This window comes from Dryas octopetala, chromosome 9, assembly GCF_963921425.1.
Source record: "Dryas octopetala chromosome 9, drDryOcto1.1, whole genome shotgun sequence".
In the NCBI taxonomy this organism is placed as follows: domain Eukaryota; kingdom Viridiplantae; phylum Streptophyta; class Magnoliopsida; order Rosales; family Rosaceae; genus Dryas; species Dryas octopetala.
The window spans coordinates 4,949,278-5,019,343 of NC_141374.1; the positions used below are offsets into that span (position 1 = coordinate 4,949,278).

General features: G+C 39.3%; 8 protein-coding genes and 1 long non-coding RNA gene across 15 annotated transcripts; 5 read left to right on the forward strand and 4 right to left on the reverse strand.

Moving 5' to 3' along the window:
* Positions 1 to 6,516: 6,516 nt before the first annotated feature.
* Positions 6,517 to 9,232, forward strand: LOC147273341 (uncharacterized). Its single transcript, XR_015119663.1, has 5 exons — positions 6,517 to 6,633; positions 6,710 to 6,787; positions 6,869 to 6,964; positions 7,388 to 7,458; positions 8,986 to 9,232. It is a non-coding gene; the product is annotated as an uncharacterized LOC147273341 (long non-coding RNA).
* A 13,569-nt stretch (positions 9,233 to 22,801) lies between these two features.
* On the forward strand, positions 22,802 to 25,499 carry LOC147273342 (UPF0047 protein C4A8.02c-like; the record flags this gene model as incomplete). The annotated part of the gene is made up of 6 exons (XM_086228204.1): positions 22,802 to 22,883; positions 23,009 to 23,103; positions 23,199 to 23,232; positions 23,930 to 23,984; positions 24,071 to 24,113; positions 25,194 to 25,499. Coding segments are annotated over 6 exons (381 nt in total), but the record flags the coding sequence as incomplete, so codon positions are not given.
* Positions 25,500 to 25,634: 135 nt separating this feature from the next.
* Positions 25,635 to 26,611, reverse strand: LOC147273343 (putative calcium-binding protein CML19). Its single transcript, XM_086257435.1, has one exon. The coding sequence runs from the start codon at positions 26,429 to 26,431 to the stop codon at positions 25,811 to 25,813; it is 621 nt and encodes a 206-aa protein (XP_086113561.1). The 5' UTR covers positions 26,432 to 26,611; the 3' UTR covers positions 25,635 to 25,810.
* A 6,442-nt stretch (positions 26,612 to 33,053) lies between these two features.
* LOC147273344 (uncharacterized) lies at positions 33,054 to 36,127 on the forward strand. Its single transcript, XM_086228627.1, has 7 exons — positions 33,054 to 33,302; positions 33,489 to 33,549; positions 33,675 to 33,769; positions 33,865 to 33,898; positions 34,541 to 34,595; positions 34,682 to 34,724; positions 35,822 to 36,127. The coding sequence occupies exons 1-7, from the start codon at positions 33,105 to 33,107 to the stop codon at positions 35,891 to 35,893; spliced, it is 558 nt and encodes a 185-aa protein (XP_086084753.1). The 5' UTR covers positions 33,054 to 33,104; the 3' UTR covers positions 35,894 to 36,127.
* Positions 36,128 to 36,261: 134 nt separating this feature from the next.
* Positions 36,262 to 37,213, reverse strand: LOC147273345 (putative calcium-binding protein CML19). Its single transcript, XM_086228626.1, has one exon. It carries the CDS (start codon positions 37,056 to 37,058, stop codon positions 36,438 to 36,440), a length of 621 nt encoding a protein of 206 aa, XP_086084752.1. The 5' UTR covers positions 37,059 to 37,213; the 3' UTR covers positions 36,262 to 36,437.
* A 2,622-nt stretch (positions 37,214 to 39,835) lies between these two features.
* On the forward strand, positions 39,836 to 52,711 carry SDG25 (SET domain protein 25). 7 transcript variants are annotated; one of them, XM_086228619.1, is made up of 18 exons: positions 39,836 to 40,110; positions 40,310 to 40,887; positions 41,053 to 41,169; positions 41,850 to 42,155; positions 42,887 to 43,237; positions 43,313 to 43,612; positions 43,716 to 44,207; positions 44,303 to 44,714; positions 44,882 to 45,031; positions 45,134 to 45,555; positions 45,637 to 45,759; positions 45,890 to 45,970; positions 46,720 to 46,773; positions 46,872 to 47,023; positions 47,248 to 47,290; positions 47,367 to 47,433; positions 48,466 to 48,610; positions 49,244 to 52,711. In XM_086228619.1, exons 1-15 carry the CDS (start codon positions 40,098 to 40,100, stop codon positions 47,267 to 47,269), a joined length of 3,573 nt encoding a protein of 1,190 aa, XP_086084745.1. In that variant the 5' UTR covers positions 39,836 to 40,097; the 3' UTR covers positions 47,270 to 47,290; positions 47,367 to 47,433; positions 48,466 to 48,610; positions 49,244 to 52,711. The 7 variants fall into 7 exon arrangements, with proteins under 7 accessions (XP_086084745.1, XP_086084744.1, XP_086084747.1 ...); XM_086228618.1 differs by having other exon boundaries at positions 47,377 to 47,433; XM_086228621.1 differs by having other exon boundaries at positions 44,882 to 45,001; positions 47,377 to 47,433.
* Positions 52,712 to 54,515: 1,804 nt separating this feature from the next.
* On the reverse strand, positions 54,516 to 54,857 carry LOC147273347 (uncharacterized). The gene has a single exon (XM_086228205.1). The coding sequence runs from the start codon at positions 54,855 to 54,857 to the stop codon at positions 54,516 to 54,518; it is 342 nt and encodes a 113-aa protein (XP_086084331.1).
* Positions 54,858 to 60,992: 6,135 nt separating this feature from the next.
* Positions 60,993 to 61,700, reverse strand: LOC147273348 (uncharacterized). The gene has a single exon (XM_086228206.1). The coding sequence runs from the start codon at positions 61,698 to 61,700 to the stop codon at positions 60,993 to 60,995; it is 708 nt and encodes a 235-aa protein (XP_086084332.1).
* Positions 61,701 to 63,727: 2,027 nt separating this feature from the next.
* Positions 63,728 to 67,276, forward strand: LOC147273349 (hydroxyproline-rich glycoprotein family protein). The gene is made up of 3 exons (XM_086257247.1): positions 63,728 to 64,137; positions 65,121 to 66,297; positions 66,804 to 67,276. Exons 1-3 carry the CDS (start codon positions 64,099 to 64,101, stop codon positions 67,016 to 67,018), a joined length of 1,431 nt encoding a protein of 476 aa, XP_086113373.1. The 5' UTR covers positions 63,728 to 64,098; the 3' UTR covers positions 67,019 to 67,276.
* Positions 67,277 to 70,066: the final 2,790 nt, after the last annotated feature.

Below are 70,066 nucleotides of genomic sequence, written 5' to 3' on the forward strand. Positions count from 1 at the left end.
GACAATCAAGAAGTATATATCAGACTTATCAGTAAATAAATAAGATGAAAGATTCTGGCCTGTGAATTCAAGAGAGGCACCGCAGTCGCTGTCCTAAAGCCATAGACGCCTTCCTACGTGCAGGTTATGGCGGTCGCCTACAACTCCAAGATACAACCCAATGAACTCACAGATGTCTGATCCGCTATGCACGTCAAACGGCAGACCGGTTGTCAAGTCAATATCGATTGCCCAAAAATAGAGTATGAAAGTTGAGAGAGTAGGATATGGAAGAGGATGATGAAAGTCAGAATAAAAGACAAGTGTAGAACGTTATTGCTTCAGTCTGATAAGATTTCTATTAATAGAAATCTACATGCCTCTTTTAAAGAGTCATGACTGTTGTATTAGGCCCATAAGAAGTTACCCTTAGTGAAAAGTTGTAACTGTTCAATTAAACTGACAGAATATTTAAAATCAAATAAATTAGTTTTGAATCTTAAATATAAATAAATAATATTATATTATATTATACCAACAAATGTAACCTACAGGCTTTACTATCAAGATTTGAAGCTTTACGATTATAAGTTTGTTTTTGAAATTTCAATGGTTGACTATCATCGGGTAATGCAAATTTCTACCAGATGGAGCCTAAGCTGTGACAGCAGACAGTAAAATAGCAACACAAAGAATTCTAAATGTAACCATGCATACAAATATATCTAATTGAAATAGGCCCTATATTATTTTATTCCTATTTAATATATTTTTTCTGTACTAATATTCTTAATAAATTAATGGTTCTTGTATTTTATAAAATTTTTAACTTTGATGTTATTTTTATAATTTTCGCAATTTCAGTGGTGTACATCCGATACGATAGCAATTAAGCCTAAAAGGTTAACTTCGTTTAATTTCATGATGGAAAATTTGACGTTTTTTGCAAGTGAGTGACATTTCGAACATCTTACTTTACCTAAATGTTTATGCAAGTCCATATGCACTATTGAACGTAATCAGTTTAGAAAAATAAGAAGTTTTAACGTGAAACTAAATATATTCAATGCCGGATAAGGGTATAATAAATATCTAGCCATTAGGTGAACTAAAATATTTAAAATACTAGTCATTTGCAAAGCACGTGCCATCAAATTTTCCCTCAAAAAATTCAAAAAGATTATTTAAGCTTAATTATTATCGTGTACAAAATACATGACCAAAATTTCAAAAAATAAAAGTACAAGATCAAAATAGAAATTTTATGAAAATAATCTTTTTTTTTTTTTTTTTGGTCGAAAGAAGATTCATAAGCCACAAAGGCAGAAAAAGGGGAACACAACAGGAGAGACAAGAGGGGGATGGAACCCAGCCCTCAGGCCACGCAAAAGAAAAAGAAAACAGACAAGAGCTCCAGTTAAAAGAAGCAGCGAAAGAAAGAAAAAAAAAACAAAGGCCAAAGAACAAACAGGCCAAGAAAACACCAAAAGAGGAACCATCAAACAGAGCTTCCAATTTGGGGGGCAAGGGAGTCCATCACGATCAAGAATAGACACTAGGGAGGTTGGGGGTCGATTGACCCAAATTTCCATGCACAACCTCCGCTTGGCTAGCCGGGCAGCGTGATCTGCAGCATTGTTGGCTTCTCTTTTAATCCAATCCCATCTGACAATGAGAAAAGAATCACACAGAGGAAAGAAGTTGGTTAGAAAAGGAGAAATCCTCCAATTGCAATTCTCCAAACCACCATTAAGGTTATCAATCAACTCTTTGGAGTCAGTCTCCAAGTGGACATGCTGAAAGTGGAGAGAATGAGCTAGTTTTAGACCCTCAAGAGCAGCACAAGCTTCAGCCTCAATAGGAGAATTTAGGAGTCTATGGTGGGCCAATCCCTCAATGAAGGAACCGGTGTGATCTCTGATTATCACTCCCAGGCCAGCCATGCAAGATGCACAGTCCCAAGCACCATCAACGTTGATTTTAACAAAAGGAAGAGATGGTGGTGACCATAATCTTGGAAGAGGGGGAGAGGGATTACTGGCGCTAGAAACAATATCACATCTAGAGGCCCGAGCCACTTGGTATTCAGCTACTGCCCAGTTTGTTTTCAAAATAACCTGAGAAGGGCATGGAGAAAGACCCTTGTAGATGGCATTACAACGTTCCTTCCAAATGTTCCAGCATAAGAAACTAGTATAAGTCATGAAATTGTTGAATAAAGACTGATCCGTTCCAATAACAGCAGGGATGCTATTTATCCATTTATCCATAGAAGTAATAAGCTCTCTTTGGGGTCTATAGCCCAGACAACTCCCATGCCAGACTCTTTCAGTCCAATTGCACAAAAGAAGAGAGTGCTCAATTGATTCCTCATGTTCGCCACATAGGACACAAACCGGGGAAGTGACAACCTTTCTTTTGAATAAATTTAAGAGAGTGGGAATAGAAGAGGTGACAATTCTCCAGATAAAATTGATGACCTTTGGGGGGGCCTCTATCTTCCAAATTAACTTCCATACATCTGGGTCAATTGAGTGAGATGAGGTAGGTCTAGAGAGGACTTTTTGGCAAGCTGCTTGGTCGATGAGCCAAAAGTAACCAGAGCGAACAGTGAACTTCCCAGACTTAGTAGCTGGCCAAACCAACCTATCCTCACAGCTCGGGTTCCCAATAGGCAACAAGAGAATGCTCTTTGCATCATGCTCAGAAATGAAGGCAGAATGGGAGCTAAATTCGAAGTACGCGAGTGTTGATCAATCAGAAGATTCACACCAAATCTCGTGAAATTGCTTGTTGTGTCCGTTGCCTTAAGGATGCCATCTGGAGTGTGGATGAGCCATCTGTCCTTCCAAACCTGAATCTTACCCCCATTCCTAACTTTCCAGCGAGCCTCGTTCTCAATTAAATCTCTCCCGGCTAGAATACTACTCCAAGCCCACGAAGCACGAGCCCCTTTCTTTGCACTTAAAAAGTCACAGTAATGGAAGTATCGGGCTTTTAGAATCCGAACCCACAAAGCATCTGGATTTTTGATAATCCGCCAGCAATGTTTTGCCAAAAGGGCCTTGTTAAAGCTTACCAAATCCCGAAACCCCATGCCTCCATTTCTCTTAGCCCTACAAAGCATACTCCATGCTTGCCAATGAATTTTGCCCCCTTCATCACTGTTACCCCACCAGAAATTAGCAAGCAGGGAGTTAATTTCCTTGCACAAAGTGACTGGAAGAAGGAAACAAGACATGGGATAAGTAGGGATAGCCAGCGCCACAGCCTTTATGAGAGTTTCTCTACCAGCCTGTGAAAGACAATTTTGCTTCCAACTGCTAATTTTTTTGAGAATTCGGTCCTTAATTTTAATCAAAAGTGAAAATAATCAAAAGTGTCGTTTTGCCTTCCTCATCTTCCCATCCCACTAGTATTAATTTTAAATTTTTGTTAAATTAATTTACCCATCTCTGGTCTTAGTGGTCAGCATCTTTGACATTTTACTACAAAATGGTTGACCGTCAGCTCTGCAAATGAATGAGCAATAGAGAAAGAGAGAACAGAGTTTGGCAGCGAACTCACAGAAAACAAGGATGGTGCGCCCGAAGTGCTAGTAGTCTAGCACTAGCTTGCTTCTTGCTTCTAGCTGCAATCTGTTGCCACGGTGTCGTTTCAGATGTTTCCCACCCTCCTCCTCCTCCTGAAATTGTGGTAACTTTTTCCCTTTTCCTCTATATCCATACTCATGTAAATTTGGGTTTGTATTAAATTTTCTCAAGGATATATATATGTGTGTGTGTATATGTATGTATGATTTTTTTTTTTTTTTTGTAATTTGATTAGGAGAGTGACAACCATGGTGTATGTTGGGCAAGAGTTGGTCAACTTTCCCCTCTTAAATGTGCATTTGAGCTGTTTGAATGCTCCAACTTCTTCAATAATACAAAGGTAATTCGTTATTCGCTTATGTATACAATTATACATCTCTAACTAACTTACGAGCCCGAATTCTCTCTTGATCTTTTTTGTGTTGATATTATTGGTGCGTATATTTTAGATTGACCATGTTATAAGTTTCAATTTTTCTATATACTCTATAGATGCTGGATATTGTGAAGGGTGTAAAGGATTTCAACATCCCTATAATCAAAGCTAACAGAAAATTGGTTGCTTCAGTGAATGGAGGGTTGCGTGACCCTTCTTATTTGGTATTCAATCCAAAGAGGGGCAGTGAACATGCTCAACAAGTAACTAAGAAATTCAATTTTCCTTCTCTCTCCGGCATACAAAGACCGAAAAGTGAACAAGATATTGCCTTCATAAGTGTAAGTCTCGTTGTTGCTGCAATGCCATGTATGTATATGTGATTATGTGTTGGATTAGTCAAAGGCTATGCTATGCATATAATTTGTTGGGTGTTCATGAATCAGATTCTTGAATTGGGAGAGCTCATTAGAACAAAGCAAATTACATCTAAGGAGTTTACTAGAATTTTTCTGCCATCAATATCTAATTATAAACTAAGGTATGTATCAGCACTTGCATTACGTAGTACTGCAATGCTAAAGTGTTGGCTTTTACACATTGACTTTCTGTATAGGTCCTCTACATGGGATTCCATATGGTTTGAAGGATATAATTTCAGTACCCCATTACAGAACAACTTGGGGTTCCAAGAGTTTCAAAAATCAAGTTCTTCACATTGAAGCTTGGGTTTACAAGAGGTTGTAAAGAAGTTTGATCAGTATTGTCGATTGCAGTAATAACACATATGGCTTAAAGGGAAATTCCAAACCTACGAAGGGTTTTAGAAAATTTGCTTTGACAAACTGATGTGGCTGTTGTTGATTTTACCTCAAGTGCAAGGTTGTCAAGTTTTAGTATAGAAATTGAAGTAGGGGGTCGTCGTACCCAAGAGATTGGATTGAGATTTCAAACACAAGCTAGATTGATTTTAGAGTTATAAAACTAATAACCAACCTACTATGTACTATGCAAAGCCAAGATTAAATATAATGATATGTGCAAATGTGTAGTGTTGAATTGTTGTTTGGTTGATTGATGATAAGTAACACTAGAATTTGAAACTAACAAATGGAAATGCAAGCAAATTCAAGTATAAATTAAATTCAATAATGATGGAGAATTTGGGGTTATTAGGGGTTCACACTAACCCTCCCATGTAACAAACAATGCAATTAATGATTATGCTAAATTGGATATAATAGAATCTCTCCTAATCCCTAGCCAAGGTGAATTAGGGCACATCCTCTTTTATGTTATCAACTACCTCACCCAAGGTGATAGCTAACTACCCAAAATTAATGTCATAGCAAACCCTAGATGCATAAAGCTCTAAGATGAGAAATCCAACACTACAACAAAATTGTTAATAGATATCACCAATTTTATATCAGATTTGAAGTTGACTGATATTGTAAAAATTATAATATCAGATAATTTTTTAGCTGATTTCTAAACTCTATTAGAAATCACATGGTTTTTATCAACTGATATATAATATTTTTTTTCTAAGAATTTATAAAGACGTCAGTTTAAACTGTTAACTGATATGTTAAGTTTACATTTTTTAATTTTTTTTCCCATCCACCCAAACACCTGATATAAATTTTTTTTACTTTTTCTTATATATTTTTATCATATCACTGTAACATGTCAACTGATATCTTAAGATCAATTGACCTAATTTTTGTATTTCCGCATCTAGGGTTAATTTAAACAACCCAAATCTTTTTTTATATTCTCTCTCCTCTCACCCGCATATCTCTCTTTCTCTCTATTCTCTCGCCTCTCTCTCTCTCTCTCTTGCGCCGATCGTCTTCCTCAGAAAATTCGTCGTCGTCGTCGTCCGAAGGCCAACGACGACGGGAGTACCACCAAAAGGCTCGATCGTCTTCTTCTACTCTCCCTCCTCGTGTCTCTCTTCGTCCCAAACAACCGCTGATCATGGCGAATCGAAGCCACAGGGCCGATGGCCACTCCTGCGGCAATCCATCGATCCCGGCGAAGTTGAGATGCCAGGCCTTGTGGGTTTTGAAGCTGTCGTCGTTCTGAACATGTTGGTGGCCTCCGATTGTTCATCGGACCACTGTACAAGGCGAATCGACGCCAAGAAGCCAGCGGCGGCTTCGACGAGATTTCAACGGTTCCGGCGACCAATTCCATTGAGTTAGGTATCGATTTCAATCTTCTCTTCATCCTCTAGAGGGTGTGGGAAAAAATAATGCCAAACACTAGAGCAAGTGGGAAATATAATATCTCACTCAACTAAAAGTTGGTATGAACTCATCAAATATAATTAATGTCTTACAAAGCACTCGACTACATTTACAAGAAGACAGAACCCCTAGCAGGCTTTTATTAACTCACTTGTAACCCTCACATCTTACAGACTAACCAATTTATGGGAATTGGCCTTCTCTTGCAGAGTATCAAGCAGGCTGTCAAAACTCTTCTTGAAAGAGTCCACTCCTTTGAGAGAGAGAGATATATATATATATATATTTGCTTATTTATTTATATATGAGAGTTGTTTGTTTCTTGCCTATGTATCTTGATTTATAAATTAACTTTTCGTAGGCCATACTGATTAAAGATGCTATGGTTTTGTCAAAGATACATCAGACGTATAAAGTTGGCTATTTAAAGGTTTGGTTGCTTTTATATTTAAATTTTTTGTTTATCCCATTTATTTGGTGGTAATTCTCACTCTGCATTATTTTAGAATGTTGTTTTGGCTAGAGTATTGGACAAGGCCACAGTTGCAAATCTCAATTCCATTATTCATGTAAACAATGCTATCGTAAGAAGTTACAGCTCAATCTTTAGACATATTGCGCTCTATGTTATGTTAATTATGCCTAATTTTCCTATTATGTTGTAGGTTGTTTCTTTGCTAAAGGACGACGGTACCTTTATTCAGGAATTGTTTGGTAGGTTAAGGTCACCATCCACCTCTGCATAATCTAAAAAGAATTTGGTAATTGTTGATTTCCATAACTGCTCTTTAATTGTCTTTCTGAGCCATGGTATTGGTGCAATGGAGAGTACATGAATATGTAATTGATCTTTTAGATTGTGTAACCCCTCTTCTGTTTCTCTTGCTTTTCTTTTTCTTCCCACAAATTAATCAGAAATGAAATAAAAGGATTAATATATGTTAATAACAATTGGTAAAAGAACTGTCTTGTTCAATTGTTTACATTGTTACTTTTTTAATTCCATTTCCTGTACTTTTTTCCGAATAAAAGTAGTAATAAGGATTTTGATATTTGATAAGCAATATGATAGTTATCTTGGTAGTGTTAGTAGCATTACAATTTTTGGTTGCAGTTCTTTGATTAATTTCCTTGATCTACCTTAACATTGGTCATGCTTATCCTTATTTCCCTCTACAATGTAGGTGTATTTCTTGCATGAGTTTTGTAGTTTAAGCAAGAAAATGCAGATGGCTCAGCAGCTCCGGCTATTTAGGTATGCAATTCTTGAAGTTATATTTCTTATGTACCACTATGTTTTGTAGCTCTCTGTTTTTTTTTTTTAAGAACTTTTGGGCTGGCTGCTTATTTTTCTGATGGGTACTTCTAGTTTTTTGTCTTATATAATGTCTTTGTTTCTAAGAGGGATCACACTAAATTTCTGTAGGGATCTCATGAATGAAGGAGTCTTTGACATTGTAACTGATACTTTGCAGAGTCAAGACAAAAAACTTGTATTAACTAGGTAATCAACACCTTTAAGTATCTGTCTTCTGTACTGAGTCTATTTGTACAATCAGCAATGGTGATGGGTAATCAAGACCTTTTAGCATCTAGTTAGATATTATGCTTTAGGAAAAAGTCCAAGTATTTTGAGGTTTAGCCATTTATCTGGTCTCAAATTGTTGTCACCCCCAATCACTTTTTTTTTTTTAATGGGTATGGCCATTTATATTTATATGTGCTTCTTTCTTCTTTTTATAGTTAGTTTTTGTATTTCCTTCTCCCCTAGTTTCTTTTATGATTGAAATCCCTTCAACTGCATATTATGTTCTCTCATGTTCTCTCAATTTGTACTGCTTTTTGTCACATGGACTAAAAACCAGTCATGATGTGGTGTTGGTGTTGCCCAATTAACTAATCGATTAATTACTATAAGTATATTCGTTATCTCTAGTTGCTTGTGTCTTTTCATGTGATTAATGAAAATTAAAGGCATGTTGCAAAGCCTACGGGTTTGAAAAAGTGTAAGTGGCATAGGCATGTTGTTATTGTTATTTGTGGGATATGAGTGACTGGTTTTTCCAAGTTGCTTTTGGAATTTGTTTCGATCATCATCTTGAAGTTTTCAAATACATGTACATACAATTGTGTAAATGATTTTAGGACTACATGTTAGATTATACATAGCCCCTGCAGGGTCAGATAAGAGAATTGAATGCTCATATTGCAACACCTTTTCATATCAATATATAATGCATGATGTTATAACCAATTGAAACCTGACAGCAACTTAATTCTCTTTTTGCATGTCTATGTTTTTAACCTATCCTTGTGTTTCTTGTGATATTGTCATCAACTGAAATTGTGGGAATAATATTAGACTACTAAAGATAAGTTTTATCATTTAAAATCATGTGGTTTGAGGCTGTAGAATCCTTCACTCAAACTTTAGATTTGGAGGATGAGCAATGCTCCCAAATCTTAAGCTTGAGTGAATGATGAAACTGTATCAAACTACAACTCTAAAACACTTGATATTTTTTTTGCTTGAACCTCTGTATGTCTAGTATTGTTCCATCAATTTTCAGAGCAATTGGAGTTGTAGTTATGTTTCTAAAAATTTGAGAGTGTGCGCTGCTCCAGTAAACCTATTTCTTGGCAGTCAACAATGTAACAGTCTTCTCCTTTTTCAACAATATACCTTCCAGTATACTTTAACCTATCAGTATATTTTTCAAGTTTTATCAATGATTTTGTGATTAAATTTAAGAATTAATATATGTTCCTTTGATGTTTTCAGTGGTCCAATATGAAGACCAAGCGAAGCTAATACAACACAACTTTAAGATGTGAATGATTCTACTCCACTAGCTAGATGAAGTTGTCAACTTTTGTATCTTCAAATTAGTACCATCAGTAATACCTTAGTAATTCTTTATGTATTTCCTTAACTATAGAACTACTTGTTGGATATTATATTGTAATCCCTTTTTGGGTACTTTGAATGTTATTGGTGCTTAAAATATGAAATATATGGGAATGAAAGATTTTATACTTGCACAAATTTCAGGCCATTTCAAAATACAGGCACAATTGTATTTAATTCATTGATATCATTTTTAGGTGAAAAAAAAACTAATATATATCATACATTCCAAATCATTTTTAGTCTAAAAACTGAAATGTTATGTCATTTTGATATCAGATTCTCTCTCAGACTTGATATATAAACAATATTTAGATATCAGAGTATGTTTCATACCTGATATTGATATCGAGATTACATATCAGATTTTATCATATACCTGATATTGATACCAAGATTTTAAATCATATTCTACCTCAAACCTGATATTGATATCATGGTTTTATATCATATTCTACCTCAAATACGATATGTATTGATTAGAACTATTGATATTCGGATTTTATAGATATCAGTAATAATATCAAAAATGATATATAAACAATGTTTACATATCAGTTTAAAACTGATATCTAAAATGTGATCATTAGATATCACGACGCGCTATATCAGGCGGCTACCCAAATAAATATCAGTCCACGACTGATATCTATCGACATTTTTGTTGTAGTGCAAGCAATTAAAATAATCCAACTAAGGTGCTTTTAAATTACCACACTCTTATGCAACATGCTTTAGAAACTAAAGTTCATCAATCTCCAATTTTTACATGACAATATTTCTCATATGCACAAGTGATGAGTTCATACATACAAGCCATGATCATTAAACTAGCATTATAGCATATATACCCAAATAAGCATTATTTTACAAATCACAAAGTCATTACATAGTTGGGTTAGAGATTACATATATATATCCAAATAGGCATTATTTCACATTTCACAAATCACAAAGTCATAACATAGTTGGCCCTAGCCCCAAATCAAGAAATTACTCAATAGCCATAAAAGTTACAAACAACATTACAAATTGAAACATAAATGGAAAGAAAAGAGAAAACTCTAAATGTTTAAGCCAAGCTCCCAAAGAGTGTCACTCCTCCAAGGATGCCTAAAATAGTTTATTGTCCGAAGTGCCTATTGTGAATAATGTGATTTTCCTTATGATTTACCTTCAACATGATAATTAAGATCTGACCAAACAAATTAAATTGCCAAATCCTAAATTTAATTGATTGGAAGGACATTGATGCAGATCAAATGGAAATGAAACATGAAATCAGAGCAGCTCTGATGTCCCTATTTTAATAACATGTGTCCTGCATTTAATGTTTTATTATTCCAATTATTTGACGGCGCCCATCATGAATCAAATTTAGAAGATGAAGACATTCAAAAGAATCTTTTTTCCTAATAGCTTATACCATATATGAGGCTAAATTGGAAAATGTCATTTTATTCAATAGGTAGGGGACAGAAATGAAACAGATAAAATGGGAACAGCAAAGCTACACTGAGTGAGGAATGACTGATTGTTGATGCAAATTCTCGTAAGGTAGATGCAACAACTTAGATAAGCTGATCTGGCTGATCAGGTGCTTTGCTGGATGATGAAGTGGATGCTGGTTGAGATCTTCCTGCAAGAGAAACAAGGTCAAGGGAGATGGACCGGTGTGGTACCAGCCAAACACGCTCCGATGATGAAGTCAGTGATGGTATTTGATGGTGGATGAGGAAGAACAAAGGAAGAACTTGGGAGAAAGGGAAGAACAAGGCAAATGTTCTGGGTTATTCTCAGCAAGTTGGGTATATTCTTGGGAGAGTGGAAATTTTGTGTAAGTGTTTTGTGTGTAGATGCGTAGTCTTAGTTTTTGCACATATGACTTGATATATATAAGTAAAGGAAACCTTAATGAGTAAGATACCTGCATGTGAATGAATGGTTGCCAGAGACCCACGTACCTGGTCAGACCTAGTTGCATGCTCAGCTGCCTGCTTCTTCAGCATTCAATGCTGCATTGAATGCTCCATTAAATGCAAGGCTGGAAGGTTCAGGCAGACTGCTCCAGTAGTCATGAATGCAAGCCTGATATCCCCTCTGTCAGAAGATTTGTGTCAGGTGCATTTAAGTGTGGCGGTTCGTCCCAGCGTGATCTTCCCGGGAATGGCGGCGGAGAGCCGAGCCGAGCCGATACAAGCACATGTTCTTATGCGTAGACATAAAGTCCATGTGTGATCGGATCGGGCATGGGATTCAAGACCGAGCCGATCCAGTAGACTGGGGTCCTTCCGAGTCCTAACTGGTCGACGCCAGAACTCGAAAAGAGACCGTGCCCTGTGCCGAGCCGAGCCGAACCGGAATGACCGTGGTGAGATGGACACTCGATCCATTGAAAGATCATCGGTTCGGCTCGGACCGAACATGGTGGGCCCGGCGTGGAAATTCGGTCCGAGCTGGCAGAGGAAATGCTGACCAGTGATGATGTGGAGGTCAAAGTTTGACTATAGAAAGTCAACTCCGAGATGGGTGTTGACCAGCCACGTGTCGAGCCGTGATTGGCTATTCGGATCGATGTGGATTTTCCCACAAACAGGAGTCCCCCAACTTCCGATCCGAGCAGACAGTGATGGATTGGAAGTTGAGATGTAAGGATTTTCCCAAAGATAACACTTTGTTCGATCCGAGCCGAACCCTACAAATCTATGTTCTCGAAGATCCGAACACATGACGACTTGTGATTGTCCAAAATATCTCAGGGGCAGGTGAAGGGACGTTTGATTTCTGCATGGGGGAACGTAAGGGTCACCTCATTATGGGTATTTTTGAATGCTTGACAGGTGTCAAGATCTGGCATGTGAAGCGCCAGAAATGAAGGGTTGAGATCGGTTTGTATGGGGGTATAAAAGTGGTGGTTCCTCTCTCTTCCCTCACTTTCACCTTCAGACCTTCTCTCTCTTCTGCGAAAACTCTCTCTCTCTCACCGCAAATTTCTTTCTCTCACCATCGTCTTCGAAGTTGTCCGATCTCGAATCCGACCACGTACGGCGGTAGGCGAGGTGGTTCCGAGGGTGTTTGGGGCGGAAACTTTGGGCGGAGGAAAACCAGTAAGTGATTCTCCTCCTTTCTGAGTTTTTTGCATTTCGGGTTTTCTGGGTGTGTGTTCTTGGTGTTCTTGAAAAAGGACATCTTTTGATCCAAAAAGCAAGAGAGAGAAAAAGAGAAACTGTTAGTGATGTCTGGATCCGACTCGAGTGATCGGCTCGGCTCTGGGGAGGCGTTTGAAGGAGACAGCGAGGCCGAGATGAGCCGAAGCCCACCTGCGGAAGAGGCCGAGCCGAGCCGAAGCCCACCTGCGGGTGAGGCGAGTTGGGATGGCTTGTCCGAAGAATTGGACGAGGCCGGCTCGGCACTGAATCGCAATCCAGGTGGAGAGCGCCGAGCCCGAGGGGATCAAGAAAACCTCGAGATACTGAGTTCCGATTGGGAACAAGGGACGGCCGAAGGAGGCGACGAAGAGCCTCTCGACGTCGAGCCGATCGCCATTATCCCGAGCAGACTCACTTCAGGCTCGGATGAAAGGGATAGGGGTCACGAGGCTTCGACCTCGGCTCAGGGAGTGACGGGGAGTCCGGTCGACCCGGACTTCTATGAGGAACTGGCGTGGAAGGCCGACCAGATCCCCAACGAGATGACCGAATACCATCTCAGGGACTTGAGGAATAGGTACTCAGTCCCCGACTCCGTGCTGATGAGGTTGCCGACCGAGGGGGAGAAGCCGAGCCGACCCCCGATAGGATGGGTGACCATGTACCCGGAGATGTTTGAGAATGGGGTTCGGCTTCCCCTGCATACCTTCCTGCAGGACTGGCTCGCGACGATCGGCGCGGCGCCACACCAGCTGAACCCGAATGTATACAGGATCATCCTGTCCATGCATATCTTGTGGCACAAAGTGCACAAGTGTGTGCCACACAAGGATATCCTGTTTTGCAATTACGCGCTGAGGTCGAAGCAGAGCGAGCTCGGATTCTACAACCTCCAGGCGTACTCGGGGCCACTCTTCGGTGGGAATCCCTCTTCCCAGAAGACATGGAAGAAAAGATACTTCTTTGTCTCTGGGGATTGGGAATTCGTCGATCCGAACAGAATGACTTCGGCTCGGGTTCCCAGAGCCTTTAGGATCCCAGGTGGGCATTGGGAGTTTGGGGCCGATCCGAGGACAATTTGCTTATGTCTTGTAACAATTGCATTTTTCCTCTGTCTAACCCTTTTTGGTTTCGCCTTTGCAGTCAGCTGGGGCAAGTACAAGCTCCGAGGCGAACTCAAGGACCAGATCGCCGCGATTAGGGACTCACCGGCAGAGTACTTGTCAACCAAGTTCCTGCTCGGGGAGACTCAGATCCGATCGAGCGGGATCTCCTGGTTTGTGCCCAGGTGGAATCCTAGGGCCGAAAGGGGAATGGCGCCCACCGAACTGGAGACTCGCCTTAGGAGGAGGGCGGCTCGGAGTGTCCAGAAGAAAGCAGCGGGGCGGCCCCCTGCCGAGCCGGTCCAGGCTCCTGCCCCAGCGGCAGCCCAGCCTAGATCTCCTGCGCCGAGACCGGTTCGGCAAGCAGAGAAGAGGAAAGCTCCCCAGACCGAGGCCCCGGTGGAGAAGAGGGCTCGGGCCGAACCCGGCGGTTCTGGTGCCGGAGCATCTGGTTCGGCGCCCCTGAAGGCGGTGGAGGTAGACCCCGGCCTCGAGCCGTTCGTCACGGGCCTTAAGCGCGTGATGACCGCGAGGGTGCAGGAGGGGCTGTGGGCCGATCATGGCGAGCCGGGCTTCGGCCACCAGGCTCTGATCGCATCCCGCCAGGCCATGTTGGTAAGTCTCTTTTACTTCGGATTTCGTCTATTCGCTCGGTTCGGATTAGTAACAGATATGTTTCTCTTGCAGCTCGCCATGAGGCAGTTCGAAGCTGCTAAGGCCGCCGTCGATGCCGAGGCGAAACTGGAGAGGTTTCGGGCACGAATCCTGGAGCTAAAAGAGAAGCTGGCCGAGGCCGAGCGGACGGTCAATGCCGAGCGCGAACGGTCAGAAGGTCTGCAGTCCAGGCTGGCCAGGAAGGAGGAGGAGGTCGCTCGGCTCGGCAAAGAGCTTGCATCCTCGGAGCAAAATGTGGCTGACTTGAGGCACTATGTCGGCGATCTCCAGCGAGACGTCGAAGCTGCCGAACGGAGGGTCGAAAATGCCGAACTCCGACGTCGAGCTGAAGTGCCGAGCGCCCAGGCACTGGCTGATGCCCATTTTGATGGGTATCAGGAGCTCTTGGAGGCGATCAAATCGAAGAGGCCGGACTGGGATGTCTCATTCCTTGGCGAGTCCGATGACGATGAAGACACCCAGGGAAGTCAACAGGATGAGCTTCCTCCCTCCGATCGCCAAGTCCGCGCCGAAGTCGAGCCGACTCCGGAAGATCCTCCACCGCCTGCACACGAGCCGAACCCGATTCCCGCAGTCCCCGACTCCGATCCTAATGATGAGATGCAGATCGGCGGGGTTGAGGTGGTGCAGCTTGGCGAGGAGACGCCTGAGGAGTCTACCGAGCCGATCCAAGAGGGCCCTGCCGAGCGATCTGCATGATAGCTGATTTTGTTTAACTCTTATGTTGTCTTGTTTTTGTTTTTTGTTCCCGAGCCGAAGTGTGGCTCGGGTTTAATTGTTTTTGGAACAATTTGTATTTGGTTTTATGTTATTTATTTATCAGTATTTTCTTTATATGATACAAGTTGCTGTCAGTTCGGCTCGGAAATTAAGCTAAAAGACAAAACTAATAACACATGGACAAGAAAATGATAAAAGTGAAAGACATAATAAAAACCAAGGCATTTTGAGATCGGCTCGGCATGCCGATCGTAATGAAAATGAATGGTAATGGTAAATTAAAACTTGTCTTCGGATCAGCTTGATAAGCATAACCAAGATAAGTAAAAATTTAACAACCCTAGTGATTCCGAATGGGCTCGGCATACCCATTGAGGTATTTAGGAATGCGGTTTTTTTTGAGAAAAATATTCAAACCTACTTTCAGATCGGCTCGGCATGCACGATGAAAGTTTTGGTTGGAGTGTATATTTTTCTTTTAAAAATATCCTGTTGAACGTTAGGACTGTAGGAAGTCACTTCGGCTCGGACAGGGATTTTTATAGACCTGATAAGTCTGTAATATGTCGAGCATCGGGCCGGAAATGGCGCGCCAGCTCGACACATGAGTTTATAGACCTGATGAGTCTGTAATATGCCGAGCATCGGGCCGGAAATGGCGCGCCAGTTCGACACATGAGTTTATAGACCTGATGAGTCTGTAATATGCCGAGCATCGGGCCGGAAATGGCGCGCCAGCTCGACACATGAGTTTATAGACCTGATGAGTCTGTAATGCACCGAGCGTCGGGCCGAGAATGGCACTTCGGCTCGGCACATGTGTTTACTATTTTTTCGAAGGAAACACTTAGATCTTTCCTCTTTGTTGGAAGTGTATAGGAGTAGAGTCCCCAGTGTTTGCTTCGAAAAATAAGAAGAAAAATGAGTAGAAATGTGTTCATCTTTTCATTGATTGGAATGGGTGTTAGGTCGGACAGTCCCCGATCCTAACTACATTTTTACTGGTAATAAGTCTTCAAGTGTTCAGCGTTCCAGCTATGCTTGAGAGGCTTACCAGCTAGAGTGGCCAAGTTGTAAGTGCCAGGCTTGACTATGCCTGTGATTTTGTATGGTCCGGTCCAGTTCGGATCGAATGAGCTCTCCTTGACAGCGAGGGGATTCTTTTTCATGACGAGGCTGCCCAATCCGAAGCTCCTGGGTCTGACCCTCTGGTTGTAGTATTTGGCTACCCTCTTTTGGTAAGCGGCTCGGCAGAGATTGGCGTTGGTTCGCCTCTCCTCGACTATGTCCAGGCCGAGCCGAAGACCGGTGTCATTGGTCTCGGGTTTGTACGTGCCGGTCCGGAATGAAGGAGTCCCCATTTCGACCGGGACGACGGCGTCAGTTCCGAATGCCAATGCATAGGGTGTTTCCTTCGTCGAGTTGCGATAGGAAGTTCGGTAAGACCAAAGCACCTCTGGCAAGAGTTCAGGCCAATTCCCCTTAGCATTATCCAGTTTAGTCTTGAGGGTCTTCTTGATGATCTTGTTGATGGCCTCGACCTGTCCGTTCGACTGCGGATGGTAAGGCGCGGTGAAGCGCAAGTTGATGTTCAGACGTGAACAAAAGCTCCTGAACTTCTTGCAGTCGAACTGTTTGCCATTGTCCGCAATGATGGTGTGCGGCATGCCGAACCGGCAAATGATGTTCTTCCAGACGAAGGTTTCCATCCGTTCGGCTGTGGTTGTGGCCAGGGGTTCGGCCTCGGCCCACTTGGTGAAGTAGTCGACTGCTACCACAGCCATGGTGACTTGCCCTTTCGCCTTCGGCATTGGGCCGATCAGATCGAGTCCCCACTGCGCGAACGGCCAGGGACTGGATATGGAGGTCAGCAACTGGGGAGGTTGATGGGGGACTGCGGCAAATTGCTGGCATTTGATACAAGCGCGAGAGAGATGATCCGCGTCTTTGTTCAGCGTCGGCCAGAAGTAGCCCTGCCGGATCGTCTTGTAGGCGAGGGCTCTTCCTCCAGAGTGGTTTCCGCATATCCCCTCGTGGATTTCTTTCAGTACATCCTGACCTTCCTGGGGAGTGACACACCGCAAGTAAGGCAGGGAGAAACTCCTCTTGTAGAGCTGACCACCGATCATGCTGAACCGAGCCGACCTTGTTTTGATGAGGCGTGCCTTGTCCCTCTCTGGGGGGAGGATTCCGGAGACCAAGTAGGTGATGATCGGCGTCATCCAGTTCGGCTCGGCCTCGGTCTGTATGATAGTGACCTCGTTTTCGGCGGTGCTAGGTCTGTCCAGGATTTCAACTGGAACGTGTCTAGCGGATCCGGTGTCTGTGGCCGAAGCCAAACGTGCCAAGGCGTCGGCTCTGCAGTTCTCTGCCCTCGGGATTTGGGATATTTTGTACTCATGGAAGTTCCCAAGCAGCAGACGAGTCTTCTCGAGATAGGCAGTCATGCTAGGTTCTCGAGTCTCATACTCTCCCAATATCTGATTGACGATGAGTTGGGAGTCGCTGAAGATGTTCAGTTTGGTTGCGCCGAGCTCCTTTGCCAGTCTGAGTCCGGCGATGAGAGCCTCATACTCTGCTTCATTGTTGGACGCTTGAAATCTGAAGCGAAGGGCATACTCCATCACAACTTGTTCTGGGGAGATCAGAACAAGCCCGGCTCCACTTCCCATGGTGTTGGAAGATCCGTCCACATAGAGGGTCCAGGTGAGGAGGTCAACCTGGCCGTGATCGCCGTTTGAGTTCGGATCAGACGCCGCTGGCATAGCGTCGGTGCGCGGCGGATCCTCCATCGAGGTGGTCGACTCACAGATGAAGTCCGACATGGCTTGACCTTTGATGGCCGTCCTGGGACGGTAGATGATGTCAAACTCGCCGAGCTCAACTGACCACCTGATGAGCCGACCCGAAGTCTCGGGTTTTGCCAGGATTTGTCTGAGCGGCTGATCCGTCAAGACAACGATTGAATGAGCCTGGAAGTAGGGTCTCAGTTTCCGAGCCGAGCTGACCAGGGCGAGAGCCATCTTCTCGAACTTTGGATATCTGGTCTCGGCATCGGCGAGGGCTCGGCTCGTATAGAAGACGGGGTGTTGTACACCGCCGACCTCTCTCACTAGAACTGAGCTGAGAGCCGAGTCAGAGACAGAGAGGTAGAGAAAAAGTTCTTCACCTTCTTCTGGTTTGGATAAGATGGGAGGTTCCCCCATGTGTCTTTTCAGATCTTGAAAAGCCCGCTCGCATTGGGGGGTCCATTCTATGCTCTTCCCTGCTCCCCTTAAGGCTTTGAAGAAAGGGAGGCACCGGTCAGTGGACTTCGAGATGAACCGGTTCAGGGCGGCGACTCTTCCAGTCAGACTCTGGATTTCCTTGCGTGTCCTTGGAGACTTCATGTTGATCAAGGCCTGGATCTTCTCCGGGTTGGCCTCAATCCCCCGTTGGCTGACCAGGTAGCCAAGGAACTTTCCTGACCAAACCCCAAAGACACATTTTGCTGGGTTCAGCCGCATCTGATACTCCTTCAGGACTCCGAACATGTCTGAGAGGTCCCTGACGTGATCGTCCGCCTTGATGCTTTTGACCAGCATGTCATCTACGTAAACCTCTACGGATTTGCCGATGGAGGATCTGAACATGTGGTTGACCAGCCTTTGGTAGGTGGCTCCGGCGTTTTTGAGGCCGAAGGGCATGACCTTGTAACAGTACATGCCGCGATCCGTTATGAAAGATGTGCCTTCCTGGTCGGACTTGTGCATCAGGATCTGGTTGTATCAAGAGTAGGCGTCCATGAAGCTGAGGAGCTGATGTCCTGCTGTTGCATCGACGAGCTGATCTATTCTGGGCAAGGGAAAGCTATCCTTGGGACAAGCCCTGTTCAGATCGGTGAAGTCCACACACATCCTCCACTTCCCATTGTTCTTCTTTACCATGACCACGTTGGCAAGCCAGTCGGGGTAGTTGACCTCCCGGATGAACCCATTGTTTTGCAACTTGGTTACCTCTTCAGCCATGGCGGCGTATCGGACCGGATCGTATGACCTCCTCTTCTGACGGACCGGTTTGCATCCTGGGTCAGTGTTCAGCCTGTGGGTGATCACGTCAGACGATATGCCTGGCATGTCATCGTAAGACCAGGCGAACACTTCCGCGTTGGCACGGAGGAAGTCAATTATGGCGGAGCGCTGCTCGAGGCTGATCTGAGTCCCCACTCGGACGAGCCGATCCGGTGTCTCGTCCGAGATTGGCATTTCCTCCCAAGCCTCGGCGGGAAGGGGCCGAGAATCTGAGCTCGGCTCGGAAGTGAAGTCGAATGTCTCCGCCCTCGGCCATCTGCCCGAATCGGCGATGGAGTCAAGTTCCTGCGAGTTCGGCAGCTGACCCTTCTGTTTGATCGAAGCGGCGTAGTATGACCGAGCCGAGCACTGATCTCCTTGAATGACGATGCAGTCGTCGCCCACCGGACATTTGATGAGGAGGTTGGCGTAATGGACGATGCAGTCAAGGTCGACCAGAGCCGGTCTGCCCAGAATGATGTTGTAGGCTGACGGCCGCTTGACGACAATGAAGTACGTCATGCAGGTCTTCTTAATCGGTCCCTTCCCGAGCGAAAGGGGAAGGTAGATGTGTCCGAGGGGCTGAACCACTTCTCCCCCGAACCCGACTAAGGCAGGTGTATCGGTCTCCAACTTATCCTCGCAGATGCCCATCTGCGCGAACGCAGAGTGGTAGAGGATGTTGACTGAGCTCCCTCCATCGACGAAGGAGCGCGCGATGGTTGTCCCGGCCACCTCAGCCACTATGACGACCGGATCATAGTGGGGGAAGATGATCTCGTTTGCCTCGTTCGGCTCAAAGGTGACCGGCGCCCAGTCCTTCCGCTGTCTTTTGGAAGTGCTGGGCTGACCTGCCTGGATCGACAGGGACTCGTGAGCTTGAGCCGCCTGTCTGACATACTCCTTCTGGGATCGGTTCGAGCTCCCTACGAAGGTTGGTCCCCCGCCGATTGATCCGATGGCAGCATCCTGGACCTCGATGGTGTTGGTGGGCTTCTTCGGCGCGGCCTTGGGTACCCTAGGTCCACCGGCCAGGAATTGATTGATCTTACCCGCCCGGGCAAGAGTCTCAATTCCGTCGCGGAGGGCGTAGCAATCACCCGTGACGTGGCCGTGATTGGAGTGGTACTTGCAGAAGACGCCCTCCTTGATTTTGTCTGGGGGTGGTCCCTTGATCTCCCTTGCAACTGGGAGTTGGTCCTTGACATTGGAGTAGATTGTCTCCAGACCGGCATTGAGGGGAGTGTACTCCGTGTACTGGACAAACTTGGGTCCCTTACCCAGAAGTTGGCGTGGCTCCTCGGTCCTGGTCTTCTTGGATTGGACCTGGGGTTTGGGAGTTGCGACCTCTCCCTCCTTCCTCTTGGCCGAGGTCGGCCTGGGGTTCAGGGCCTCCACCTGAGCATCCCACTCCTCAGCCCTCGCCCACTTAGTGGCTTCGGCAGAGAGCTCATCGTAAGTGGAGGGAGGATTCCTCATTAGGTGGGAGCGGAGTCCCCCGGCGTGCAGACCTTGCATGAGGGCGTTCTTAGCTGACCTATCGTCGCAATCGTCACACTTCGTATACTCGATGTTGAAGCGGATCAGATAGGCCTTGAGGCTCTCCCCTTCCTGCTGCTTAATGAGCGACATATCGTTCAAGTTGTAGAGTCGTTCGGATACAACCCGATATCTCGCCAGGAAGGCCCTCCGGAGGTCGGAGAAGGAGTCGATGGAGTTCGGTTGGAGGGTTCGGAACCAACCCCGAGCCGAGCCCTTCAAGGTCGAAGGGAAGATTCTGCACTTCGTGGCTTCAGATGCCTGGCGGGCCTCCATGGCGTATCTGAAGCTGTCAAGATGGTCGTAGGGATCCTTGGTCCCATCGTACTGATCCATCTTGGGGGGTTTGGTGTTGCGGGAGACCTCAGCGTCCAGGATTCTGCTGTGTACGGGAGGGGGAGTTCCTCTCCGTGGTCGGCCCTACCGGTGTACCCCCTGGAGACCTCGACGTGGCCGAGCCGATCGTGGACGCTCCGGATTTGGTCCTGGACCAGAGTCCGGACAAGATTTTCCACGTCGGGCGGGGTCGGCTCGGCCGCATTTTCCCCCGAGCATTCGGCCTGGTTACCGAGTCTCTCACTCACCGGCTGGCGAGTGATCCTCTCGCTCGCCGGTCGTCGATCCGACATGATCATAGTCGATCCCAGTCGGTCGCTCACCGATCGTCTCCCTGAGTGAGCTCCTGATGGGGAAGGATCCTAGCTGATGATGGGGCCGAGCCTATCCCTAATCGGGACCCTGGTTTCATCCGAACCGGCTGGACTGTTGGCCCCCAACCTTGATTGGGCCGGGAGTCGTCGGTTTGTATTCGGGTCGGCACGGTCTCCGCTCGAATTCCTGGGGACACGTTTCCCGAAAGCCGCCAGTTTTCGCTGAAGAAGACGGTGGGCGTTCAGGCACTCGGCCTGTTCGGCCGGGGGCATGTCCTCGAAGCCCGGGAAGACGTGATCCGAGTCCTGCCGATCGGTCTGGTCGTTCGGCTCGGCAGGAGTGCTTTGCCGAGAAGGAGATGGTGAAAGGACCTCCTGCTCGGTTCGGGTTCGGCGCGATTGGAAACCCGAACCCCCACTATTCTCGAGCCGAGCACGATGGCGTGCAAGTTCGCCGGCCAGCTCGGCCTGCTTCGCAAGCAGCTCATTATTCTGCTTGAGAAGTGCATTCTCAGCGGCCAGGTGCCGTTGGCTCTCCTTAAGGAGTTTGTGAGCAGCTCGGATTTTGGAGGGACCTTTGGACTTGGATGTCCTGGGGGGTTGTGCTCCCCTTGTCTTTTCAGGTGTCTCAGGCTGATGTTGTTCATCATTCTGAGATGCTCCTGAGGAAGAGCTGGTGTCCCGAAAGATGGTAGCCATGATGACTTATGTGAAGGAGGGGCTTAGCACTTGCAGTGATGAACACAACGGCTGAAGTCGGCTTCCCACAGACGGCGCCAATCTGTTGATGCAAATTCTCGTAAGGTAGATGCAACAACTTAGATAAGCTGATCTGGCTGATCAGGTGCTTTGCTGGATGATGAAGTGGATGCTGGTTGAGATCTTCCTGCAAGAGAAACAAGGTCAAGGGAGATGGACCGGTGTGGTACCAGCCAAACACGCTCCGATGATGAAGTCAGTGATGGTATTTGATGGTGGATGAGGAAGAACAAAGGAAGAACTTGGGAGAAAGGGAAGAACAAGGCAAATGTTCTGGGTTATTCTCAGCAAGTTGGGTATATTCTTGGGAGAGTGGAAATTTTGTGTAAGTGTTTTGTGTGTAGATGCGTAGTCTTAGTTTTTGCACATATGACTTGATATATATAAGTAAAGGAAACCTTAATGAGTAAGATACCTGCATGTGAATGAATGGTTGCCAGAGACCCACGTACCTGGTCAGACCTAGTTGCATGCTCAGCTGCCTGCTTCTTCAGCATTCAATGCTGCATTGAATGCTCCATTAAATGCAAGGCTGGAAGGTTCAGGCAGACTGCTCCAGTAGTCATGAATGCAAGCCTGATATCCCCTCTGTCAGAAGATTTGTGTCAGGTGCATTTAAGTGTGGCGGTTCGTCCCAGCGTGATCTTCCCGGGAATGGCGGCGGAGAGCCGAGCCGAGCCGATACAAGCACATGTTCTTATGCGTAGACATAAAGTCCATGTGTGATCGGATCGGGCATGGGATTCAAGACCGAGCCGATCCAGTAGACTGGGGTCCTTCCGAGTCCTAACTGGTCGACGCCAGAACTCGAAAAGAGACCGTGCCCTGTGCCGAGCCGAGCCGAACCGGAATGACCGTGGTGAGATGGACACTCGATCCATTGAAAGATCATCGGTTCGGCTCGGACCGAACATGGTGGGCCCGGCGTGGAAATTCGGTCCGAGCTGGTAGAGGAAATGCTGACCAGTGATGATGTGGAGGTCAAAGTTTGACTATAGAAAGTCAACTCCGAGATGGGTGTTGACCAGCCACGTGTCGAGCCGTGATTGGCTATTCGGATCGATGTGGATTTTCCCACAAACACTGATAATTTGTCAGAATTCAACTGTGGCCTTGCTCATCTCTTCTGTAAGTTAGCCAAGGCCCCAAGCCTAAACTAATATCTGCCCCATTTTCATGTTCAAACTGCCTTATAGACTTATAGTATTAACTTTTTTGTTTTTGGATAAATAAATAAAAAAATGATATTCCAGTGCACCACACAAGTGCTTCTCTTACTATCAATGAGAATTATGACTCTGATGTTCGTGATGATACAGAGACATTCCTCAATAGAATAGTTCCTGAGGTTAGTTTGTTTCCTGTTATATACTTACATCTCATGTAGCAGCATATGTTATTCTAAGGAGATGGGGTATGTGATGGTTTGGTGTTTATTTTCAGGGATCATCTGCACCATGGAAGCATACCCTTGAAGGTTAGTATTGGATTCATTTGATCAAATAGAGACCACGGATTTGACCTCTTGTTCTGTGGAATACTTTGGTTTCCTCTGTTTAACCCAAATTGCTAATTATCAAAGAATTTAACTTGGTGTGTGTCTGTGTATATATATATACACACAAAAATATTCTCTCTGCAGGATGTCTGAGTTAAAGAACCGGACATGGGTCTTTGTTGATTTTTATCATTTTTAGGCTATGTTAATTTTTTGTCATTTTTAGGCTATTTATGAGAGGGTTCAACATTTTAGGGTATAGGGTTCTATATTTTAGGTTATAGAATCATTGTTCAAGGTTAGATTTTAGGTTTACACTCCCAAGTTCAAAACCAGAAATCTAACCGAGGAACGGAAGCTCAAAATCATGAGAGTTAAAACCGAGGAAGGAGTCTCAATTGACGATTTATACCCTAACCCTGCCAAGAACAAGATCAAAAGGTGAAGAAAAAGCCATAAAATATATGTGTCCGTAGTAAAGAACAGACATCTTGCAGAGAGAAAGACTATATATATATATATATATATATATAGATATGAAAACAAACAAAAAAAGAAATCTGTTTGATCAAATAACCCTTTTGTGCCTTGGTGACATTAGTAATTCTGCTTTTATTTTTATGGTGGCTTGTAAATTTTTTCCAACTGTTGATACTGAATTATGTAAGCTTTGCAGGCTCAGATGACATGCCGGCACACATTAAATCATCAATGTTTGGCTGCGCGCTGACGTAAGGATATCTTAATAGCTTGGTTGAAACTGCTTATTTGCTTTAAAAATGGATTGTGCATTTAAAGGTTCCTTGTTCTTATGCAGGATTCCAATTACAAATGGAAAGCTTAACATGGGAACCTGGCAGGTACGTAAAACCAATTATTTAAATTTCAGAAGTTTTCTATTTGTTAAGAGCTTGCATTACCCAACCTTGTTATCATGATTTGAGCTTGGCAAGATTTTCCATGAATGCCCTGCTTTTTAATTCCTTGGACAATGACTAATTATTAGCTATGGGAAAATGGAACAACAAATTTAAGTCCTGGACATAAAATTGCATCATGATTAGGGGAGGTGAACCACAAAACAGTGCTGAAGAAATTTCTAACCGCAAAAGAAGTTGTTTTGAGAAAATACCCTTCACATTTCTCCCCTATTAGAATTGAATTGTCCATAAATTTTGTCTTGAATCTTAAGCCTTGAACATTTTTATGTAGACAGAATATGTAAATTAAAAGACTAGAAGTGTCTTCAGTAAAATGTTTTGAAGATAGGTAGTCAATGGTGTTGGTGCGTGGTGAAACATATCTCCAGACCTAGTTGTGAGCAGCTCGACTTTGAAGATACCAGGCTGCAATTTCTTGTTGTTGAGTATGAATTGATGAAAGTATTAGATTAAAACAGGCCTTGTTCTTACAATTTCACTAAGCTTCTGACCTCTGAAGGATAGGTGAGGCACTAACGAGTTAATTACTATGGCACAATGGAATATTGGAATTTGCATATCTATCTTGGCTAACAAGATGATGTTCAATTATTGGTTAAGGTTTTCATTTTCTTAAAAGTTCAAATATATAGAACTGTATGTTCTTGATTAATTATAAGACCATAAAACATCACTTTATATAGAGGTAGGAGAAGCAACAAAATGAGAGCTTCAATTTAACTCAGACTCTCGTATAAACTAAACCATATTATCTCAAATTTAAATTAAAACAACTAGCATTATCTTATCTCTTCCACAAACTCAACTAAACGCCAAAAGCTTCAATATTCAAAAGCCGTATTATCCAATGAAATACACAGTACACTTGCATATTCTTGTGTGTTGTATCATGGACAACCAGTTCCCATTGCATAATTGTTCGACTCTAGTAAAACAAATGTTTGAATTTTGGGTGCTTTAGATAGTATATAATTTTTTTCACTCATTGATATGCTTCAGGGAATATGGTTATGTGAACATCGTGACTGTCCTACTGCCCGGAAAGTTGTGGTTACCCTGAATGGAATATGAAGATGTGGAAATTTCCTGATTTCCTATATCCAAAGTGTGCAAATGAAGTTGTACTTGAGCATCTGCTTTGTAAGTGGGTTGCTAATGTTATAGTTTGCAACTTTCCTTGCTGAACTTCTCTGGTAGTACCTTGTTACTTGTAAAGGATTTTCGTTTTGTGATGCAGATTAGTAGAAGATGTAAGACCTATTACATGGAATTCATGTTTATTAGCTTAAACAATTATTGTCAAGATGTTGCAGCTGCTTACCATTCTAGATAAGTATACATAAAAAAAAAAAAAAAAACAAACAAACAAACAAAAAAACTAGTAACCAGAGAAAGTGGCGTTATTAGAAGAGTTCTTATTCTTTCATGGCCAAAAAAAAAAGAAGAATTCTTATTCTTCATTTATTTGTAAGAGAATCATAGTTGAGATGATCGAAAACAAATGAAAAAATCTCAGTTACAAGTTATTATTATATATACACACACACTGGCAAAGGAATGAATTTAATCAATTGAGGAAAAGGAAAGGAAGAAATGGATGGAGGATGTGAGTGAAATTAGCGCATCATCATGGTTCTGAACTCGTCGAAGCTGAGAACCCCATCTCCGTTGAGGTCGAAGCTGCGAATCATGGACTTGCAATCCTCTATGGAGGGAGACTCGCCGAGTAGCCTAGCCAGCATCCTCTTCAAGCTTGTGGGGGTTATGCAGCCTCCTGACCCCTCCATTTCATACATCCCAAAGGTGTCTCTGAGTTCCTTGTTCTTATCCTCCTCATTTCCATTTGTGGCCTCCATCAACTTTTGGAATTCTTCAATGTCCAGCAGTCCATCTCCGTCCAAATCCGAAGCCTCCACGGCTGCTTGTGCTTCGTCCGCGGACAGCTCTCCTCCAACAGCCCTCACACAAGTCTGCAATTCCGCCGGGGATATCTTACCATCTCCGTTCTCATCAAAGTAAACGAACACCCTCTGGAGTTCGCTGCTGCTGCTGCTGCTGCTGCTGCTGATGCTGCTGATGCTGCGTGTGGTTGGGGGAGGGGGAGGGTCAGTCGAATTCGAAAGAGAAGGCCTCTCTGCCTTTGTTGGAGACAGTAGTTTGCGGCACAATCTTGCCAAGCCTGACTTGGGACTGGACTTTTCATGGGAAGTAGCTGAAGTCGACACCTTCAATGTCATGATGAATGTAAACAAAACCCAGAAGCAAAGATTGATAGATAGGAAAGGTAGACACAACCCAGATAGCTTCTTTCTTTCTGTGGTCTCTTGCTGGTTGCTGCTATATATAGAGAGGGTTTGGATATTGAGAAATGATGTTTGTAACTTGTAAGAGTGTTGGAGACAAACGTGGAGGAAGCACTTGTTTATATAAGTTATGGGATGCCGGATATGATAATGACATGATTGGGTTGGGAATGACAGAGAGACACAGACAATTAGAGAACACGGTTTTGAGCAAAGCAGCTGCCAAAGAATACAATTTTCAATTTTAAATTGAAAATAGATGAAGATGAGGATGAGTATTAGGATGACATCAATTGTACGTGTTGGGTTTTGGTTTTGGTTGAGTTAAGTAATTGAGTGTCAGGTTTCAGCGCGTGAGGGAAGCTTCCTTTCTTGGGATACTGTGTATACTTTCCGCTTCCAGGGATTTCGTATTTTCTTTTCTGCGTGTTTTTTATTAGTTAGTTTGTTTTTTTGGCCATATTCAACTTGCAGACGTGGGAACACTGTCATAGACTCATAAGCCTTGTATTAAACTGACAAAATATAGAGCTTGTCGGTCAACTGAAAAAGAATTTCTATATGCATATCTCTTTAAGTCTTAAATCTTAATACGCACTCTAAATGATTACTTTTTGTCAAATCATCAATTTGGTCTTTATGTTTCAATTTTATTTTGTAAGATTTTATGTGGGTTTCGCATAGAAAGGCAATTTAGTCATTTGATGGAATTTGATTCAATTTCAGTGATCAATTTAGTTTCAGTGATCGATTTAATTTCAGTGGTTAATTTTTTAGTTTCAATGATCGTTTCAGTTTCAATAATCAATTTAGTTTTAGTGATTGTTTTTAGTTTCAGTGATCGATTTCACTTTTAGTAATATCGATTTTCAGTTTCAGTAATATCGATTTTCTCTCTCTCTCTGATCAAACCCTCATCGTCTGGCGAGTAAAGCCAACGAGACCACAATCATCTCTCTTAGATCTCTGCCTATGTTCTCTCTCTCTCTCTCTCTCTCTCTCTTCTCTCTATCTATTTCTATCTCTCTTCTCTTTACTATAACCCATCACCAGAGTCTTGAAGAAGGTCGGCGACCTCTTGATCGAAGTTTGTCTAAGGCATGATCTGGAAGTATAGAGGCCGTAGTTTGTCAAAGGCGCGATCTGGAAGTACTGGACGATTGAAAAGTAACTATCTGGGACGATAATTACTGTCGGACAATGGCAATTATTTGTTACTATCAAAATTAAGATTTTTTATTCCAAAAGTTTGAATTTTTGTGTTTTGTGTTGGTTTTATTCTTTTTGACATGTTTATAAAATAAAATATAGAAGATTTATATAAGTTGTTTTATTTTGGGTATTGTTGCACAGTGAGAATTGCCATTGTCCAATAGTGACTATAATTTCCACTGTTGGACAATGGCAATTCTTTTGACGTGAAAAAAAAAAAAGTTGGGTGCACTGGCTCTGTGCCCAGCGCATTTTTCTACGTGATTTCATTAAAGTAGACTGTATTCAAGGAATTAAACATTGAAATTTTCGGCGAAAATTTCATTTTTTTAGGGTGTCGAAATCGAAATACATGTTTAATAATTTTTCGGGAAGATTTCGGCGAAATTTATCGAAATTTTCATATTTTCTATTTTCTCCAACTTCATAAATTCACCAAAAATAGCTCGAGACTCCAAATAATTCACCGAAAAATTCTACGGACTCGTATTGATGAGTACTAATTTCCTATAACCTAAAAAATAGTCAAATTGCTTTCAAAAAAATTATGAAAAATCCTACTCTTATAATTTAATTCTGAAAAAAATAATAATCGCCAAATTCTTGAATTTTCATTTTCTAAAATTCATTTTCACACAACTAAGCTCTAGAACTACAACCAAATGTCTAAGTTAGTTAAAATAAATTTAAAGAAATTTCTAATTCCTTTAAACAAACCTTAAAACAAATTTGAAAAATTTAAGTAACAAAATTACCATAAGCCAAAATTTGGGTTGTTACATTTAGTGAAGACAAAACTTGGCTAGGTAAGAGACACGAGAAAAAAGGAAGGAAAAATAAAATAAAAAATAAAAAATAACTGAAGAGAGAGGCATGGGGAAAAAAAGTAAGGAAAAAAAAAAGAAAAAAAATGAGGGGGGGTTTGGGGCCTTTGGGTAATTGGAAAGAAAAAAAAAAGGTTTGAGATTTCTTTTAGTTATTTTAAACATTAAACTTTAATACATTTCTATATAAAAAAATAATTAAAAGTATCCTAAGGGGCTTAAAACCTAATATCCTAAAGAATATAGAGTATATAGGGTTTAATGTATAGATTATAGAATATAAACAGTATTAGGGTATATAGAATATATAGAGTATTAGGGTTTAGATTTTAGTGTATAATTAAATTATACAGTATATATAAAGAATATACTAATTTTGTTTATTCATTATACTAATTTTTATTAACAGTATTTGCTCTAGCGCGCATTATATTTACCTTATATTACATAAAACCTACTATATAATTTGATTTCTTCAATGTTTTTTATCAATTTAGTAGATAATATGTTAAATAAACATATGGTAAAGTTTCATTCAAAATTTCCGTATTTTGATAGCAATTTTCGTCATTTCCATCTAATTTCTTTCGAAATTTAAAAATCATCGAAATTTCCGTCGAAATTTCAATCGAAATTTCCTCGAAACCCGAAATTTTATTCCTTGACTGCATTGAGATCTGATTTTTTATAATGGGCTTTAAAAAAAGCCTATTTTCTATAATGGACTTTTAAAAAAACCCAATTTTTTATGTAGTTAGGGAGATTAAAATTAAGCACTATTTTCTCACCCTAAAAAATAAAAAGAAAAGAAAAACCCATGGACCAGCCCGTTTAAGGCTATATGGGCCAATGCTCAACCAACACAAGTACAACACGATGGATCCAACTTAAACTGCCTAAGCTGAATCGTCCTCCTTGACACCACTAGTTTTGGCTTTCACTTAAACCATTAAACTGGATGGTATAAATGAAAAAAGCCTTCTTTAAAGGGATTTGCTCTCTCTATTTATAACTCATTTCTTTTAGTTATGATGATTAAGCTATGTCTTTGCTTTAGATTTGGTTGGTCTTTTTAATTACGAATTAACACAGTTTTTTTTAATTACAAAAGTACTTAAAGAGAAGATCCCTTTAAGCTCTCATTAGCTTACCATGCCACAATATGGTACAGAAACTACAGCCAGAACAATGGCTAAACTGACGTTTTGCAATACACGTTCCACTATTACAATATATCTAACTGCAATTCACCAAATACATATAATTTGATGCATTCATTACATTCATCAATCAGAGAGATCAGGTCACACACTAGAGAGAGAACAGGTTAAATCTTTCCACCATAATCCCAAATTGAAGCGCAAGACAACAGACAACAACAAATTAATACACATGTGAAACACTAACAATGCACTTTGTTGCTTATTCTTAGTCATGCCATGCAAAATCTCCTTTGCCTTCTCGTAAGCTTCTTCCTCTTCTATAATCAATTTTAGCATCTGAGCTAGATAGACCCATCTGATACTTTCTGCTTGATTTAGACGAACCCATCTTTGAAAATATGTCCTCTTAATTGGTCAGAATACGAATACCAGGCATGCTCGATCGAGACACATCACCAGGCCGCTTCCATGTTTTGTGTTCTGAATCATACAAGAGAGGAACATTACTATCTGCCAAACAATATGAAATGGGGGAAGAGAGAGAGAGAGAGAGAGATGAATACTCCCCCATCCCACATAACTCAGACAACCAATGAGCATATATCAAAAAAGGGTAATGAGCCAGTTGCAGCAGCAAAGATCATAAGAGATGACTTCACATCACTTGGAGCAAGAATTCAGCAACTTCCTTCCCACATTCAGCAGAAGATATTTGAAGGATATTTTGAAGCAGCAACAACATTACAGCTAGAGTTACAGATAGCACTGTACCAGAGCATCACATATCCGAAACCAGGAATGGAAATTACCACTCAAGTGTTTCCACCCTGTTTTGGTGTAAAACATGAATCTTATGACTGTAGTCATCCTTACATCAACATAGCATTGGCTCGCATTAATTTACAAGACTTTGAGCCATGACATTTTAATTACAAGCACAAAGGTAAGAAGGAAATAGTCCGAGTAACCCCAAAATTATTATTTGCTTTTGGTTATCTTAGTGACTTATTTATTTCAAGACAGGACAATCTTCAACAGTTTTCTCCTAAGTTCCAGTATTTTGCAGACATATATCTAGATAAGTGGCCTAATGTCAGCATCTCATTCCTAAGCATACCTCCAGAGTGGTTTCCAGACCACATCCACAACGAAGAATATCATATAGCATATTTTGATGAAGGCCGATATTTTGTCTCACCTATTCCAGGTTATAGATGGACTCCTACAATCGAGCATATAAGAAGATTCAGAGGAGCACAAATTTGTGATTTTGATAGATTTGATGCTACTCGTCCTCACTTAACACTGATAAGAGAAGATAATAATATTAGTTTTTATAGCAGGAAGGAGCAAATTCTTACCAGTCCCTTTGGACCCATACTCCATATGAGCATAGAAGCTAAATAAACTTTTGAGTCATTAAAGGAAAGATTAGAAGACAAAGAGCAGGCAGAAGCGAGCGATGCTCAATTCTAGAATAATCTTACAGATGAAGAACTCCACAACATTGAAAACATGATGGATGCATAGTCACTTCAAACAAGAATATCGTGTCTCTTCACCTTTACAGTAGTGGAGCATATTTTCATCTACAAACTTAAGCAATAATAGAGCATCCATCAGCAGGAATCTTATCAGCACAATTGGATTCTTTAGCAAAAGATGGACCACCATGCACGTGCATCCAATTTTGGAAAAGCAAAATCATCACGTGACTTCACAAACAAAGTTTCTCCACAATTCAGAAAAGTATGAACCACTCCATAAAACAGTAAGGACACCAAGGTAATAAAAGGAAAAGCTTTGTCCTCAAAAGGATGTTTGGTAGTAGATCCTAAAAGTCATAATTCTTTGGTAATCAAGGAGTTAAATTTCATTTTTTGAGGGTATGGAAATTTTAACACTAGTTCATGAATTTTTCGCCAATATTTCGCCGAAATTTTCAAAATTTTCGAAATTTCGCCGAAATTTCGTTCCGAGCAACAAACCCACCATTTTTATGTCTGTCTTCTCCTTGCCAGTTACAAACTCAGCCACTGCGTGATTGGGGAGGAAGGAGAAAGAAGAGAGAAGAGAGTGGGGAGGAAGAAAATCAGATCGATCAGGGGAGGGAGAGAGGGAGATCGGGGAGGGACTTGGGAGAGAGAGAGTGGCGCTGGAGAGGGAGGACAGGAGGAGAGAGAAGAGAAGGAGGTTTGATATTATACCATATGCTGACTTGCTGAGTGAGTCGCGGCGGCTGGGAGAGAAGAAATGAAGGGAAGAAGATGGAAGCCAGGAGGGAAAGAAAATGAAAGAAAAAGAAAAAAAAAAAAAAAAGGAAGAAAAAGTCAAAAAGGAAGAAGAAAGGTTCTGCACAACTTATGCTCAATGCTCACGCCATCCATCACGTGGAGAAGTGGAAGTAGGATTAGGAAGGAAAGAAGAAAAAAAGAAAAGGAAAGAAAAAGAAAAAAAAAGAAAAGAAAAAAAAAAGAAAAGAAAAAAAGAGAAAAAAAAAAGTTTAGGATCAATTAGGATTTGAGATCTTTGGGCAATTGGAAAAAAAAAAAACTTGGAGTTTCGTTTGATTGTTTTGGGTTTTCGTTTAGTTATCTTTAAACCCTAAATCATAATACATTTCTATATAAAAAATAATTAAAAACTCTAAAGGGCATAAATCTTAATATTTTATATCATATCTTAAAAAATATAGAGTGTATGGGGTTTAATGTAATATTATGACATATAAAGTATTGGGTTTAGTGTATAGATTATAGAGTATAAAAAATATAATAATTTTATTTATTCATTATATTAATTTTATTTAACAGTATTTACCTCCAGCGCGCATTATATTCATCACATATCACATGAAACTACCATATAATTTGGTTTCTTCAATGTTTTTTATCAATATAGTAGATAATATGTTAAATAAATATATGGTAAAATTTCATTCAAAATTTCCGTATTTTGATAGCAATTTCCATCGTTTCCGTCTAATTTTTGTCGAAATTTAAAAATCTTCGAAATTTCCGTCGAAATTTCCATCGAAATTTCCATCGAAATTTTATTCCTTGTTGGTAATAGATCCGAATCCTCCTAAATAAAAATTACTTAAAATTGAAAGCTACTGAAATCCAAAAGTATCCAAATTTGATTTTCGATTCAGACCAATCGAATGCCACCTTTAGAAAAACGAAAAAAGAAATTGATCAAATAGGGCCGAGTTGGGCTTGGCACAACCACACACACCAAACCAAGGCCACAAAGGCTACAAAAGGAGGAGTGGGCCCACAGAGAGAACAATGTGCGGCAGAGATGTGATGGGCGTGTAAAAGCCTGCTTTGCCATATAAAGATTGTTGTAGATTTGGGCTTTTGCTCAAAACAAATAGAAAGAGCAGTAGTTGTTGTTGGGTCAGTCATGCAAATGCAAAGCTCGGTGTCAGCACTGTCAGTGGCGAAGTCTGTGTCGGCTCCTCCGGTTCGGTTCAAGTGTTCTTTGGTGAGCGCTCCCAGCACCATCGATCCCAATTCAATGGCGGCGGCTGGTCCGAAGTGGGCCCAGAAGACCATAACTCTACCTCCCCAGAGGAGGGGTTGTCATCTCATCACCCCTAAGGTACTCATCACTCATCATCTCTCCCTCTTTCAAACAAGTGAATAGTGGATGACACCCAGTTATTTCTGAATTTTAACTCATGGAACAACAGTTGATTAATTTTAAAAAAAAGTTACCCGTATTTGTATGTGACCCTTTTAGACCTTAATTTGTAGTTATAATAATATCTACTGGTTTCTATTTCAGATAATGAAGGAAATTGGGCAGGACTTGTCAGAATTCAACTGTGGCCTTGCTCATCTCTTCTGTAAGTTAGCCAAGGCCCCAAGCCTAAACTAATATTTGCCCCCTTTTCATGTTCAAACTGCCTTATAGACTTATAGTATTGACTTTTTCGTTTTTGGATAAATAAATAAAAAAATGATATTCCAGTGCACCACACAAGTGCTTCTCTTACTATCAATGAGAATTATGACTCTGATGTTCGTGATGATACAGAGACATTCCTCAATAGAATAGTTCCTGAGGTTAGTTTTTTTCCTGTTATATACTTACATCTCATGTGGCAGCATATGTTATTCTAAGGAGATGGGGTATGTGATGGTTTGGTGTTTATTTTCAGGGATCATCTGCACCATGGAAGCATACCCTTGAAGGTCAGTATTGGATTCATTTGATCAAATAGAGACCACGGATTTGACCTCTTGTTCTGTGGAATACTTTGGTTTCCTCTGTTTAACCCAAATTACTAATTATCAAAGAATTTAACTTGGTGTGTGTGTGTGTATATATATATATATATATATACACACGGAAATTCTCTCTGCAGGATGTCTGAGTTAAAGAACCGGACATGGGTTTTTGTTGATTTTTTGTCATTTAGGCTATTTATTAGAGGGTTCAACATTTTAGGGTATAGGGTTCTATATTTTAGGGTATAGAATCATCGTTCAAGGTTAGATTTTAGGTTTAAACTGTCAAGTTCAAAACCTAAAATCTAACCGAGGAACGGAAGCTCAAAATCATGAGAGTTAAAACCGAGGAACGAGTCTCAATTGACGATTTATACCCTAACCCTGCCAAGAACAAGATCAAAAGGTGAAGAAAAAGCCATAAAATATATGTGTCCTTAATAAAGAACGGACACATATATGAAAAAAAAAAAAAAAAAGGAAAGGAAATCTGTTTGATCAAATAACCCTTTTGTGCCTTGGTGACATTAGTAATTCTGCTTTTATTTTTATGGTTGCTTGTAAATTTTTTCCAACTGTTGCTACTGAATTATGTAAGCTTTGCAGGCCCAGATGACATGCCGGCACACATCAAATCATCAATGTTTGGCTGCGCGCTGACGTAAGGATATCTTAATAGCTTGGTTCAAACTGCTTATTTGCTTTAAAAATGGATTACGCATTTAAAGGTTCCTTGTTCTTATGCAGGATTCCAATTACAAATGGAAAGCTTAACATGGGAACCTGGCAGGTACGTAAAACCAATTATTTAAATTTGAGAAGTTTTCTATTTGTTAAGAGCTTGCATTACCCAACCTTGTTATCATGATTTGAGCTTGGCAAGATTTTCCATGAATGCCCTGCTTTTTAATTCCTTGGACAATGACTAATTATTAGCTATGGGAAAATGGAACAACAAATTTAAGTCCTGGACATAAAATTGCATCATGATTAGGGGAGGTGAACCACAAAACAGTGCTGAAGAAATTTCTAACCGCAAAAGAAGTTGTTTTGAGAAAATACCCTTCACATTTTCTCCCCTATTAGAACTGAATTGTCCATAAATTTTGTCTTGAATCTTAAGCCTTGAACATTTTTATGTAGACAGAATATGTAAATTAAAAGACTAGAAGTGTCTTCAGTAAACTGTTTTGAAGATAGGTAGTCAATGGTTTTGGTGCGTGGTGAAACATATCTCCAGACCTAGTTGTGAGCAGCTCGACTTTGAAGATACCAGGCTGCAATTTCTTGTTGTTGAGTATGAATTGATGAAAGTATTGAGTGAGTGAGAGATAAGATTAAAACAGGCCTTGTTCTTACAATTTCACTAAGCTTCTGACCTCTGAAGGATAGGTGAGGCAATAACGAGTTAATTACTATGGCGCAAAGGAATATTGGAATTTGCACATCTATCTTGGCTAACAAGATGATGTTCAATTATTGGTTAAGGTTTTCATTTTCTTAAAAGTTCAAATATATAGAACTGTATGTTCTTGATTAATTATAAGACCATAAAACATCACTTTATATAGAGGTAGGAGAAGCAACAAAATGAGAGCTTCAATTTAACTCAGACTCTCGTATAAACTAAACCATATTATCTCAAATTTAAATTAAAACAACTAGCATTATCTTATCTCTTCCACAAACTCAACTAAACGCCAAAAGCTTCAATATTCAAAAGCCGTATTATCCAATGAAATACACAGTACACTTGCATATTCTTGTGTGTTGTATCATGGACAACCAGTTCCCATTGCATAATTGTTCGACTCTAGTAAAACAAATGTTTGAATTTTGGGTGCTTTAGATAGTATATAATTTTTTTCACTCATTGATATGCTTCAGGGAATATGGTTATGTGAACATCGTGACTGTCCTACTGCCCGGAAAGTTGTGGTTACCCTGAATGGAATATGAAGATGTGGAAATTTCCTGATTTCCTATATCCAAAGTGTGCAAATGAAGTTGTACTTGAGCATCTGCTTTGTAAGTGGGTTGCTAATGTTATAGTTTGCAACTTTCCTTGCTGAACTTCTCTGGTAGTACCTTGTTACTTGTAAAGGATTTTCGTTTTGTGATGCAGATTAGTAGAAGATGTAAGACCTATTACATGGAATTCATGTTTATTAGCTTAAACAATTATTGTCAAGATGTTGCAGCTGCTTACCATTCTAGATAAGTATACATAAAAAAAAAAAAAAAACAAACAAACAAACAAAAAAACTAGTAACCAGAGAAAGTGGCGTTATTAGAAGAGTTCTTATTCTTTCATGGCCAAAAAAAAAAGAAGAATTCTTATTCTTCATTTATTTGTAAGAGAATCATAGTTGAGATGATCGAAAACAAATGAAAAAATCTCAGTTACAAGTTATTATTATATATACACACACACTGGCAAAGGAATGAATTTAATCAATTGAGGAAAAGGAAAGGAAGAAATGGATGGAGGATGTGAGTGAAATTAGCGCATCATCATGGTTCTGAACTCGTCGAAGCTGAGAACCCCATCTCCGTTGAGGTCGAAGCTGCGAATCATGGACTTGCAATCCTCTATGGAGGGAGACTCGCCGAGTAGCCTAGCCAGCATCCTCTTCAAGCTTGTGGGGGTTATGCAGCCTCCTGACCCCTCCATTTCATACATCCCAAAGGTGTCTCTGAGTTCCTTGTTCTTATCCTCCTCATTTCCATTTGTGGCCTCCATCAACTTTTGGAATTCTTCAATGTCCAGCAGTCCATCTCCGTCCAAATCCGAAGCCTCCACGGCTGCTTGTGCTTCGTCCGCGGACAGCTCTCCTCCAACAGCCCTCACACAAGTCTGCAATTCCGCCGGGGATATCTTACCATCTCCGTTCTCATCAAAGTAAACGAACACCCTCTGGAGTTCGCTGCTGCTGCTGCTGCTGCTGCTGCTGATGCTGCTGATGCTGCGTGTGGTTGGGGGAGGGGGAGGGTCAGTCGAATTCGAAAGAGAAGGCCTCTCTGCCTTTGTTGGAGACAGTAGTTTGCGGCACAATCTTGCCAAGCCTGACTTGGGACTGGACTTTTCATGGGAAGTAGCTGAAGTCGACACCTTCAATGTCATGATGAATGTAAACAAAACCCAGAAGCAAAGATTGATAGATAGGAAAGGTAGACACAACCCAGATAGCTTCTTTCTTTCTGTGGTCTCTTGCTGGTTGCTGCTATATATAGAGAGGGTTTGGATATTGAGAAATGATGTTTGTAACTTGTAAGAGTGTTGGAGACAAACGTGGAGGAAGCACTTGTTTATATAAGTTATGGGATGCCGGATATGATAATGACATGATTGGGTTGGGAATGACAGAGAGACACAGACAGTCAATTAGAGAACACGGTTTTGAGCAAAGCAGCTGCCAAAGAATACAATTTTCAATTTTAAATTGAAAATAGATGAAGATGAGGATGAGTATTAGGATGACATCAATTGTACGTGTTGGGTTTTGGTTTTGGTTGAGTTAAGTAATTGAGTTTCAGGTTTCAGCGCGTGAGGGAAGCTTCCTTTCTAGTTCCTACTTCCACAGCCGCAGCTGGAATACTGTGTATGCTTTCCGCTTCCAGGGTTTTCGCGTATTTTCTTTTCTGCCTTTTTGTATTATTTAGTTGTATTTTTTGGCCATATTCAACTTGCAGACGTGGGGACACTGTCATACACAGTGATACACCTCGTATTAAACTGATAAAATATAGAGCTTGTCGGTCAACTGAAAAAGAATTTCTATATGCATATCTCTTTAAGTCTTACGCTCTTACTACGCACTCTAAATTATTACTTTTTGTCAAATCATCAATTTGGTCTTTATGTTTCAATTTTATTTTGTAAGTGGTGAGGTTTATTTTAATTTTATTGTAATAAATTAAACTTAAGGTAAAAGAATAACTTATAGTGATAGAGTTCATTTTTAATTTGAGGATCAATAATTTATTTTAGTGATTATAAAATTAAACTCTAAAGTGAAATATATTTCAATAAATTAGTCCATCATGTGAAAAAATATATATTTATAATCTATTTCTTGTCGACACATGAACTGCATTATATCTCCTTATTTTTCATCTTAAATTTTTTAATTGAACTATTGAATAACCATTGCAAGTTCAATTGCAGTCCAGTTCAATAGATACCAAAACTGTTCACAAAATTGAACTATTAAAATGAACTATTGAACAATTACTGCAGATGCTCTAATTTCAATTTCATCCATCATAGTCCTGTAGTTTGTGTAGTTTATACTTGGACAAAATCAATTTTTTCGTTCAATTAGTAAATGGAAAAGTCATATGGGTTGCACATAGAAGGGCAATCTAGTCATTTGATGGAATTTGATTCAGTTTCAGTAATCAATTTATTTTCAATAATCGATTTAGTTTCAGTGTTCAATTTTTCAGTTTCAATAATCAATTTAGTTTTAGTGATCGTTTTTAGTTTTAGTGATCGATTTCAATTTTAGTGAAATCGATTGCAATTTCAGTGAAAATTTCAGTTTTAGTGATGATTTTAGTTTCAATGATCAACTCAATTTCATTGATCGATATTCAGTTTTAGTGAATGATTCAGTTTCAATGATCCAACACACGTTAGTGCGTCAGCTTGTGTCAGAAGGGTAAAAAAATAATCATAAGTTTTAGGGAGTTTTGGGAGAGTTTCTAAATGGTTGGGGGGAGGGGCAAATTTTTCACAAATAAATATTATAAAGTCCACTTTTGGACTCTTATTGATAATTAAACCCACATACTTTATCCATGTCCTAAAAAAGCCCACTTAATTAGTTTTAAACATATCTTTTAAAAAAACTGGTGGTTCTCTCTCTCTTTCTCTTCCCATCTCTTTCTCCTTCTATGATGGCCTCTCTCTCTCTCTCTCTCTCCATTTTCTTCTTCGATCAAACCCTCGTCGTCTGGTGAGTAAAGTCAACGAGACCACAACCATTTCTCTTAAATCTCTTCTTTGATCTCTACCTCTATTCTTTCTCTTTGCTCTCTTTCTCTCTCCCTCTCTCTATTTCTATCTCTCTTCTCTTTACTAAAATCCATCGCCAGAGTCTTGAAGAAGGTCGTCGACCTCTTGATTGGAGTTTGTCGAAGGCATGATCTGGAAGTATAAAGGCTGTAGTTTGTCAAAGGCACGATCTGGAAGTACTGAGTGATCGAAAAGTAACTATCTGGGACGATAATTACTGTCAGACAATGGCAATTATTTGTTACTATCAAAATTAAGATTTTTTTTTCCAAAAGCTTGAATTTTTGTGTTGGTTTTATGCTTTTTGATATGTTTATAGAATAAAAGATAGAAGATTTTAGGCCTTCTATAATGGTGATCTTTAAATACCTAATACCCAAATTAATTTTGGGTATCAAAAAGTGTAAAAATATAGATTTTGGGGATCACCAATACAATGGTGTTGAGGCCCAAATATGAGGATATTAATATGTAACTCATTTCTTTGTTGGTGGGACAACCATTAAATTGGTGATGGATAAGCCATTTAATAGCTTTTATTTGTTGGTGGGCCAACCATTTAATTTAGTTTTGGGTATAGTTTATACCCAAAATTGGAGATAGTTTTTGAGTCTCAAAAAATTATGGGGATCACATTCCGACCCATTGTGGCTGAATTATATCTATTTTATACCCAAAAAATAAGTTTGGGTATCAGATTCAGTCTCACTATGGAAGGCCTAAGCCCAACACTCATTAATCATTTATCCATAAAATTAAGCCCAAACCTAATACCCGTGTACTTGTGTAACTTGTTTAGTTGTTTTGCCCATTCAAACAAACAGAGAACAAAATCAGTCATTCTGTGCTTTTTTTTTTGCCCGCTTGAGCGCAGAGCCGCAGACACCAGACGCGCGATAGAGAGAGAGAGAGAGAGAGAGAGAGAGAGAGAGAGAGAGAGACTCACCTTCACAGAGCTCACAGTTGCTGATTGAAGGTTCCTGCTCAAAGTTTGGGTGCCGAAACTCTCATAAATTGGTGCAATTTATTGAGAGTTTTAGTTTGGGGTTGAATGGGAGATGGGGTTCCTTTTGGGTTGTTGGTAGGCTGTGTATTCACAGACTCCACAATAAGGGCTCATTCACATACTCAACAGTATGTAGGATGGGATGTAAAGGTATGTCAGATTCTTCTTTTTCAATTATTGGGTTTTGATATTCTAATGTTAATTCATTGATTGGGTTTCTTAATTACTAGTTGGGTATGGACAATTAGGGTTAATTTGGCTTAATTTCTCTTTCTTCCCTTTTTTTTCTTTCAAATTTTTGAACTTTATAAATTATTGTGTGTTTATTTATTATTACCATTACCATTAGGTGTGAGAATAGTAGTTTTCCTTCTTCGTCTTGCTCTGATTTTGATGACAAAAGTTGGTTCAGATTCTGCAATGGAGATGAGCTGCCGGTCAAATGGCAAATCCAGTGCTATTCAACAGCCCTGTAACTCTGGGGGCACCTCATATCATATGCCTCCCCTTTTGGTGAGTGGATGGATGTATGTTAACGAGCAAGGACAGATGTGTGGCCCTTATATTCAGGAGCAGTTATTTGAGGGTTTATCCACTGGTTTCTTGCCAGATGAGCTTCCTGTCTATCCTTTGGTGAGTGGGACGTTAATCAATCCTGTACCACTGAAGTACTTCAAGCAGTTCCCTGATCATGTTGCCTCTGGGTTTGCATATCTGAGTCTGGGCATCTCAAGCACAAGCACACCTACAAATTCTTTTACATCTAGCCATGGGAATTTGGCTACATGTAGCAGACCTGCACCTGCCCTTGTTTGTCCTGACTTCCAGTCCGATTCCACTTTACATGTTAACTACAATAGTAATGTTTCCAATCAGCCAATATGGAACTCTGAATTACCTCACCTAGCTAAATCATGTCTGTTACAGGTATTTAGAATTTTCTGGTTGAGCATATCTGCCTTTTCTCATTCCCTTCCGAAAGGAAAAAAAAACATTTTTGTTATGTGTTCATTATATTATGTATCTCTTAATGTCTGTCTTATTATTTTCTTCTCTTTTGTTTCTCTAACCCCCTCCCTATGTATATTCCAGTCAAGTGAAGAGTCTTGTTGGTTGTATGAGGATGATGAAGGGCAGAAACACGGCCCACATTCCCTTTTTGAATTGTATTCTTGGCATCAATATGGATATCTTCGGGATTCACTAATGGTAAGATTTGAGATCCTAATATTATGATGGTGTTGGGATATGTTTAGTGCAATTTTATGAAATGAAGCTCTTTAGAAGTTCCAGAGAATATCGAAAATCCAATTTGCAGTTTAGTGGCATGTAATATCACATCTTTCAGGAATTGAGCCTTTTCTGAACTTGTTGAAGTGAGGTTAAATATAGATGGGCTACCATTTCTAGAACATTACATGATTGGAGTGATTCCCATCCATTAATCAGAAGTTTAGTTATAACAAGTCAACTCAATTCAGGAACTCACAAAAGCCTTATCTAACCGAAAAAGTGTCATTTTGAGAAATGTTTTAGCTGCATATCCATTTATTACAATAAGATAGAAGTTCTAGGGTGAAAAGTGAACACTGTCATTGTTGGAGGTGGATGCTCCTGAACTGTTGCATCTTCTGTGAAACTCACTTTAAAGCATGGGCTTACTGTGTTTGTACTGCTTTTTATTGTCGTTTTAAGGATAGATTTAAGTCCCTCTGAACTGCAATGCTTTTGAAAATTTCTTAATGAAGTGCTGGAAGTTGTGTCTTGAAGCATGGAGGATCCTTTTGAACTTGCTAGATCTTCTATATGTAGTGTGTTGCATAGATCTGCTACCTGTTTGCATTTGCAAATTTTTTGATACTTGGGCTCTTTATGGATTTGTTTTGCAGATATTTCATGTTGAAAATAAGTGTACACCCTTCACACTGTTATCTGTTGCAAATGCATCGAAAAATGATGGCTCTGAAACCGTTACCAAATCTGATTCCAAAAGCAACGGGACTGCCTTTTTGGTAGGCTTTATATCAGAAATTTCAGAGGGAGTATCTTCCCAACTGCACCATGGAATTCTGAAAACAGCTCGTAGAGTTGTATTAGATGAGATTATCAGCAATGTCATTGCTGAATTTGTTACCACAAAAAAAACTCAGAGACTTGAGCAGGCTGTGAAGACTAGCTCCCTGGGTGGCAGAACGGTAATGTATACTAATGCCAAAGTAGACTATTGATTTTGTTACTTTTAATGCATGCTTAAGAGTGCTTTTGTATTAAGCGGCTTTGTTCGGTAACACTTTCGCCAGTAGCGGTTTTGTTTAGTAGCACATAAACAATTTCATTAAAAACACAAGTCCTTGCAATTTTACCTGGCAATATTTCTTGGAGGAGTACCTATCAGGTGCTTCTCCAAAAACCACTGCCATTTGGCACTGCTTCTTAGGAAGCGCTTTTACTTAGTAGCGCTCTTACTGAAAGCACATATACTTTTTTATAAAAATTCTGTGGTTCATGCAAAAGCACTTGGAGGTGCTTCCTCCTGTCAGGTGCTTCTCAAAAAACCTCTTAAAAGTGCTTTTATAACTCATAAGCACTTTTATTTATTTTTGCCAAACGCTATCAAAAGCGCTTTAACTAATCTGAAAGCGTTTTTGGCAGTTCTAAAAGCAGTGCCAAACGGGCCCTAAAAGTGCTTCTTTGACCCTAAAGCACTTCTTGTTATTTCAACCAAACATTACAAAAAGTGCTTGTTGCTATATGAAAGTGCTTTTGACATGCCAAAAGCACTTCTTTGACCCTAAAAGCGCTTCTTGTTATTTCAACCAAACATTACAAAAAGTGCTTGTTGCTATATGAAAGTGCTTTTGACATGCCAAAAGCACTTTCACACATTTATTTTTCTTTGTAAGTTAACAGTGTTTTGTTTCAACAGTCTGAAATTGCTGGGGATAGGAAGAACTGTGCTGCTCTTTTGTGTGAGGATACAGCTTCTGACTATGTTGCTGATGTGACATGTATTAATCAAGATTCCACAGAGCCTCCACCGAGCACCAAATCTGTTGGAAGCATTGAAAACTTTTGGGCATCGTATGCAGTTGTTTGTAGAATGCTTTTTGATTATTGCACTGAAGTCATGTGGAATGCTGTCTTCTATGATCCAGTGGCAGAGTATACCTCTGCTTGGAGGAGGAGGAAACTTTGGTCTGGTTCTCCTGTGTTGAGGACACTTCCTAGTAAATGTGGTGATTATGTCGAGAAGATTGAAAAATTACCCCATGAAACTGTAAGTCATTAGCCTGCTTTAGTTTATTGTCCTGCTGTTATGTTATATCTTGTAATGTTCCATTTGGTTGTGCAGTTACTACCGTGGCAAAAATCTGATACTTGTGATGATGATCCCCCGCCTGGTTTTGAACTTGTGAGAATGCAATTAGTGGATCATGCCCAGCCATCAATTATCCCTTCATCGGTTCTTATGGAAGGAAAGTCATCTAAACAGATAAGCCCTCGATATGAAGACATGAAATGCATTATAAAATATGTAGAAAATGAGCTCCAGTTGTCTGCAAAGAATGCTTTGACGGAGTACGTTGGATCTTTTCTTGATGATGAAGTGAGGAAATTAGTTAATTCGTCTGGAGATGAAAATTTGATGAAGGTGATCTAGGGACAATTTGTTATGCATATCATATCTATACTAGTTCATCTATATTCAATTAGTAATTCCTCATTATGTTGGATTAACATAGTTGTTGCTGCAGGAAAATGTTGATTCTTCTGTACAGGGTTCTGACAGGAGCATAAATGGATCTTCAGACACATGTGATGAATCAAGGACTTCAAATAAAAAATCTGCAGAGATAATTCTATCTGACACATCTCTTACTCCACAAGTAGCAAAACCTTTACGTCATTCTGTACCTGAAAATCGTATGTCTAGTTTGTTGGAAAGTGCTTTCAAGGGATTGTGCTCACAGGTTGATGATGTGGTTGTTCAAAAAGAGATAAATGAGCCATCACCACCTGGACTTGTAGACAATGCTGAAAATCATATTCCATCACGCATTTGCAAATTCCGACCTTCAAGGTCAGATGAGAGTATTCCTAAGATAGGAGAATATATTACCACAGCAATGTGCCGGAAGAAACTGCATGATGATGTTATTAGAGAATGGAAATCATCATCTATTGATTGTACTCTTCATCAGTTACTGGCATCATGGCGTACTTCAAAGAACCATGCTTCAAATGAGGTACGCTGCTCCTCCCCTCTGCAATCCCCTCTCTATGGATTTAGGATCTCTAGAATTCCCTGTCAGTTCAGTTGATATGTACTTTTTTCTCCCAGGAAAGAGCACACAACACAAATAAAGAACATCCGGAAAAACTTATGGAAGAAGCAAAGCATTGCCACAATTCTGACACTGCAGAAGTTTCTCCAGTGATTGGTAAACATACATATCACCGCAAGAAGTTGCAGAAAAAGTCAGGATCTTCTCGGTTTGTAACTTCAGTTGACACTGGGAAACGAAATGAAACAGTGGAAAAGTCAAAGAAACATGTTGCTGGACATGTTCCTGAGACTGCGGAATTAAAACATGGTACTTTGATTCCTAAAAAGAGAAGGCTGAACAAATCCCAAACTGAATCATCTGGTGGTGCCACATCTTTGCAAGCCATTGCTAAAAGGTCCACTGATAAGTCAGCAGCAAAGAATGCTGGTAGTCGGAAACTATTGAAGGTTACCAAAGCAGTTAAAAGTATGAATTTCCTTAACATTTATTTTGATGTTTGCAAATCTTTTGTGGACATAAATTTCAATTTGTTGAATTAAGTTATACACATACATATTTTTTGCTTGGGGCCTTGTATGCTGCCCGTGTACTGGGTTTTTGTCACTCACAGAATAGAATTTATTTGATAATAGGGGATTGTGACTATTATTCAGGTAGTGAGCCCATGGCATGTGCTCCTAAACCTAGTGGAAAGATGGTTTCAGCTCATGTTGGGGATCACAATGACGTTGGGAAAGTTGTAAAAGGCAAGGGTAATGATGTTGGGCTCAAGGGAGAGCCTTGTGAGTGTTCTTTCATCCATTCATTCATTTTCTTAATAACTTTTTATGCAATTTGACACTTTGTTCTATTCTTTCTTTCTGTATTCTTGGTTCTGTGTACAGTAACTAAGGCATCAAAGCTGAAAAGGGAGCGTGTAACGGATGGTTTGCAATTATCACATCCCAAAAAGGTCTTGAAAGTAGCCAATGGTGCTACCAAGCAAGCAGCATGTAAACCAGTTGCTGTAAGAAAGATAAAGTCCAGTAAATCCAAGACATTAAATCCCTGCCCTAAATCTGATGGATGTGCCCGGGCTTCGATTAATGGTTGGGAATGGCATAGATGGTCACTAAATGCAACTCCTTCTGAAAGAGCTCGTGTTAGGGGAATGAAATATGTTAATGCTGAGTATCCAGGTTCTGATATTAATACATCACAGTGGTCAAATGGCAAGGGTCTTTCTGCAAGAACAAATAGGGTGAAGATGCGCAATCTTCTTGCTGCTGCTGAGGGTGCTGACCTTTTGAAAGCCACTCAATTAAAGGTGATTTCTGAATCAAATTTTGTCTTGGAATATATCTAAATGCTCTTTTGCACATCTTTTTGATATAATAGTACATGGTAGGCAAGGAAAAAGCATCTACGCTTCCAACAGAGCAAGATACATGATTGGGGTCTTGTTGCCTTGGAGCCAATTGAGGCGGAAGACTTTGTTATTGAATATGTTGGAGAACTAATTCGTCCCAGGGTATATTTTACTTTACAATAATTGCTTTATTCCTCCCATGTTTGGTATGTGTGTGTGTGTGTGTTTGTGTGGTGTTTTGTTTCTCTTTTCTTTATGTCTATCCATTTTACTTTGGTTTCTGATTTTGCAGATATCTGATATACGTGAGCGTCATTATGAGAAGATGGGAATTGGCAGCAGTTATCTTTTTAGGCTCGATGATGGTTATGTGGTTAGTGAAGCAATGCTGATGCTGACTTTAGTTTTATTTTGTGCTCATATTTGAGTTATTTTACAGCACAGTGTCTGAAATATTTTGTCAATATGAATCAGAGGCCCTGACTTCTTGGAGGCCCAGGGCGAAAATTTAAAATGGGCCCACTTTTTAACACATAATTTTACAAAAAAAAGAGTTTGAAATTCTGCAAACGTGTTCTTTTTTTGGCTTGAAGATAGTAGTTTCGTTAAAAATGAAATGATAAAGTAAATGAAACAAATACATTCAAGACAAGTGCAACAACCACCAAAAGTTCAATGGCCTAAACAAGAAAGATCAAACAACCCCATGAACTGCAGACGTGTTTTAGCAAACCCATTTGGTCCCTGAAGTCTAAAGTGGATTTAAGAGAATTTTGGAAGAGTATTGAGGGAGAGAGAATTGAATTTAGAGAAGGATAGAAAAGGAATCTGAGAGAGGAAGAGAAACAGAAAGTAGTAAGGGAGCAGGGAACCTACATTATTGTCAGATTTACTTACAATTACAAATTTTAAGAACAATAGTTAAAGATGAATTGGTGTTATGGCACGTCACATGCCACTAGGATTCTTCAACTGCGGCCTACATTTGTTACATGTTATTTTGCAATGCCTGGATGGATCTCTTAATCTTTTTTAGACCTTCCCTTCTTAAAGTTATTTGGCACAATTGGAGCAAAGTATGCTATTGCCTATTGGCTAATATTTTCTTTCTGAAATTTGTAGGTTGATGCTACAAAACGTGGAGGAGTTGCTAGATTTATAAACCATTCTTGTGAGGTAGCTATATTAGTCTATTAGATAATAATGCAAATTTGTTGTATCACATAAAGTTGTATTTATCTTTGGCCTCATAATAAGAATTAATTGTTTTGCAGCCTAACTGCTACACCAAGGTTATTAGCGTTGAGGGTGAAAAAAGAATTTTCATTTATGCAAAACGACATATAGCTGCTGGTGAAGAAATTACTTACAATTACAAATTCCCTTTGGAGGAGAAAAAGATTCCCTGCAACTGTGGTTCAAAAAAGTAAGATTGGATGAGATTTTACAGGACTGCATGATCTTGATTTTGTATTCTTCTTTTCATCATTTTACATTTTGTTGCTACAGAAAAAAAAAGTTACTATTTCATTATTTCTTCATAAAGATTCTTTACAAGAGGCAAGATAAGATGCTTCAGAGGGCTTAGAGAACAACCTCAGCTTATACATGCTCTTTGATTTACTAATAATGATCTTCTCTTTGGTTCAGGTGCCGTGGATCATTGAATTAGTTAATGATTTGAGTTTCACTGGTGAGAGTACTATACATAGTTCTTCCTTAAATGGAGTTGTAGTTGGATTCTTATTCATGCCCTCTTATCATTCAAGGGTTTCGCAGGACATTTATTCAGTTCTGTGTTGCATTTTGTTGGGGTGGCAGTATATCATGCCAGAGGTATGGTTTAGCACTTCTTAAGCGTTAGTTTCTTATACTTCATTGCAGTTTTCTTGTACTTCATTGCAGCTTATGTTAAACACAAAGTTTTCAGTTTTCTAAGTGAACTCATTTAAAGGTCTGATTACATCTGTGGTTCGTACCTTCTATTTTTCCTTGTTTTTGGTAGTGTGTCTAGTCCAGTGTTTTCAAAGGCGTAAAGGAGGCACGCCTTGAGGTGCGATTCAGGGTGAGGTAAGGGTAAAATGCCTCAGGTGTCCATGTGTTTGATTCTAGGCCCCATAGGCTTGTGCCTTTCTCCTGAAGGGTGCACCTTGACTCTAAGAAGCGCGCTTCGTGTGCTCTAGTGCAAGAGGTTTAAGCCTCTTGAGCTTCTTTTCTTTTTCTTCTTGCGCTTCGTGCGCTGCAACCAAGTAGGATTTGTTTGTTCTTCACTTGTCACTGCAAGTTTTTTGTTTTTTATTCACTCCTCTAGTTCCATAGTTGGTGCATTCAGTGCATTTTTGCTTTCCCTACCCTTTTGATTTTTGTTTCATTTTCTTTGTAGCCTTTGTTTGTCAGTTGGGGTGCTATGTGTGAAATTACCAAGTGTTGAATAAGCAATTAAAATAATTCATGTTTAGTCGGTTTTTTTTCTTTCATCTATGTTCTTATTTTTTTTTCTGTGTTATTGAAATTTTATTTTTTGGGTTTTAGTGTATAATTTTATATATTTTTAATTATAAATTCAATTCCCAAAAGGCTTAGGCGTCAACGCCACCCATGAACGGTAAACCTTCTCATGTTACGCCTTCGTCTTTTAGAAACATTGATCTAGAGTCTAGACATGTTGAGCATTCTCAATTTGAGATTATTCAATATATACTAAACAAATGGGCCTAAAAAGTTCCAGATTGCAGGTGAGGTCATATTTAAAAAGTTCATCTGTGTTGACAGTGTGATTTCACGTGCAATATCTAACGGTTTAATGTTTGTAATTAGAGACTAATGAATGTGTTTTCTAAAAGTCATGTAATCTTTTGTTGATTGTAGTTTGATATGCTTGGAGGAGCTGGGGTGGTTCTTTCACAATACAGAACATCCCCCTACAGCATGCTATTTGAATATTCATTGGATGCTGTAAATAACAAGATGGATAAGTCACATCAGAGTACTCCGGCTGGGTTTAGCATCAATTGTATGTTTCCGAATCACAAAATTGTTCAAATAAAGTTGAATGATCTATTTATATACTGCTTTGTATGTAACTTGGTTGTATGCTCTGTTATGCATATAAGGTTTTGCTCCCAAATTGTGTGGAAAGTAACTGCATTGGCATAATAACAGTCTTGTGATTTTTTTTTTTTTTTTTTTTGAAATAATGTTTGAAAGTTTAAAGTTTGTAGACATATAAAGCTTTATAACTAATTGGGTTTTTGTATTTTGCGCGAAAGAAAGCTCTTGCGTATTTTTGCCTTTCAAATTTATCCCCCCACCCCCTTTTTTTTTTTGGAGGGGTGGCATAATTTTATGTTTTCAATTATGCAGATATTTTTTTATTTTTTTCACTTAAACCTTTTTCCCCTAAAGATTATCCGTGGTTAGGCCACTGGATTACAGTGTCACTAGAATTTAAATTTTTAAAGGAAAATTTTTTACCAAGAAAAAATTTCAGAGGAAAAATTCCATTGGATTGGGCTACCAAGTTATTCTTAGATTTTTACAATCATTTTCCTGCCAAAAATTGGAGAATTTGCAATGCAACTTGTACAAGTTTTCTGACAGCTGAAGCACGGGTAGTGGGAATTGATGCAAATTTGATCTCTTTCAGGTTACGAATTTTCACTGTTGAAATCAAAGACTGGATGATGTGACCATGGTGGTGACCATTTCACACGTTGAGAGTTTTGCCTGGTGTTGTCAAAGAATTACTGACCCCTCTTGTAGATTTCTCTAAGTTGCAGATGAGTTTCTCCCCTTTAGAAACTGTAAATCAGTTCTTTTCCTGCTTACATAACAAATTTTGGAATATCAAATTCTTGTATAAACATGCATTATTTTAATATATTTAATACTAAGAAATGAAATTTATACAGGTTCAAATGCTTATGTTGGTAGTTTAAGTTTAAAGTTCATGGCTAAAACTGTTATTACCCTTGCATACAAGGAATGTACATGGTCCTTAAATCTATGCAGTATGGGGTGACTACCATGAAAATATGAATCCTAATGTTTGATTTTCATTTCCGGGATTACTAGGGAAAGCTATCCAGCATTTGATGTATCAGATTCCTACTTATCTAGTTTGACCTTGGACTGTGTAGCATGGATCTCAACCTATTGACTATGCATCTTGAGCATCCATCTTGATATGCTTGGGATTAATCACGAGCTTTGTGATGCTTTTGCTTTGTCGGATCACCTTTCTATTAAGTGTTACCTTTGCCCATCAATCAATTCTGATTCAGGGTTACTAATCAAAATGGTCATTATAATCAAAATAGGAATATGTGTGTGTGTGGTGCATTACTCTTTTGTGTGGGTGTAGCTTGTAGGATCTTTTGTATTTTTGCAGACTAGATAAATCCTCTTATAAGCATGGGAAAAGAAACTCTCTTAGGCCTCGTTTGATGCATAGGCTTAAATTGGATAAGATAAATGTCTAGATTCATGTGTGTTCAAGGAAGAAGATGAAGGATATCTTCTAACTTGAAGGAAGAAGATGGGAAGAAGATAGGTTAGCTATGAGGGAAAACTTATCCCCACTAATCCCACCATTTTTGGGATAAGTTTTTCTTATGATTAGTTTATCTTATTCCCATTTTCTTCCTTCATCCTATGCAAGGGTAAAACTGTTATTACCCATATTCCCATATTTTAATATCAAATCATATCCTATGCATCAAACTAGGCCTTATAAGCATGGAAAAGTGAACATAGCAGGAGGGAATAGATATTTGAAGAAATTATCTTATAATCATGAGATATGTGAGCATGCATAAGCATAGAAATATGAACCATTAGATTGCAAAGAACCTATTAAGATGTTGCAATTCAATGGCCCACATTTCTCATGCTTATGTTTGCTTATATTTTTCATGTTGAGAATTTCTGTAACTACTATTGCTGTTTGATTGCAAGATTTTAAATTAAATATAATGGGTATTTGCTAGTGGAACGGTGTAGGTACCTGGTGAATTATAGTTGCAAAAGGATGTGGGCTTTAGATGTTTTATCTGGCGTGCTTGCAAAAAGAAGTGGCATTTACTGAGATTTCAAGTGAAGTCATTGGCATGCAGTTAAAAGCTCTGGACGTTTATAATAATCAATGTGTTGTGATTGTTGCTGAGGGTTAAAATTGTTCCATAAGACCATCGGTGTTAGTATGTATGGCTAATTGATTGTGCAATTTTTTTAGCCAATAGTTTGAAACTGACCGAGGGTAGTTAATTAATATATGTATGTGGAATTGTAGATGTGCTCTCTTTCATTGTCGACCTATAATATAATTTATATGTCCTTTTTATTTTATATTATTATTATTATTGCTTTCATTTTCTTATATTTTTTTATGGTTGCAGGAGTAGTGTAGATCAATTTAGCTGCTGGGGCGGAGGTATTTTGTGCCCTCTTGTAATCTGTTATGGTATGGTATGCATCTCCTCTGCTTTCCATTTCGACTACACTTGTTTCAACTCCAATTCTCTTCTCTTGGCTCAAGGCCGTAGAGACAGACAACCCACACAATTGGCAATTATCGACCATATTAAGATATAGACTAATCAAAAGTTTTCCCACAAACACTTTGAAAATATCATCATGTGAATCAAGCGAATAATAGAAACTTTTTAATATAACCAATTTCATTGGTCGGTCATGCTTTTCTAGATAACAACTAGTTTAAATGAAGAGTTGATATGTTGTGGGGATTCATAGCTCTGGTGTAAGAGCACTTACTCCTAAAACAACCAATGATGACGAGAGTTCAAATTACCTAGACCTTGGGTGTTCTTTGGTTGGTGGTGGGGACATGGTGGTTGATGCAACGTTAAAGAGTCCGGAGATGTAGGCTAATAATAATCTATAATAAAAGATGTTACCTCCCTAACGATGAAATCCTTAACTTTGTGGATTTTACACTTAGGGCCCGTTTGGTTCATGGAATTGATTTCTTGAAAAATTAATTCCTTTGCATTTTTCAGGGGGAATGAAATGTGAAGAAATCAATTCCTTTGCATTTTTTAGGGATAAGGGAATGTGAAATTCTCAAAAATCAATTCCTTTACATTTTTCAGGGGGAAAGGAATGTGAAATTCCTTTTCCTGTGTTTGATAAAGTAAATTAGGAATTGAAAGCAATAAATGTTGTGTTTGGTCAGTTTTTTAATTGTACTCTAATTTATTATTTCAAAAAGCAGTGTTAGTTTTGTAAAAAAGAAAAAAACAATAAACGTTTTCCCAAGAGGGGAAAATCAATTCCATTTTTTCAGTAAGGGTTTCATTTTTCTCCTAATAAGGGCATCAGATTCTCTTGGGCCAGAAATTGAATTCTCTTCATTGTACTTATCAAATATGGGAATGAAATTGATTTCTCATTCCCAGATCTCCAAAACTTGAATCAAACGGGTCATTAAGACGATTTCGATCATCGAACTACAATACTGAGTAGTCCCATAAATTATACCTCAATTATGCTTAACAGAAAAGCTATATATATATATATATTTTGTGTGTTGATACATATGCTTTTGTCTGGAGTTATGTGATTTAGGTTTTCATTTAATTATCTTCCAATATAAAGTGTAAATACTAAATTCTAAACTTGTAAGCCCTAAATCCTAAATGTCAGATTTTTATTTTATTTTTTATTTTGGCAATTAATAAATCTACATACCCTGTTCTAAACTCGTAAGTCTTAAATGTTTAAACGACAACATTTTAGACACAATAGTTATGATTGTTGGTTTATAGTTTGGATAATTTATGAGATTATGGAATAAATATATTTTTTCTAGGAATCTTGCTTAAAATCAATTTCCACTGTCCACTGACGGCTGCAGTGGTCAATGGTTTTGACAAGAATGAGGTCAAGAGGCAGATTGGTAATGAGAAAGCTGAAGCAGTTGATGTTGTCATGTTGGCTATTTTTGTACAGTAGGTCAAGACCATGTTGTATACTTGCTGACTTGCATGTCACATCCCACTGTTTATCATGATTTGTTGTGCTTCTTGTTTCAATCTTTAACCTTAATTGTGTATTATAAACCGGTTTATATTTGATCCAAAAGTTTACAAGTCAACTATTATTTTGCCCATACATCCTACCCGGTTACATCAAGCAGAAACAAGTACATTAAAACCCGTTTATATCAAGCAGACACATAGTACATAAAAACACCAACACAAGATCCAAAATCTTATCATGGCAGGATCAATAATCAATACAGTGTGAAAAAAATAATCAACATACAATAATGCTAGAGTTTTTAAATTTTTTAGTCAAATTTTTGCTCACTAAATAATGTTTAAGTGAACATGTTAGTATGTAACTTTCTCAAAAGAAATGAGATTACATTATCACTTGGTAAATAAATTTGAGGGGTGTTGCACTACTCATCAATATAATGACTTTGGACCTTTTTTTTTTTTTCCTATGATGATTTGAATAAGTTGCAACTCCGCCTGTGTCTTAATACTTATCATACACAGCCGGTCCCAAGCCCGGATAAAGGAGGAGGGTTATCACAATTTATATGGAGATTCTATTATTAGTTGACAATCTAAATCATTGATTAAGTAAATTTTAATTTTAAAACAAAGTGTCATATATATAATTTAATAACATATGAATAGAATTTGATAACATAGAGCTTGTCATACATATATATAATAAGGGGGCATAAAGGAAATGCTATGCATTGCACTCCATCCATTAGTGATGTATATTTATGTTGGACTTTGTAATATTTGGTTCATTGTGGACCAACTATTGGTCTTCACTTTGTTGGAATCAAAGTGGAAAATTTCATAATAATTATACTCTACCATAGATAAAATATATACATATATACATGTTCCTTCTATTGAAGTATATTTCAACTTATTTATATTGATGTATGACCTTGTTGGGACCTACACAAATTGTTTTGTGTCGATCCGAACCGTTTATTTTTTACATCAAGGGTTTTCTCCATTTAAAGTTCTAATGTCACTTAATTATTTTTTAACCAGTTGTATTGTGATTTCTATAATTTCTAGAAAGATAAGAAAGTGCTTTTATTTTTATTTTCTCTCTTTTCCCAAAAGATATTAGAAAATTTCATCTACAAAATGTGCTTGCAAGCACTAATTAGATGGTGTGTTTGAACATGAGCAATTATATGATACCAAAAAAAGAAAATGGAAGACTTGCTTTATTGCAAAGATTTATATGCACGAGTAGTTGGTTCCAAGCCAGAAAAAAATGTCCGATGACGATTGGAAGAAACTCAACAGGAACCCGTTGGATTATTCAAAATGGCTTGAAGATAATGTTTTCCATCATTTTTAACAGTGACCTCAACAACTTTATTGTGGAAGAAGCCTGATCATTAATATAAAATGAAGATTACAAGTAACAAGTCTATGAAAAAAGAAAAATAGGAAGCTTGTTATTTAAGAGTTCTCTTTAGTGTGTCAGGATTTAAACTTGGAATTTTATTACAAGTCAGAATTTGATAAATAACAATCTCCAATTCCCTTGCTTTTTTTTTTTTTGGCCAAGAGCAAAAGAATTCCATTCAAAAAAGCCACAAAGGCAGCAACAAAACAAGGTAAGCAAACATCTAGAAAATTCAAACAGAACCAAAACAGAAAACTACAGTAGACATAGCAAATAGAAGAAGAAAAATTAAAAATTAATCCAGAGGGAGTCTATCAGCAACCATAACTCCAAGCAAGGAAGATGGGGGTGTCTCCACCCAACCCTTTGGGCACAACTTCCTTCTAGATAGCAGAGCAACTGCATTAGCAGCACCATTAGCTTTCCTTTGGCACCCAAGACCACCTCACAGATTCAAACTGAGAGGCAAGATGCCAAATCTCCTCCACAATTGGAAAAATATGTCAGTCCATCAGTTGATTTGACTTATCACAAGCTTTGATAATTGTTTGAGCATCATACTCAATTACAACCTTTGTAAGACCAGATTTCTGAGCACATATTAAACCTTCTCTCACTAATAGAGCTTCCACCACAGACACAAAATCAGATAAGCACTGAACAGAACTTCCTCCAAAGACACAAGCCCTGCTATCCCTTATAACCACCCCAAGACCAGCCTTGTGAGAGGCTTGATCCCAAGATCCATCTGTATTGACTTTCAATTCAGGAGCACAAGGGGGAGCCCAAGCAACATAATCATGAGAGACGGAGGAGAGAGGCAGAGAAATAGAAGGTTTATACATACACTCAAGATATTCTAAACAAGCTCTTTAAGCAGATAGACCAACCCACACAGGATCATGAAAAGATTTTTGAAACACAGCCTTACATCTGGCCTTCCATATATTCCAATTAATAAAACAAAGAGATAATTAGACTTAGATTTTTTAGAAAAATAATTTTTAGATGGAAACCGGATGTGCTTTAAAATTTATAAGAAAATCATTTTAATTCATAATAAAATCATTTTAATTTATAAGAAAATCATTTTAATTCATAATAAAGTTCTTCTCCGATTTGAAGAGTATTTCCCCTCCTAGGGTGTAGAGTGGGCATTGTAGAGGTTGCACGCCAAAAATCTCACAGTTAAAACCTAACATAAAGCCGTCAAAAAAGAAAAATAAAAGAACTTAATTAAAAACCCTAAATCATTACCGGTCTTAGTCTAAAAAAGAATCATAAAATTGACTAAACTCTAAGTCTCCCTTAAATTCAAGAGAGAATATATTCAGACAAGGATAGAGCAAGTATTTAGAACTTGGGGGGGCTAAACAAAAAAAAAAAACTCGACAGTATGAGAAAATTTCATTAATAAATAAAAAAGATACACCTAGTCAAGAAAGGACATAGTAAGTCCTACCCCTCAAAATGCATATCTATACAAAAACATATACTAGAAAACATGAAAGAATATTTTTTTTTTCTTCGTAATTTGTTGATGATTCGATTCCGACATGATAAACTAGAACTACTCACTATATATTATAAACATGACATGTAAGTATATGCTAAAATGAAAATCCCTAAATCAAATCCTTAAATTGATAAATACACATTCCATAATATTTTGTAAATTCAATTGAGTCTCAATGTATGCATAACTTAATCCTTAAATGACTAAATTCACACCTTAAATTAAATCCCTAATAATAATAAAAACCCTAAATTCAGCCTCAATGCCCAAATATTTAAACCTAAATGAAATTAAAAAACAAAAAGTAAGATAATAGATCGAGTTAGAAATACATGCCCTGCTACCTCGTGTTGATTGTTGCAGAGAGACAGAGTCAAGTGAGAGGGATTGTACAATACTAATAGAGATGATAAACGACAAACAAGAGAGACAAGAGAACTGAGAGTTTGAGAACGTGATTGTTGGGAGTTTATGGGCTAGGGTGATGCTTTATTTATTTATTTTTTTGGGTGGGCTAGGCTTTAATATATACATATAAAAGAAAAATTTTAGGGTGGGCTGGAGCACATCTAGCCCACAACAAAGATCTGTATTCAGAGTCCTTCTTCCAATAATCCAATACCTCCAATAACCAAGAACCAAAAGTAGAAATTGCAGTCTTATCAATCTTGTACCCCAAACAATCAAACCAAACTGCATTAACCCAAGAGCATAATAAGAGCATAGGTTCAGTGGTTTCATCATACTCACCACATAAAGGGCACAAAGCATTAGGAATGATCTTCCTTTTCCACAAATTCCACCTAGAAGCCACAACATTCTATAAAACCTTCCACAAAAACAATTTAATTTTTGGTAGAGACTTGGCCTACCAAATAATCTCCAAAGCCTACCATCCACCTGATGAGAAAAATGACTAGAAACCAAATTGGGAATTCCATGTGAGAATGGCGCCAATGATAACCAGTTTTGAGTCTTTTGATTGAGTAACTACCAGACTTAGAGAAAGGCAAAACAAACTTGTCATGATGAATTTTGGGGCCAATATGAATTCTGCAATATGGATGTTGTCCAATTCCCTTGTTTAATTAGTTTCATTAGTTAAGAAATCTTAAAATTCTATTTGGGTAAAAATGTGGAATTTAGTGGTTATAAAGTCCAACTTTAAATTCCATGTCATATCTGAAATCACAACATAATGAGATTTTAAGAAAAGAAACACATCCATCACTTCCATCACCACCAGGAGGGACCACTAGTTGGCTAACCTGGGCTATAGTTCAGGTGGCCCAAATATTTTTCTATGTATTTCTAAAAGTCCAAAAGATCTTTGTCCATCTTAATCTCTATCTCTAGCCCACTTCAGCCACGATCTCTAGCCATTTCTCTATTCTTATTCGCCTATTATCTTAGTCTTACAACTTTAAAAATTTATTTTACCCAAACTTTGGATTATGGATGTGCTCATGATCACCACCATCGTCGTTGCCACCACCATTGCCATTATCTCAACATGCTAACACCGTCGCCACCACCCTTGCTACCACAACCACTGCCTTCATTACTATCACCTCTTTCATCACTATCAACAACATTGTCATACCATCGTCGTCATTACCACCAACTCGACCTGCTTCCATTGTTGCTACTATGATGCAGTGCATGACAGGCTAGATGTTAGAAAAGCGCAAGAACACGACCTTCATTAAGTATGTTGGAACCCCTTCCCCCTCTAGCTGAGTCATCTGTCTGGTTTCGCTTACGAGGGCCAAAAGCTCTGCATTTTTAGAATGAGAATAGTCAAATAAATAACATTTATTAAACTGATAAATCCTAATGTATTACCATGGTAAGCACTGGGCCGAAAAGATAAATTAAAAACCCAAAAGCGTGTGAAATAAAAGCCCAAATACAATCAGTGCGACCCAAACTCAGCAAATCAATCTCAGCCAAACAAGGAATGAGGGAAGACTTGGACGTGAAGGAAAAGGGGAAAACCTAGTCCCATTTCATAAAGGGATTCCCAGGGTTCACCAAGGTTACGCTCATATAAAAAGAAGTGGAAGACTGGAAAGAAGCTCTCAACAACATCAACAATCCAACCCCAATTTCAATGAGACCTTTCAAAGTTTCCAGAGATTTCTTAAGAACTAAATTCCAACAATACCATAGTTTTCTGTGTTTCATAGCAATTCACTTCTTGTTTTAGCTCTTCTAGGGGTTTCAATTTCCTTAGTATCGATTTGTTATTGGTATTTTTATGAGAGATTTAAGTTATTTTTCCCATGAGGTTTATTGTTAGAACTACAATTGTTGCTTAAGTTCGTGATAATTAGATTACCTACACTTTCTTCATTAAAGTTCATTGTTTAACATTTCATTTTATTACTCTCAAGTATGTTGTTTGCACGTTCGAATTCACCAACATAATTACATAAACTTACGGCCAGTGATTGTAAGCACATATTTTCTGTAGATCATAAACATTAAGAAACACAAGCAACAAGATTAATTAAACAACTTAATCAAAGTCAAGAACACATACATGATGCCATAATGAACAAGTCTTCTCCTCTCTACAATCCTTAGTGGAACTCAATATGGGGCTGAGAATATTTGCAGGTTTTTTTATTTTTATTGTGAGAGCAGAGACTTGTTCTTATATAGTGGTGTTGAGATTAGAGTTCTCCCATAAAGGTGTTACTTGTACATCAAGTACCTCTAACCAAACACTTACTAGAATAAGAACTCCTAATACATATCTAATTAGGACTTAGTAAATCCTACTAATCAGGCCCTTAATCCTTGTCAAAGTAGAATCACAACTTGACAAGAACATCCGGATTGACTTAGTATAGCCCTTTTTCGGACTGTAAGTCATAATGTTTAGTTGATTCCTAATACACTAGTAATTAGTCCATTAAGAATTCTTACAGTGATTTCTAAGGTAACAATATCAAAACAATATAAAAGAGGAGAACTCTCTCCCTCTCTCACACACACAAAATATTATTAATCTCAAATTAAGCCTACTTTTACAATAAACACTTTGGGTTTATATAAAGGATTAAACCTTATTCAACTAGGAAAAGAAAAGCAAACCTAATTGTCTAAGAAAGCAACTAAAGGAAAGTCTTTGCTTAGAAGAAAAGACTCCCAAAACTTAGGTAAAAAAATCTTAAAACGAAAAAGGAAAGTCATTAAATGTCGTTAGGAATGTGGGAGATTGATCCCATTAGAAGGGGGATTGATGCAAGTGTAAGTATTGGTACCATAAGCCTAATTGAGATTGAACTTGAGGACATCGATTGTTTCAGGGCAATATCGTCCTTTCAACCCTCTGAGTGCTATTTCTGTATTTTGTTGACCCTAAATGGCCACGTTGGCAATGACTGAGTGCCACGTTGGCACTGACTCACATTTCCCCCTTATTTCTTCCTTTTCCCTATGTTCCCCTCCTTCTTCCTTTCATTCGCAGTGTATAAAGCGTGGCTTATGTGACCCATAAAACCCATTCCCTAAAAATCAAGCCTCACTGTATCTCCTATAAATCTACTATCAAAGTGGTCCAAGATGAGCAACCAAAGCTATCGGAGCAACCAAAGTTACTCGAATCAGGGCATGGAAGGGGAATCAATCGTTCGATGTGGGTGTGGGCTGAAAGCTCGGATTTGTACTTCCTGGACAGATGCACACCCAGAGAGAAGGTTCTATGGGTGTTCTATATGGTCTCGAGTAATAGCAATAGCCTATTTTGTCTGGTTTAACTTTAAATTTTTCTGGTATTTAATTAAATCTTGTTCATGTAGACAAATAGAGGATGTGGTTTTTTTATGTGGTTCGATCCCGATATGTGTCCCCGTTCGAGGAATGTGATCCCGGGTTTGCTGAGGAAGACTAGAGAGTTGGAGCATGAAGTGGGGAGAAAAAAATGCAAGAGTCAAATGTCTGTGGATTGTTCTTTTTCTGTCATGGGGTTTCTTCCTTTTGGTGTGGTGGTGTAATTCTGTATTGGAATAAGATGATGTGGGTTTCAGTGGTTATAGGGTAGGCTGATATTTTTGTAAGGATTTAAGTTTAAAGCAAACTGCAATGGTGAATGTATGAGGTATTTCTTTTAGCCAAGAATGTATGGGGTACGTGGTATTGCTTTTAGTAATAGTAATGGAATGTGTAAGTTGTATTAATGGAATGAAATATAGTTTCTGTGGTTTGTAATGAGGGAATGAAAATTGCATTTGCAGGAGTGCTCAACAAAATGCTTGATCAGTAAGTGATGAATGCAACTTGTCAAGTGCAAATGTTTAAAGATTTAGCACCCAAACATGAACAAAAATAATGAATCTAAATTCAACCTGTCAACTGCACATAACAAGCTTCCCAAAATATACATAACACCCTAAACCCTAAACTACACATAACAAGCTTCCCAAAATACTTGAAATCGCAACCTAGTTTCCCAGAATGAGTTTCAATATAACAAAATACACAAAATGAGTGAATTGCCATGGACTAAACTGCCTCTGAGCCTAAACTGCCAAAAATACACAACATGAGTTTCCTAGACTTATCACTGGCATGGCCTAAACTGCCTCTAGGCCTTCCTACATTTCTCCAAGTGTAGTTGGGCAACACTTTTTTTAGTATTCTTTTTTTGCTTCCTCCTCCTTTTGGGCATAGAGGCTGAGTCTGATGCAGCATGGGCTGGTGCAGTGGTAGATGACCCATGAGGTTGGGTCTCTACATGGGCATGGACAGTGCTCTCCATGGGCTGAGATGCACTTTGAGGTTGGACTAGCTCATTTCCACCTTGTGTCATATTTCCATCATGAGTTGAAGCTTGGGAAGGTTGAGATGGACTAGACCTTTGCATTGTCTGTCTTGCATCCCTTTGTTAGGCCCCACCTCTCCTCATGTGGAAGTAATAAAGTCCATCCATATATAAATTAAGCATACTGATTTTCATAATCATTCACTAACTCCATAGTAAGTCATATACATATATTAACAAATGAACAAAGGAAAAATCAACAAATCATGCAAAAATGCTCACTCTGATCTTTGGTACTCTTTCAATCTCTGTATATGGGACATCCTGATCATTGCCCTGTAAAGATACATCCTGCAAACAACAAAATGTCATTGCTCCCACATATTATGGTGGATCACAAAATACCGAGTTTTTTTTTTTTTTTTAAAAGATGAATTGTTACCTGACTTGGGGTGACCCTATTACGTTTCCTCCCACATGACCTGCTGTTATGTCCTGCTTGGCCACATTTAAAACCTTTTATCTTGAAGTTAAATTTTTTCAACTTGTGTGCTTGATTGGGTGGCTTTGGAGGCTCTGTAGTAGCCCTAATTCTGGCTGTTTGTGAAAGAAATGAGGCTTCATAGGGGTGTTGCCACTCTTTGGCCATTGGTCTTGACTACTCATGGGCTGGATCATAGGGGCATATGTCTTCTAATACATTGCCTTCTTGTAGTAATGGTCAGTATACTCTATTAGATCTCCATTGAAGTAGTTGATGGCAGAGCAGGTATGTGTGCAAGGAATGTCACTTATGTCCCATGATTTGCATGAACAGAAGTGCTTATTCAAGTCCACATGGAAGTACCTGTTGGAATGAGTATGAACTTCATATTTGCCTACTCCAACTACCCTTGGAATGTGCCATGCAGACTCATCTTGTATCTTATCCAGCCTCTTATATACTCTAGGACCAATATCATGCTTCCATCTGTCACATGCAGCTCTTCTACTTGAAGTTAATATCATAAGGTACAATATGATCCTCTCCAGCATTGTAAGTATAGGCCGATCTCTTGCAGTAAGAATAGCCTTGTTGAAGGCCTCACAGAAGTTGTTCATTAAACTGTCACACTTGGAAAATGTTCCAAAGTGAAAAATACACCAATGCTTTGCATTCTTCTCATGCAACCACTTGAAAGCCTTCTCATCTAGATCCAACATCTTCTTCATCTCTTCATCATACCAGTTAACATGTGTGGCTCTAGCTATGTTCTCCATATGTAACTTCAAAGCCACCCCTTTGTGCTCTTTCCTGAAGTTCTCATACATATGTTTTAGGCAATGCCTATGCTCAGAGTAGGGGAAAAAATTAGCCACAGCATCCAACAAACCTTTCTGCTTATCAGTCATGAAAACCATGTCATGACTGTTTTCAACACACAAGTCTTCCTCTAAAAACTCCAAAAACTAGCTCCACATGTCATAATTTTCTACCTCCACCACTGCATACGCCACATGGAACATGCCATTATTGGCATCAATTCCAACAGTTGACAAAATCTGGCCAGGGTAGGGTCCTTGATATGACATCCATCTAACCCTATAAAAGGCCTACAACCATCTAGGAAACCCTTCTTCAATGCTGCCAAACATATGTAGATCCTCTGAAACACAGGTCTGTCATCTTTATCTAGTACAGTTTTAAGCTTCATTGTACTTCCCTCATTCACTCTCCTCAACTCTTCAGCATAGTCCTAAAGTGCCTCAAATTGTCTAGTGTATGTACCCTCAATTAAAGCAGTAGCCTTTGACTTTGTTCTATAAATCTGAGAAGTGGAAGCATTCAGTTTCACATCCCTATATACTTGTACTTTGAATTATGGCAAAGACCACCTTGGACTAATCAACTCAATAGCATATGTCTTGGCCAACCAGTCTGCAGTTAGATGTCTGTTCTCTGTTGTCTTAGAGCAAAAGTGTTTTCCCTTTAATGTCTTCAGGTACAACTCAGTGCTGCCATTCTGAGCAGATGCAAACACTTCAAAGCCACATTGCCTTTTACACACAACTCTTACAACATCTTTATCATTCTTCTTATATTTGATCTCTCTAGCACACCTTATAGAAAATTTCCTAATCAAATCTCTAAACACACAAGCATTAGCATATTTGTGCCCTAAAACAAAATTAGGCTTCTTCATGTCAACCTCTGGCCTGAAGTCTACAAACTTGGGGAGTTTTCTTGTGGCAGCCCATTCTTCATCATCTTCACTTGAAGAGTGATTTGGAGTCCTTAACTCTTCATCATTCGTGCTGTCTGATGGCACATCATTATCCAAAGGATAGTTAGGATCAATATCTACCTCATCAAGGTCTACATAACTAGTATAGATCCTTTGATCCTCTTTCAACAATCTTAGTTCTTCATCACTCTGCTCATAAAACTCATCTAAAAAATCAGGATCATCATCATCACTTTCAGATTCATTATATGCATCACCAGCTTCATTGTCTGCATAACTAATTTCATCCTCACCCATGTGCCTTTTTCGAATCACACCCACCCACACAACACAGAAAAAGCATAAAAACCCTAACCTTTTTCGAATCACACACATACAACACATAAAAAGCCAAAAAAATCCACATAAAAAACCCTAGATTGATTGGCGTCCACTTACTTTCATCTGGTTCAAGTGCGTCAGGTGCTCTAAGCTTCGTCATTCTCAAATTTGAATCTCTGCCTTGGATCGAATCTCTGGGGTGATGGGTTCTTTGGGTTGATTAAGAAGATGAGAGTACAGATCAGATTCCCTCTCTCCAGAAGATGAGTTCTCTGTATTACTTTTGAGAATGGAAATAGCCTAAAAGACATAAACCCACCTATTCGACTTCTACTGAGTGTTCAGGCTCAGTCATTGCCGACGTGGCGCTCAGTCATTGCCAACGTGGCCATTTAGGGCCCACAAAATACAGAAATGACACTCATGTGGCACTCAAAGGACAATATTACCCACGTCACGTCATCCTTTTTTACGAAGGTCAAGACAGAGTGGACGAAATAGGGTTATGTGGGACACAGACTTAAAGTTCAAGTGGTTATTTGATACAAATAAACATAAGAAGGTAAAGTGAGAAAAAATTTATAAATCAGGAAGTAAATGTGCAAATAAGCCTTATTAATAATATTTAATACTAGTCTTTCCTTGCTCAGCTGGTCAGCTCAACCCAACCCTTTAGAAACACAAACGCACAGTTTTGTTTTATTTATTTTAAAAATATAAAAATAAGAATAGAAAACAAAAGAAAGAAAGAAAGCAAAAAAAAAAGAAAAAGAAAAAGAGCAGAGGTGTCAATTCTATTGTAAGACTCATTTACTTTTCTCTCACTCTCTCTCTATCTTTCTTTCTCTATCTCTATCACTTCACTTCAATCTTTCTTTTTCGCTTTTGTCTTTCCTTGTCCTTTGATCTACAATTATCCTTTTCCATTTAATAATTAAAGATTAAAGAAAAATTGCGTTTTTCTTTCCGGGGATCGCTGATTGCCTCAGATTACTTTGAGATTTCAGCTTTACATTTTGTTTTTGCTTTGAGCTCGAGACTCTCTCAGACTCCTCCTTTGAGAGTGAAACAAACAAACCCAGTGAGAGAGAGAAGAAATCGCAAGTGGGTGGTGGGTGGTGGATGGTGGCAGTCCGTATCTGCTGTTCTTGGGCTGAGAAAAGGAATGCGAGAGTGAGAGTGAGAGTGAGAGTGTAGTGGGTTTGTTTGTTATATTCTCGAAAGCAAATCAAAGAAGCTCAAGCACTGCTTCAATGGGGTCCGAGCAGAACAGATTTCCTCAGCAGGAACGGGTAATGCCTCCCACTCCCTCCCCCCCCCCCCCCCCCCCAAATCTCTTTTATGCTTTCTGCTTTGCTTTGCTCTTTGATTCAAACAATAATAATACAGCTGCTGAGTCTTCTGCTTTGCTTTGTTGTGCTACTGCAATGAATGGGTCAGTGAGGGTTTCAGTGTCAGATCTGGGGTTCGCTTTTGCGCACCATTTTGCTTTGTTTGGCTTTTGGGTTCTCCTTTCCTTTCTGGGTTTCTTTCACTCAGATCTGGGGATGAGCCTGACTTCATTTGCATCAGGTGTTTTTCGCTGGACAGATCTGCTTTTATAGATTTAATTTGGGCTGTGCATGATTCTCGGTCACCAATCACTGTCCAATTCAACTTCATAATATCATTTTATTAACCTGACAGTTTTCCATTATCTCATATATTGCGTGCTTACCATGCTGAGTGTTCTCCTTCAATGCCAGATTTCAATCAATTTTGGATGATTTTACCTATAATTTTGTTGCTTGGATCACAATCCACCCCAATACATTAAACCCCAAAATGGGGCCTTAGTAAGTTTGATCTTCTAAACTGTTGACCCCTTAGAGTCCACCACCTTTTTAGAAATGTATCTGCTATAAAACTCTCATCTTTTTTATTGATGGAATAGCTTCGATTCATCTTCTTTGGAGGCCATTGATATCGTACTTTGGAAGGTCTGTGCAGTTTTCTTCTGTAATGCAATAAATGTTGTATGATTCAGTTACATGGATGCATAACCATCCATTAAGACCATTACTTGGGCAGTGCTTCACATTTTCTTGTGAAATCCCACTTCCCAAGTATATGGAATGTCTATTTTATAATACATGCTGATATATGCACACCATGAATAAAGTTCCATCTTAGTCATTAAGAATGATTTTCGAGATTTACTGGTTTTTTTTATTTGTTTGTCTTTGCTTTTTTCTGTTTCATGAGCAATTTCCAATGAATCTTATATTGTTGACAGAGAAAGAGATGGGGAGGATGTTGGGGTGCATTCTCTTGTTTTGGTTCACAGAAAGGTGGAAAGCGTATAGTCCCTGCATCTCGCATTCCTGAAGGCAATGCATCAGCAACCCAGCCAAATGGACAACAAACAGTTGGGTTGAACAACCAAGCCACATCACTTGCTCCATCACTTTTAGCTCCGCCTTCTTCACCAGCATCATTTACAAATTCTGCCCTTCCTTCAACAGCTCAGTCACCCAGTTGCTTCTTGTCATTATCTGCCAACTCACCTGGAGGTCCTTCATCCTCAATGTATGCCACCGGGCCATATGCCAATGAAACACAACTGGTCTCTCCTCCTGTTTTCTCAACCTTCACAACTGAGCCATCCACAGCTCCTCTCACTCCCCCACCAGAATTGGCTCACCTAACCACTCCCTCTTCCCCAGATGTTCCATTTGCTCGTTTCCTCTCATCTTCAGTAGATATTAAAAGCACTGACAAGACCAATTACATTGCTGCAAATGATCTTCACGCGACATATTCTCTCTATCCTGGAAGTCCTGCTAGTAGTCTTAGATCACCAATTTCGAGGGCATCAAATGATTGTTCATCATCACCTTTTCCTGATCGTGATTTCCCCTCACAGTGGGATGCTTCAGTTTCTCCCCAAAATGGCACCTATCCAAGGGGTGGTTCTGCCAGGATGTTTGGGCATGAGACAGCTGGAGCCTCCGTGGCATCTCAAGACTCAAATTTCTTCTGTCCTGCAACATTTGCACAATTCTATCTGGATAATCCACCATTTCCTCATACTGGTGGAAGGTTAAGTGTTTCCAAGGATTCAGATGTTTACTCAACTGGTGGAAATGGAAGTCAGAACAGGCACAATAGAAGTCCCAAGCAAGATGTGGAAGAAATAGAAGCCTATAGGGCATCCTTTGGGTTCAGTGCTGATGAAATTATCACCACCACACAATATGTGGAGATTTCTGATGTAATGGAGGACTCATTTACCATGACACCTTTTACCTCTCATAAATCGCTCACGGAAGAAGAACCTACATCTGTCATTGAAGGGCTAAAAGCACAGAAAACACAGACGAACTTGCAGAGTCAGAATAGTCTTAAATCAGAATCAGGTCTTGATGAGGGTGGACACTCTGACTCGCCGACATTGGGCAATGGATATGAAGGTGAACTGTTACTCTTGAACTAAAATATGCTATTGCTCATTGGTTTTAAGCAATCAAGAATGGAAAAAAAAAATTCAAAACTATGACTGCTATAAGAGCTTCTACCTTAATTAATAATAAGCTTCCCTGATTTTGGATATGAATGTTTCTTAGAAATCAGAAGATGTGGTAATCTCTTTAAATGTTACTGTAGGTAATTCTCCTTTAACTTCTTTCAAGTAATATATTTAAACAAGTCAAATTTTATGCGGATATACCATTCACTCTTGTGTATCAAAAATTTGAGGAGACCAACATTTACGCTTGTCTATTTATTTACTTGATTTTTTCCACAAACCTCTGTCCTGGGTGCTTTTGCTGCTTTGGAAGAAAAATGTCAAGGGCAGACATAAAAAAGGAATGAGGGAGAGTTCTGTGGGATGGGGGAGTATTCATCTCTCTCTCCCTCTCTTCCCCCATTTCATATTGTTTGGCAGATAGTAATGTTCCTTTCTTGTATGATTCAGATCACAAATCATGGAGGCAGCCTGGTGATGTGTCTCGATCGAGCACGCCTGGTATTCGTATTCTGACCAATGAAGAGGACATATTTTCAAAGATGGGTTCGTCTAAATCAAGCAGAAAGTATCAGATGGGTCTATCTAGCTCAGATGCGGAAATTGATTATAGAAGAGGAAGAAGCTTACGAGAGGGCAAAGGAGATTTTGCATGGCATGACTAAGAATAAGCAACAAAGTGCATTGTTAGTGTTTCGCATGTGTATTAATTTGCTGTTGTCTGTTGTCTTACGCTTCAGTTTGGGGTTCTGGTGGAATGATCTAACCTGTTCTCTCTCTGGTGTGTGACCTGATCTCTCTGATTGATGAATGTAATGAATGCATCAAATTATATGTATTTGGTGAGGTGCAGTTAGATATATTGTAATAGTGGAACGTGTATTGCAAAACGTCAGTTTAGCCATTGTTCTGGCTGTAGTTTCTGTACCATATTGTGGCACGGTAAGCTAATTAGAGCTTAAAGCGATCTTCTCTTTAAGTTAATTCGTAATTAAAAAAAAACTGTGTTAATTCGTAATTAAAAAGACCAACCAAATCTAAAGCAAAGACAGCTTAATCATCATAACTAAAAGAAATGAGTTATAAATAGAGAGCAAATCCCTTTAAAGAAGGCTTTTTTCACTTATACCATCCAGTTTAATGGTTCACGTGAAAGCCAAAACTAGAGGTGTTAAGCGCGACTATTCAGCTTAGGCAGTTCAAGTTGGATCCATTGTGCTTTGGTTGTGTTGGTTGAGCATTGGCCCATATAGTCTTAAACGGGCTGGTCCATGAGTTTTTATTTTCTTTTTCTTTTTTAGAGTGAGAAAATAGTGCTTAATTTAAAGGGAGACTAGAATTCAGTTCATTTATGAGCTTTTTTTAAACTAAGATCGGTAATGATTTATGATTTTTAATTTTCAAATAAGTCATTTTATTTTTCTTCTTTGACGGCTTTATGTTAGGTTTTAACTCCAAGATTTTGGACTAACATGCAACCTCTACAAAGTCCACTCTACACCCTAGGAGAGGAAATACCCTTCAAATAGGAAGAAATACTCTTCAAATCGAGAAAAGACTTTATTATAAATGAAAATGATTTTCTTATAAATTAAAATGACTTTATTATGAATTAAAAAAAATTTCTTATAAATTATTATGAATTAAAATGATTTTCTTATAAATTTTAAAACACCCCCGATCTCCATCTAAAAACTATTTTTTTAAGGGACCTAAGCCTAATTATCTCTAATTTTAATCTCATTAACTACATAAAAAATTGGGTTTTTTTAAAAGTCCTTTTTAGAATATAGGGGTTTTTTTTTTTAAGCCCACTATAAAAAATCAAATCTCAATGCAGTTTACTTTAATGAAATCACGTAGGAAAATGCGTTAGGCAAGGAGCCAGTGCACCCAGCCACCCAACTTTTTTTTTTTCACATCAAGAAAATGGCCACTATCAAACAGTGGCAATTATAGTTACTATTGGACAACGACAATTCTCACTGTGCAACAATACCCAAAATAAGACAACTTAGGCCTTCTACAATGGGGATCCCAAAACATTCAATACCCAAATCAATTTTGGGGATCAAAAAGTGTAAAAATATAGATTTTGGGGATTATTAACACAATGGTGTTGATGCCCAAATATAGGAATATTAATATTTAACTCATTTACTTAATCTTAAAATTTATGAAGTGTCCTTTAATTAAATATTTAAAATATTTTATGATTAAGAATATTATATCATTATTAATTATTTAATTAGCTCTTCAAAATGACACCAATATTAATATATTAATATTAAAATATTAAAAACGTTAAACACAATACAATTTATTTCATTTCACAATACAAACACATAAATTAAACCACAAACACATAAACTAAACCACAAACACATGATCTAAACAACATTGGCCCCTCAAGCATGTGGTGCGTCTCCCGCTTGGATCCATACATGCTCAATCAAATTTTCCTTCAAGTGTTTATTCACACGCCTATTCCTAATCAAATTGCGACGGACATTCTCCTCAGGTAAAGATGATGGAGGCCCACCTTGTATGCTTGGTTCCACGCCGTCATACTATGATTATGCTCTTCTAATCGCCTTTTTCACGTTAAACTCGTGCCAGGCTAGATCATCTTGATGTCGCTCATCATCGACAATCATATTGTGCAATATTATGCACTATTTCATGATATAACTCATATCATCCATATCCCAATAATGAGCGGGTCGTTTGATAATCTGTCATCGGGCTTTTAAAATCCCAAACGCCCTCTCCACATCCTTACAGAAGCCTTCTTGTTTCCTTACAAACAACTTGTGAGGTTCCGAAACTAGATTGCGTATTGATGAAATTAGAGTCGCCCACTTGGGGTAGATCCCATCAGCAAGATAGTATGAGATTTTGAATTCCACATCATTGACACTGTATTTCACCCTGTGGGATCTTCCAGATATCTCTTGATCAAAAATGTGTGAGCAGTCCAACATAGTAATGTCATTGTTAGAACCCGAAAATCTAAAGTTTGCATGTCAAATCCACGTGTCGTATAAGGCAACTGCTTCCAAAATAACGATAGGTATATGATAGTGCCCATGATATTGAGCTTGCTCAGCCATGGGGCAATTTTGCCACACCTAGTGCATGCAGTCTAAGCTTCCAATCATTCCTGGAAATCTTCTCTGGCGCTCCTTTCGCATGAGTCTTCTCATATCCTCCAAGTTAGGTCTGCGGAGATACTCCTCCTTATAGACGTGGGTGATGGCTCGACAGAACTTATATAGTGCATCCTTTATGGTGCCCTGACTAATGGTTAGTAGCTCTGCAACCCCATTGAGGGGTTGGTCCTACGCCATCACTTTCAATGCTCCAATCACCTTCTGATGGGGTGTGCAACCAAGTCTACCGAGGGCATCTGGCCTGGATTAGAACCAATCATCATGGAGGCACACATCGTTCAGAATCTTGTTGAATAAGGGTTGATGCATACGGAAGCATCTCCGAAACATCACTGTGTCTTCTATCGGTGCAGGGATAAAGTAATTCTGCATCAGCCTCCAGTGAGCGCCTTCCCTATCCCGAAGTGTGTAACGCCGACGAGAACACGTACCACAGTGACGTGGACGTGGAGCAACGACCGATTGCCCCATGGACATAATTACACACCTCATCAGCTTTCTGCCTTCCTCTATCCTCTCGTAACTAGTATCAAAATTGTC

What these genes read in the sequence shown, in the direction of transcription:
- SDG25 (XM_086228619.1), top strand. An exon ending in GGTTACCAAAGCAGTTAAAA is followed by an intron (nt 44,715 to 44,881) that starts GTATGAATTTCC and finishes ATTTGATAATAG; the next exon opens with GGGATTGTGACTATTATTCA. An exon ending in GAGAACTAATTCGTCCCAGG is followed by an intron (nt 45,760 to 45,889) that starts GTATATTTTACT and finishes CTGATTTTGCAG; the next exon opens with ATATCTGATATACGTGAGCG.
- LOC147273347 (XM_086228205.1), bottom strand. Translation starts at nt 54,857, where the DNA reads ATGTATAAACCTTCTATTTCTCTGCCTCTCTCCTCCGTCTCTCATGAT.
- LOC147273349 (XM_086257247.1), top strand. Translation starts at nt 64,099, where the DNA reads ATGGGGTCCGAGCAGAACAGATTTCCTCAGCAGGAACGG. An exon ending in GATTTCCTCAGCAGGAACGG is followed by an intron (nt 64,138 to 65,120) that starts GTAATGCCTCCC and finishes TATTGTTGACAG; the next exon opens with AGAAAGAGATGGGGAGGATG. An exon ending in ATTGGGCAATGGATATGAAG is followed by an intron (nt 66,298 to 66,803) that starts GTGAACTGTTAC and finishes TGTATGATTCAG; the next exon opens with ATCACAAATCATGGAGGCAG.
- LOC147273343 (XM_086257435.1), bottom strand. Translation starts at nt 26,431, where the DNA reads ATGACATTGAAGGTGTCGACTTCAGCTACTTCCCATGAAAAGTCCAGT.
- LOC147273344 (XM_086228627.1), top strand. Translation starts at nt 33,105, where the DNA reads ATGCAAATGCAAAGCTCGGTGTCAGCACTGTCAGTGGCGAAGTCTGTG. An exon ending in TCAATAGAATAGTTCCTGAG is followed by an intron (nt 33,770 to 33,864) that starts GTTAGTTTTTTT and finishes GTTTATTTTCAG; the next exon opens with GGATCATCTGCACCATGGAA. An exon ending in ATGGAAGCATACCCTTGAAG is followed by an intron (nt 33,899 to 34,540) that starts GTCAGTATTGGA and finishes TAAGCTTTGCAG; the next exon opens with GCCCAGATGACATGCCGGCA.
- LOC147273345 (XM_086228626.1), bottom strand. Translation starts at nt 37,058, where the DNA reads ATGACATTGAAGGTGTCGACTTCAGCTACTTCCCATGAAAAGTCCAGT.
- LOC147273348 (XM_086228206.1), bottom strand. Translation starts at nt 61,700, where the DNA reads ATGGTTTTCATGACTGATAAGCAGAAAGGTTTGTTGGATGCTGTGGCT.